Source organism: Xylocopa sonorina, unplaced genomic scaffold (genome assembly GCF_050948175.1).
Source record: "Xylocopa sonorina isolate GNS202 unplaced genomic scaffold, iyXylSono1_principal scaffold0162, whole genome shotgun sequence".
NCBI classification, from domain to species: Eukaryota; Metazoa; Arthropoda; class Insecta; order Hymenoptera; family Apidae; genus Xylocopa; species Xylocopa sonorina.
The window spans coordinates 298,852-370,940 of record NW_027490233.1 but is presented as its reverse complement, the minus strand read 5'-3'; positions in this window follow the sequence as shown (position 1 = coordinate 370,940).

The following is a 72,089-nucleotide window of genomic DNA, read 5'->3' as shown; positions in this document are numbered from 1 at the left end:
TGATAAACATATACAACAAGCAATGCAACGAAAACAGATTTAAAATGTTCAAGATTATATAAATTAAACTATTACACTTTTATAATCCATGTAGCGTTTCTGTGCTTTGTAACTTATAAAGAATCTTAAGAATGTAACGCCATGTAAAGAAGTTTGGAAACAAAGAAAGCAGACCTTAATCTCAGATAAAGGAACCTTGGATCTGTTGTATATCGTGGTTACCGGCGTGCTGTGTTAAGGGATATGTCATTCGGTTTTAATTTTCTAAACGAGAACAATTCAAATAAATCTGGAGTCGACATATTGGAAGAAAAATTCTTCCAGTGAAAAATGCTGTATGCAGTGCACGAGCAGCTTCACATCTCCTTAATATTCTACAGAAAATCTTATGCTATTTTATTCGATTTACAAGAATCGAAACCATGAAACATATTATGTGGTATTTCTGTAACTGCTATCATATACACACGTGCGCGCGTTCATACAGACACGAGCGCGCGCGCGCGCACACATCTACACACACGGACATACGAAATCCATCAAGATTAAAGATACTGTGTATGTATTAGAGGATGCGTACAATAAGAAAGGACTATTACATGGATAAATTGTAGAATTCCATTTGTAATTGATAATTAGATTATAAACATTTATATGCTTTTATAGGACATTTAAATACATCAAAATTGCAGCACGCAGGTGTGTAAATATCACTTTGCGATCTCATTTCATTTTGGCAGTTATACTTATATATAAGCATCCATCCAGGCATAAAGCTTGATAAGCTTTCAACTATAAAATAATTATGAAACATTAGACTTTTCGCTGGCGTTGGTCTATTTTATCATTTCCAGAACTTGTGAAGCAGCTAGAACCATAACAACAAAGTACTTGATATCTTTGCTCATTGTGTAAAAAAAAAAAAATTAGAAATGAATAACTATGTTCATTTTATTATAAATGTATGAGTAAAGTTCAATCCACATAATTAAATATTTCCAAACGTAATTTGTTTGATTTTGATCATTTAACGTTGCGAAATATATTACAAAAATATATAAAAATATATTTTACTTTACTTATTTTAACATTTAAAATATTTTATATTATCATATTAAACTTTTACAAAAAGAAACAAAATTTTTATAAGTAGGAATGATTTTTCCTTAATTAGTTAATATGTCGGTATCTTTTAAGAAGACGGTATTCAATTTTTCAAAGTTAGTTTCGACTCTAAATTTACCATTAATATCTCTTATTTCATTGCTTTTCGTAGATCAGCGATAATTTTCAACTTTTCCATTACAACTTTTCCGATGCAAGTATTAATTCTCGGAAAGATTTATAATATTATATTACTAGTAAACTTATTTTGCATTTCTAATTAATTTGAACGTAAAAAAATTTTTTTTATGAGAAAGCATTGCGAGAAAATTATGAGAATCCATTTTTAATGTTGTACCTAGTGGTTGACTAGGTTCTCTTCTCCCTGTCGCATCTTCCTACCATTTTTGAGATCCAAGAACCGTGTACCGTCTTCGTCACCTTTAAAATTTACGAAATTTACATATTGTAAATTTTTGCAAATGTGATATTAATTAACTTCTGAATTATGGTTGCTTGGGCAATAAATCAGACTGATCTATAACGTACTGTAATGTACGAAGACCAAGAAATTTTTTTTAACATAATGAACAATAGATAATATTTGAGTTTACAGTGTTGTTAACGAACTCGCTGTTTAAATTAATTTGGATGACAATTAATATTTGCATGATCTTTTCCATTGTCATATATAATTATCCAAAACTATCTGTTCTAAATTCTCCTCTAGGGAGGAATCAGGCATCAACTTATCTTATCAATAATATTTATATTCTGTAAAATAAATTGATTTGTTCACTAAAATATATATTATACATTCATATATTAATTGTAAACCTTTATTTAATTATTCACATCTAGATTACACGCATAATGGGTAAAATCAGACATTCCTTGAGTTTTTTAATAACGTCTCATCCATTAAAGACTGATTAGTAACAGATTTACTGTCTTCGTAAAATAAAAATGTACATTGCATCACCCATTATTTCCAGCTTCCCACTATAATTTTGTGATTCTTGCTGGTGTTGCTTGTGATTAATAATCCATAAATTATCGACGACTAGAGTTACCAACAACCGACAACGTATGATATCACACACGAGTGGTGTAACCAATAGTAGGTAACTCAAGACTTATGAACGACTGGAGTTTCCTGCGGTCGATAACTCACGATATATCGACAGTAAGTGATGCATGATGTCGATAACTCATGATGTTATAACGGCCGGCATTACGAATAGTCGGTAATTCAAGAACTATCGACGGATGACATTGCCAGCTATTGATAATCCATCTCTTACTTGGCTTAACTTAATCTATCATCCTCTAAAATTAATTTAAACCAAGCTAAACCCAGTTACACCTAATCTGACTTAACTTGCCTTCACTCAAATCTAACCCAACCTAACACAATCGAACTTTCCCTCTTTTAAACATAAGCAAATCAAACCTACGCTTTCTTAAATCTATCCTAGCATAACCGAGCAACCTAACAAACATTTCGAAACATAATCCAACCTTAACTGACCTAGCGTAACCTAACTAAATCTAACGTGACCACACTTCCATCTCGGGACGGAAGCAACTTCTGGAACTTTTCTAGGGATGAGGCTATGCAGTAAGTCTTCCGCAGTTTTGGAGTGGCAGAGATCCGCTCCGATTGAACGCTTATCCACGTAACGTAATGTAATGATCGGTGGGTTCAATCGGAGCGGATCCGCATCGAGTACAGGAGTGCCTTCGGCGGAATGAAAACGAATAATCGGAATCTCCAATATATGACATATATATATATATATTTTAATAAATGCAATGTTTCCACAGATTTTCTTTTTCTTTCTCTTTAGTTACATTGTTGTTATTTTATGCTTTCGATCCTCCACATTCCCTTTCTACACCATCCCGGAACCGGCGTTGTACCATTACCTCAGGATGGCGCTCCGGTTTCGCTATCCCGAATTCGAGTGTTCTCCCTTGCATCCGTTGATATATATATATATATATATATATATATATATATATATATATATATATATATATATATATATATATATATATATATATATATATATATTTATAACGTGTAACTTGGATTTATGAATTCTTATATGCAGCAATAAATTAGTCCGCATATCGTGTATATATATATTTAAGAGACCTAGAAGTGAAATACAGGTTCTGATAAAGTTGGCTTCCTGAATTGGAAGGGTGTTCGTTTTTGGTGCAAGCGAGGTAGATATACTCGTTAGTGGGAGTGAGGCAATAGTGCTCGTCGGTGAGATTGAAACAGCGATGACTGGTGTGAACGAGCCGTGTATACCGGTCGGTTCGAGTGACACAGCGGTACTTGGTGTGTGTGAGCGTGTGCAGGTGTGCGCGCATGAACGCTGCCGGTTGCCGGTGTTGTAGGCGAGTGCGGCGGGTTGCCTGAGTCCAGGAGTTGATGATAGAAGTGCGAGAAGGTTCATGTGTGGAATGAGTGGCAGGGGCTATACACGACGTTACACTTAGAGGTGATATCCCGTTGCATGAATTTGTGGAACTCACATTCCTTTGAAAAGCAGAAGCAGATAAGTATAATGCAATGCATAGAACATCACAAATAACTTACCTTGTAACGTTGAAATGAGATGGGCTCTCGCGTTGTATGAAGCATTAGAACTCTCATGCATTGGCACGCAAATACTACGAAACGCCTTCACATTGCATGCAACCGTAGGATTCATGGGATACGTAAGTATCAAAGAAATAGAGTTCTAACGCTTCACGTATCGCGATGATACATTTCATCCCAACGTTTCAAAGCAAGTAAGTTGTAATCTTCTAAGCATATTCTTATGCTTATATATTTCTACACTTCAAAGGAATGTGAATTCTACAGATCCATGCAATTCCATGTATAGCATTATGCTTATCTACTTGTATACTTTGAAATTTTCTTTTCTTCTAAACACCAAGTGGCCAGGAAGCCTCTTACAGGGAACGAACTGAACATTTTTATTGGTGTCCCGCTTATATTGGTTGTAGCGCCTCTTCCTGAAATTAGATTATATTGGTTTCAAAAGGAAATGTGTACAAACGATCGAATAAAAAACGCGGTGAAGCGCAATCGGTTTATACAGAATACTTTTCATTTCACCGTTATTTCCATGGCTAGGACTGAGGATCGTTTGTATAAACTTAGAATTGTTGTTAACGCAATTCTTTACACTTTCGAAAATACTATTAACACGTTGAGTGCAACGCCGATCTTGCTGCACTTCTCGCTCAGGCGGCAGCGCGTGAGTACTTGATGCCGAATGCTTGACTAATGGGTATAAACAAACGATGACTTTAATACACTGTATCCGTTTCGCTTGGACTGTCGAAATGATACAAGCAATGCATTTGTATGCAATGTATAAACATAAAATAATGGGATGGGAATGCCAGAGAGGCGAAAGAGCAAATACGAGACGAGTGTCATTCTAAAAAATCCACGGGAGTATAAAGACCTATTGCAGCAGAGAGAATTCAGTATTATAGTGACTATTTTGAAAAAGTTTTGGTATCCATCAGCTAAAAATGTTGAGAGGACGAACAGATAGTGACTCGTCAGGAGAGCTATTTGTACCACGCAAATGTCGGCGTATAATACCACCACCGTCTTCAGATAGTGACAATTCATCTAGTATTTCACTAAGAAATACTGAAACAAGTGATCCAAATGATTGGTTTGATCCGCGAGGCAACCAGCCAAACATTATACCTTTCTCAAGTCTCTATGGTGCCAAACTCGCTCATGAGGAAATGCAAAATTGTAGCACATTCTATGTGTAATTGTAGCGCATATCATAAATATACACACGAAATATCATTTATTCCGCACATTCGCTCTCGCTCGCATTCTAGAATATTCCACGCACCTAACATTTGAAACTTGAATTATTGATTAGCTTTTAAATTAAGATAATTTCGTTACTCTTCACTCGGCCGTCCTGCATGAACAATCGTTCCGAAACGTCTTCATTCATGTCATCTTCGATTTCAGATAAGTATCATAGATTTCTTCGATTCACAATTTCATAGAATCTGCTGACGTCGATATTTATAGGGGTCCTTCTCCTTGCCCTACCTTTCAAGCTACAAATCGTTGATTGCGTAAAACTCGTGCAACTTCATACGGTTCAAAATATTTATGAGCTATATTTAGACCAGTACTCTGTTGCATACGTTTAATTGCTACTAGATCTCCTTCACGATAAATTCTAGCCTTTCGTCTACTTTTGTTAAAAGTTCGCCTATTCTCTTATTGGATCTTGGATATATTTTTACTTGCTTGAAGTCGTACTTCATCTCGTTTATTATGAAAAGGTGCGATCCATTCCTTTTCAAGTATGTCTCGGATGTCAAGATAACCTTTAAGTCGAGGATGTGTCCCAAAGAGAAGATGAAACGGTGATGTGCTAATACTTCGATGTATTGTTGATTTCAAACATTGTTGATCTACTTCTAAATACTTATATCATTCACAGGGCTTAGGTGTAGCTAATTTTGCTGACAACAGTATGAATGTTCTATTACGACGTTCAACTTGACCATTAGCTCTAGGATTTCCTGTTGTAGTTGAAACATGTTCTATATCTTCTTCTTGAGAATATTGCTTGAAATCATTTGCTGTGAAAGCCGTTCCCCTATCAGAAATTATTCGACGGAGATTACAGAAAATAGTCGCTTGCTTCTTCAGGAGTGACAAAACTTCATCTGTAGTAGTAGATTTTGTAGCATAAAGCCATGCAAATTTTGTAAAAGCATCTACCACTACAAATATATACTGATACGTTTTTATTTGTCGATGGCAGTGGGCCAAGATAATCGATATGAAATGTATCAAAAAGAATAATCCTCTTTTCAATCGGATTTAAATGACACTCCTGCTTCCCCTGCATCTTTTCGGCTAAGATGCATGCAACACAATTTTTTACCACCTTTTCAACTTGCTGCCGAAAGTTTGGAATCTAATAATCTTTACGTACGATAGCTTTAGTCTTGACCACAGAAAAATGTCCACACTCATAAGCCTACCTTATTTTATGTATCTGCATCCGACATGACACTACTAGTTGAATATTACCTCCAGAGTTTCTGTACAGAAAATTTCCCCGTAAAACATAATCATTCGTCTTGTTTAGAAGTACCACATCTCGAAGTTTCAATACAGTCTCATCTTCTTCCTGTGCTTTTCACAAACGCGCTGTAAGACTTGCATCAGATCCATCGATTAGGAAATTCGTAGGAAGAGGATTTCTACTAAGCGCATCAACATGTACCATGTCCATCCCTGGACGATGCTCTATCCGGTAATCAAATTCTTTGAACGATAATGCTCATCATGCAACACATACACGAAGATCTTTCTTATTCATTGTAGGAGTAATAATAGCTCGGCAATTAATAACAATAATAAACGAAATTCCTAATAAAGGAACTCCACATTTCTTCAACGCTTTTACTATTGCTAAAACTTGAAACTCATAGCTACTGTATTTAGATGCAGCAGAAGTTGTCTTACCACTAGAAAATAATATACAGGCTGAAAAGGTTGATCTTCGTTATTTCTTTGAAATAAAATCGCTCTGTACCCTAGCGCAGAAGCATCTGTATGCAGCTCCATCTCTACTTCTACTAGAATGCTTCCATTTAAGTCGCTCGAAAACAGAATTTAGCATTCGCTTGCAGAAGGTTAGGCAAAGGTCGCACAATTACAGGGTACTCACGGATAAATTTACGAAAATACCCGATGAGTCCAAGTAAACTTTGTACTTGTTTAACATTTGTCGGCTCTGAAAATCGTCGGACTGCATCAGTTTTAGTGAGGGGCGAATACAACCATTGTTGATTACATGCCCGAGGAATTCAACAGAAGTTTACCCAAAACAAAATTCTTGCCATCTAAATATTAAACCGGCTCCGCTCGCTACAATTAAAACACTTTCAAGATCTTTGATCCCACGTTCAGTATCATTTGATGAAATAATCAAATCATTCATGTATGCTAAAACTATTTTCTCACGAATAAGATCTCTAAATATGGTATTTGTAAATCTTTGAAAAACTGCTGGAGAATTACATAAACCAAAAGGGACTCGTAAGAATTCATAATGACCATCTGGTACAATAAATGCTGTATACTTTCGACTTGATTTATCCTGTCGCACGTGAGAGAACCCGTTTTTCAAGTCAAGAGTATTGAAATTGCGCGCGACTTGTAACAGATCTAATTGGTCTTCAATCAGTTGTAACGGATATCTACATTTAATTATCTTTTTATTAATTTGTCGATGATCCACACATAATCTAAACGAATCATTTTTCTTCCGAACGCGAACAACCGGACTCGCATAATCAGAAGTAGATAACTGAGAGACTCCAGCTGCAATCCACTGTTCTATCTACACATTAACAATCTCTTTTTGCGACGCTGACAATCGTCTCGCCGATTGATATACGGACTATTCGCCTTTTAATATTAATTTTATTGCAATTTCACGTTCAAAGGTTTTCCTCGGCTTGTAATTACTAATAAGATTTTCTATCGCCACTTGCTAATTAGGATCTAATGCATGAGACACATCAACTTGATTTACTTCTAACACGACACTCGTCACATCTGTTTTAAATATTTCCGGTACAGTGCTTTCTCTTTCAACAATTTCGCGCGTTACTTTCGGTAATCAACGAATAAACGCTTGTGTCGAACAATGGTATCAGAGATTCCTTCTATACAAATCGGATATCAATGCCCATCTACGGTAATTTCTGCTTGAAATTCACCAAATGTTGTATCATTCTTTGAACCTATACCATCGAAATGTAATTCATTGTGTCGTAATTCCGGAAACCGAGCTTAATAAACTCGTCTGTGTGAATTAAATTAAAATCACATCCTGAGTCCACTAATGCTTCGATCCTGTATCCGTTAAGTAAATCATTTTTGATATACTTTCGGTACGATACTCCTAATGTCGCGCAGCTCTCTTCACTCGTTTTAAATTTCTTGGGACATTTCGACGCAATATGTCCACGTTCTTGACATATAAAACATTTTACTCCGCGATATTTCATTGGACAATTCACGCTAATATGATCGCGCCCACCACAATTATAACATCGTACAATATTACCGGTGAACTCTTTTATCTCACCCACATTGACCACCTCGTTTTGTTCATTTCTATCGAAACTATTTTCATACTTCTCAAACTTTGTTGATATCTGCACACCCGACAAACCTTGATCTCGGAGAATTACCTCTTCAAACGCTTCCGAAGGTTGATCGGTTTTTGTAATCTGTTGAATACGCGCCTGGCTACTGAGCATTTCATCGGGATGCCGTCAATCAAATATTCAGGTATTTCATGGTCGTTGATTGGTACTCGATTTCTAAGGATGATCTTCTCGTGCAAATATTCATGAAATGTCACGTTCTTCTTCCATAATCGCTCTTCAAATTCCTTCCTTATTTCAAACTTGCTTTGTGGATGATAAAACGTAATTCTTAATTCTTCCCGCAGTCGGTTGAATGGCATAGTTATATATTCTAGTTTAGAATGAAACCATTCAAATGCTTTTCCCTTCAGTCTCATGCTGATAAGTAATCGTGCAACGTCACCTTCCAATTTATATATCGTCTTCAACAAATTGATCTGCTTCTTCCAAATTTCACAATCACCAGATTTGCCATCAAATTTACAAAGTAAATTTGCTACTGCCAAAATATTCGTTCGCCGCTAACTAATTTCAGATAAAACACAACAACGCATCGCATCTAACTCAAGGCGCAACATAACTAACTCACCTTCTGTTAATTCTTTTTCCTTTATGGAAAAACTAATTTCTCGTTGCTGTAAATTCATTGCTGGCTGCATGTTTGATGATACATCAACACACGACCCTTCATTATCTTCACGAACCTCCTTCAGCTTGTCATCTATCCACGTTCCGTCTGGGTCAACATCCATCAAACGGGAAATTAATATAGCTTTCGAACCAGCAGTAGGTAGTTTATGCTCCATTAATATTTCTTCTAGCGCAGTAACTGTGATTTTACTCAAATCGTTCATTGCGAAAATTTTCACTCGACACCCGCGTATAAACTCGAATTGCCTCTACACGAATGTCTAATTTTCTCCAACATTCTGTCTTCAAATACTCAGTGATATTCCAATCCTTAGAACATATCCCATTTTAATCTAGAATGTCTTCTTGATAATTACTACGCCTGAGATCCACAAATTGTAGGGAACTTATTAACTAAAGACAATCACAAGATTTTGTAAATCATTAAATAGTTCATCTCAACTGAGATATAACTCCAAAGAATGCTAATGAACAACAGCTTGATCGTTTTAAAATATTTACACGAAAAACCCATTTATTCCACACATTAGTTCTCGCTCGCTATTTAGAATATTCCAAGTGCATAACATTTGAAACTAGAATTAATAATTAAGTTTTAAGTTAAGATAATTTAATTATCCTTCAATAACATTGAGCATGTATGCCACTACAAATCAAGGGAATGTGAACTCTACAGTTCCTTCAAACGGGATGGTGCTTCGCACTGTCTGCGTGTAAAAACAATGAAGAACTAGTGCTTCATGCAATGCGATGGCGCTTTTTATTTTAACGTTTCAAAGTAAGTAAGCTGCAGTCATCAAAGCATAGCGTGATGCTTATCTGCTTCCTCACTTCAAAAGAATGTCACTTCTACAGTTCCATTACACAGGATGGGGCTTCATGTTGTTTGCGTGTCAAAGCAGCGGAGTTCTAATGCTACATGCAATGTGATATCGCATTTCATTTCAACCCTTCAAAGTAAGTAAGCTGCAATCTTCTATGCATAGCATTACGCTTATGTGCATCTACACTTCCAAACAATGTGGATTCCACAGTTCCATGAATAGGTATGGTGCATCACAGTGCCTGCGTATCACTAGAGTAAAATCCTATTTCTCCATGCAATGCGACGTCGCATCCCATTTTAGCGCTTTAAACTGAGTAAGCAGTAACATTCTATGCATAGCTTTGTACATATCTGCTTCTACATTTCAAATGTATGTTAATTCTACGGTTCCATGTATCAGGTTGTTGCTTCATAGTGTCTACATAACAGTACAACGGAGTTCTAATACTCTATGCAATGTGATCGCATCTCACTTCAAAGTTTCAAAAAAAGGAAGATGCAATCTTTTATGCGTAGCTTATGCTTATCTGCTTTTACTGTTCAAAAGAATATGTATTATACAGTCCATTGCAAATGGATGGCGCCCCATAATGTCTGCGTGTCAATGCAGTGGTGTTACGCTGCTCTATGCAATGCAATGGCGCATCTAGTTTAATCGTTACAATGTAATTCAGCTGTAATCTCCTACGTACAGCATTATGCTTATATGCATCTATACTTCAAAAGAATGTGAGTTCTACAGTTCTATGTATCGGGATGGCACTTCAATTTATCTGCATGTCAAAGCCATGGTGTTCAAATTTTCCACGCAATGCGATGGCGCATTTCGTTTCGACGTTTCAAAGTACGTAAGCTGTAATGTTCAATGCACAGTACTATGCTTTTCTGCTTGTACACCTCAACGGAATGTGAATTCTACTGTTTCATGCAACGGTATGGCGCTCCGGAATGTCTACGAGTGAATGTAATAGAGTTCTAATGCTCCTTGTAATGCGGAAGCGCATGCAGTTGCAATGGTTCGAAGTAAGTATGTTGTAATCTTCCATTCGCAAAAATAATTTTTTCTGCTTTCATACTTTTAAACGACTATGAATTCTTCAGTTTCATGCAACGGAATGGCGCTTCGTAGTATCTACCTCTTAGAGCAATAACGTTCTCTCTCCCGTTTCACGCAACTTAGAATTCACATTCCTTTGAATTGTAGAAACAGATAAGCATAATGCGATGCACAGAACGTTACTGCTTACTTACTTTGTAACGTTGAAATGAGATGCGCCATCGCATTGCATGGAGCATAGGAACTCTATTGCTCTGAAACGTAGACACTATGTAGGGCCATTCCGTTGCAGAGAATTATAGCATTCACATTATTCTAAAGTGTAGAAGCAGGTAAACATAATGCGAAGCATAGAACATTACATACTTGCTTTGAAGCGTAAAAATGGGAAGCACCATCTTGTAGCACAAAATATTTGTTATTACTTACGTCGAATTAGAGTACTGAGATGCTCCATCTTGTTGCAAGGAATCTTCGAAGCTACTTACATTGACATGTAGACACTCATATGCGATATCCCTTTTCGTGGATGTTTAGGAATTACTTTGAAACGTAGGACTGTGAAGTTACATCGCGTTGCATGGAGATTTAGAAAGTGCCTACTATCGAACGTAGAAATGAGAAGCGAAATCATGTTGCATAGAACCTTGCATCTTACGTACTCTGAATCGTATAAACTAATAGGGACCAAAACTTTACGTAAATATATAGAACACACATAGTTTTAAACGTTGAACTGAGAATTTGAGAACTTACTTTGAAATGTTGATAGTGAGGAGCTCTATTAGATTTCATAGAATTCAGAACTTATTTGCTATGAAACGTAGGCAGATAAGGGCCATCGCGCTGCTTAAAACGTTAGAACTTGCTTACTTCAACAAAGACACTTATTGGCTAGGTCCGTACTTTTAGAAGAATTTTTGTTAAACCACTTACATTTCACGATTTCAATATTTTTATATGTATGCGAGGTGTAATCCTTTAAGTTCTTAAATAATTACTTAGTGTTGATTATTATTTAGTAACTCGGTTATAAACGGGTCTGCATAAGCTTTAATCAATATGTTCATAAACCTGAAATTTATGCAGTTAGTTGTTAGTCACTTAGTGCTCAAACAACAAAGATCCTGACCATTTGAAAATGGTTGACTTTCACAAATATTCTTAAAAATTGAAATACTGTCCAACTGTTTGCATTGAAGACTATAATTAAAGTTTTTCAAATATTTTACCTCTTATAGACGTGTCACGTCTTGGGTCGCGGAAAATGAACCGTTTTTCGAAGTAACACGCAGCCCTGAACGGTTCCGCTCGCACAATTGCTTCGAAAACCGGGTTCTTTTTGGAACGCGGAAAACTGCGCGAAAGTCACGAAAGCGAGTATATAAAAAAGGGAATTTACCATTTGAAGTCTTGGAAATCGCTAATTACTAACCTCGTTCCAGGTATCGTCGTTGGCGAGTATCTTCCTCTGTATGGTCCCTGCGTACGGGCTGTGAGGCGGAATCGACAATGGAACGAGTACCCAGACAGGCTGATCTCTGGTGCGGATCGGCGACGAAGGCGACGAGCGCTTGGATCGATCTGTACTCATCGAGAGCATCGGGCTTGATCTCTCCGCTGACTCCCGGATCCGCGACCTCCTCGGATCGCGCGGGAACGCGAGTCGCTAGGACCTGGAGTGGGGCGGACGCTCGACACTCGCGGTGGTGCGGACGGTCGTGGTGAGGCGTCCGCGGCAGGCGAGAGCTGGCGCGGCTCTAATACGCTCTCTAAAATTATGATTACACATGAAATGACTTATGCTATACTTGTGTGTTGCGTCCTCTTTGTACATAGAGTGCCGTATGCTTAAATACTAGAATTCGCTTGGTTATAGACATGAGTATAATACGAATATGTGTGCGTAACTGCGGGCGACACTCGTGGTGCGTGAAATGGTCCTCGTTCGGAGGCTGCGGCTGGTGTCTGCTCCAACTGTCTGACGTATGCGCATCGAGGCGCGATCGTGTAGTTCAACTCCATGGTGCGAGGGTAGCTCCCTTGGCTCGGTGATCAGACTGTGTTACCGTGTGTCGGTTTGCTCGTCTCTGCAATGGCGGCAACCGCTGTATGCGGCTTTGCCGGGGGGTGTAGGAAGTACCGGGAGGTTCGGCGGGCATCACAATTCTATCCTTTTAGAATATCAATGCAACGCGTTACATATACCTCGTCTAAACCTCAAAAGAATGTAAAAGCCACACTTCCATGCTAGGAAATAGCGAATCCCGATGTCTACGTATCGCAGCAATTGAGTTCTAATGCTTCTTAAAACGCGATAACGCATCTCATTCCTGTGTTTCACGATAAGGTATAATATTCATTGCGAAGTGTTATGTATACTTCGTATACACTTCAAAAGAATGTAAATGCCACAAATCCTTGCCAGGAAATGCGTTTCCAGATGTCTACGTATCGAAGCAGTAGAGCACTAATGCTTCTTATAACGCGATACTGCGTCTCATTTCTATGTTTCATGATTAGATATAATAATCATTGCGAAGTGTTATGTATGCCTCGTTTACACTTCAAATGAATGTAAATGCGACAATTCCTTGCTAGGAAACAGCGTTTGCAGATGTCTACGTATCGAAGTAATAGAGCTCTAATGCATAAAATGCGATATAGAATCTCATTTCTATCTTTCATGATAAGATATAATAATTATTGCAAAGTGTTATGTATACCTCGTTTACACTTCAAATGAATGTAAATGCGACACTTCCATGCTAGTAAGTAGCGTTACCAGATGTCTACGTACAGAAGCAATAGAGTTCTAGTGCTTCTTAAAACGCCATATGGCATCGCATTTCTATGTTATATGACAGGAAATAATATTCATTGCGAAGTGTTATACATACCTCGTCTACACTTCAGAAGAATGTAAATGCCATATGTAAATGCTTCGATATGTAGACATTTGGAAACGCTATACCCCAGCAAGGAATTGTGGCATTTACATTCTTTTGGAGTGTAGACGAGGTATACGTAACACTTCGCAATGAATAATATGTCTTATCATGAAGCATAGAAATGAGATGCGATATTCGCGTTTTAAGATGCATTAGAAATCTATTGCTTCGATACGTGGAAATCTGCAAACGCTATTTCTTAGCAGGGAAGTGTCGCATTTACATTCATTTGAAGTGTGTACGAGTTATACATAACACTTCGCAATGAATATCACATCTTATCGTGAAACATAGAAATGAAATGAGGTATCGCGTTTTAAGAAGCATTACTATTCTATTGCTTCGATACGTAGATAGCTGCAAACGCTATTTCCTAGCATGGAAGTGTCGCATTTACACTCATTTGAAGTGTATACGAGGTTTACATGACACTCCACAATGAATATTATATCTTATCATGAAACATATAAATGAGAAGCGATATCGCGTTTTAAGAAGCATTAGAACTCTATTGCTACGATAGGTAGATATCTGGAGACTCTATTTCGTAACACGGAAGTGTCGCATTTACATTCTTTTGAAGTTAGTACAAGGTATACAAGACACTTCGCAATGAATATTATATCTTGTCATGAGACATAGAAGTGAGGTGCGATATCGCGATTTAAGAAGCATTATAACTCTATTGCTTCGATACGTAGACATCTGCAAAAGCTACTTCCTAGGAAGGAAGTATCGCATTTACATTCTTTTGAAAGGAATACGAGGTATACATGACACATCGCAATGAATATTATATCCTATCATGAAGCATAGAAAAGAGACGCTATATCGCGTTTTAAGAAGCATTAGAACCCTATTGCTACGATAGGTAGATATCTAGAGACTCTATTTCCTAGCAAGGAAGTGTCGCATTTACATTCTTTTGTAGTGAATACGAGGTATACATAACACTCCACAATGAATATATATTATCACGAAACATAGAAATGAGATGCGATATCGCGTTTCAAGAAGCATTAGTACTCTATTGCTTCGATACGTAGACATCTGCAAACGCTACTTCCTAGCAAGGAAGCGTAGCGTTTACATTCTTTTGAAAGGAATTCGAGGTATACATGACACTTCGCAATGAATATTATATCTTATCATGAAACATAGAAATGAGATGCTATATCCCGTTTAAAGAAGCACTAGAAATCTATTGCTTCGATACGTAGACATCTGCAAACGCTACTTCCTTGCAAGGAAGTGACGCATTTACATTCATTTGAAGTGAATACGAGGTATGCATTACACTTTGCAATTAATGTTATATCTTATCATGAAACATAGAAATGAAATGCGATATCGCGATTTAAATAGCATTAGAACTCTATTGCTTCGATACGTAGACATCTGCAAACGCTATTTCCTAGCATGGAAGTGTTGCATTTACATTCATTTGATATATATGCGAGGTATAAGTGACACTTCGCAATGAATACTATATCTTATCATGAGACATAGAAATGAGATGCAAAATAGCGTTTTAAGAAGCATTACAACTCTATTGTTTCGACACGTAGACATCTGCAAATGCTATTTCCTAGCAAGGATGTGACGCATTTTCATTCATTTGAAGTGTATGCGAGGTTAAAGTGACACTGCGCAATGAATATTGTATCTTATCATGAAACATAGAAATGAGATGACATATCGCGTTTTAAGAAGCATTAGAACTCTATTGCTTCGATACGTAGGTATCTGGAAACGCTATTTCCTAGCAAGGCAGTGTGGCATTAACATTCTTTTGACAGGCAGACGAGGTATACATAACACTTCGCAATGAATATTATATCTTATCAGGAATCATAGATATGAGATAAGTGATCCTAAGTTTCATTGTTGATATAATATTCATTGCCAAGTGTCATGTATACCTCGTCTAAACTTGAAAGGAAAGTAAATGCCACACTGCCTTGCCAGGAAATAGCGATTCCAGATGTCTACGTATCGATGCAATAGAGTAGTAATACTTCTTAGAACGTGATAACGCACCTCAGTCCTATTTATCATGACAAGATATAATATTCAATGCGAAGTGATATGTATACCTAGTCAACACTTCAATAGGATGTAAATGCCACACTTGCCTGCTAGGAAATAGCGTATGCAGATATCTACGTATCGAAGCAATAGGAGTCTTATGCTTCTTTAAATGCGATATCGCATCTCATTTCTATGTTTCATTATAAGATATAATATTCATTGCGAAGTTTTGTGTATACCTCGTCTACACTTCAAAAGAATGTAAATGCCACACATCCTTGCTATGAAATGCGTTTCTATATATCTACGTATCGAAGCAATAATGTTGTAATGCTTCTGAAAACGCGATATCGCTTCTCAGTTCTATGTTTCTTGACAAGATATAATATCATTGCGAAGTGTTATGTATACCTTGTCTACACTTCAAAAGAATGAAAATGCCACACTTCCTTGCCAGGAAATTGCGTTTCGAGACATCTACGTATCGAAGCAACGGAGTTGTAATGGTTCTTAAAACGCGATAACGCATCTCATTTCTATGTTTCATGATAAGATATAATATTCATGGCGAAGTGCTATGTCTACCTCGTCTACTCTTCAAGAGAATGTAGGTGCCACACTCCCTTGCAAAGTGATAGCGTTTTTAGATATCTAGTTTTCGAAGCAATAGAGTTCTAATGCTTCTATGTATGTCAGTAGATTTTCATGCTCTATTCATCTCATTAAGCTTATCTGCTTCTACTCTTCAGAAGTACGTAAATTCTACACTTCCGTGCAACATGGAGGGGCTACAATGATTCTACGTGTCAAACCATGGGAGTTCTAATGCTCCATGCAATATAATGGCGCATCTCACTCCAACGTTCCAAAGTAAACAAATTGTATTCTTTTATGCATAGAGTTATGCCTGGCTGCTTCTACGATCTGAAAGAATGTGAATTGTACTGTTCTATGCAACCTAATTTCGCTTTATAGTGTCTGCGCATCAAAGCTGTTTTTAATGCTTTTTTAAGATTTCAGATTTTTAATGCTTCATGCAATGCAATGGCACATCTCATTTCAGCGTTTCAATCTAAGTAAGATAGAATCCTCTATGCGTGGAACTATGCTTATCTGATATTATACTTCGTTAGAATGTGTAGTCCACAGTTCCATGCAACAGGATTGCGCTTCAATGGGTCTGTGTGTCAATGCAATAGAGTTCCAATGCTGCATGAAATGTAATGGCGCAAACACTTTCAGCGTTTCATAGTATGTAAGCTATACTCTGCTATTCGTACCATTATGCCTATGTGATTCTGCATTTCAAGAAAATGTGGATTCGACTTTTCCGTGCAACGTGAAGACGCTTCATATTTTGTGTGTGCCAAGGAAATGCAGTTTTATGGCTACATGCAATGCGATTGCACATCTTACTTCAACGTTCCAAATTAAGAATGCTGTAATCTTCTATGCATAGCGCTATGCGTATCTGCTTCTACACTTTAGGAGAACGTGATTTCTAAAGTTCCATGCAACGGGATGGCACTTGATTGTATCTGCGTGTCAAGGCAATGGAGTTCCATTTAAGCAAGCAATGAGCATCTCATTTCAACGTTTCAAAGTAGGTAAGCTGTAATCTTCTATGCATAACAATATGCTCATCTGTTTGTACAATTCCAAAGATTGTGAAATCCACAGTTCCATGCAAAGAGTTGGTACTTCATAGTATCTACGTCACAGAGCAAAAACGTCCTCTCACCCGTTGTAAGGAACTGTATAATTTACATTCCTTTGAACTGTAGAAGCAGATAAGTATAATACGATGCATAGAATGTTTCTGCTTACTTACTCTGTAACGTTGAAATAAGACGCGCCATTGCATTGCACTATACATTGGAACTTTATTGCTCTGAAACGTAGACACTATTAAGGGCCATTCCGTTGAAGGAACTGTAGCATTCACATCATTTCGAAGTGTAGAAGCAGCTAAGCATAATGCGATGCAAAGAACATTACATCATACTCGTTTTGAAGCATGAAACTGAGGAACTCCATCTTGTTGCACAGAATTACTTTGAAACGTAGGTCTGTGAAGGTGCATCGCAATGCATAGATATTTAGAAAGTGCTCAGTATGAAATGTAGAAATGAGAAGCACCATCAGGTTGCATAGAACTTTGCATCTTACGTACTCTGAATTGTATATACTGTTAGGAACCATCGCTTTACATAAATATATGGAACACACATAGCTTTAGACGTCGAACTGAGAATTTTAGTACTTCCTTTGAAACATTAATAATGAGGAGCTCCATCGGACTTTCATAGAAATTCAGAACTTACTTGCTATGAAACGTAGGCAGATAAGCGCCATCGCGTTGCTTAGAACTTTAGAACTTGCTTACTTCAACAAAGATTTCTATTGGCTTCGTCCGTTCTTTTAGAAGAGTTTTTGATAAACCACATACCTTTCACGCTTGTGATATCTTTGAAAGTATGCGAGATGTAATCGTTTAAGTTTTAAAATGATTACTTAGTGTGGATTACTATTTAGTAACTCGCTCATAAACGAGTCTGCATAGGATTTAATCCATAAGTTTCTAAGCCTGGAATTTATGCAGTTATTTGTTACTCACTCATTGCTCAAACGACAAAGATTCTGACCACTTCAAAATGGTTGACTTTGATCAATTTTCTTAAAAATTGAAATACTGCCCAACAACTTGCATTAAAGAATGTAATTAAAGCTTTCAAAACATTTTACCTCTTATAGATGAATGCTGGAATTGAAATTGAATGTTTGACTTTTCTAACTCCTGTTCAGACATCTTTCTATTGGAATGTTCAAGTATTTTTCATATTCGTAATTATTAAAAATGTTTTACCTGATTCTTTAATTTAATATTCAGAATTTCCTGAGAAATATTTTTTATCGTAATGAACTATATAATTGCAATTATAATTCTTTATGAAATAATAATAACAGCGAGGTATGTATTCTTTCTTGTAGTTTTGTAAAGAGTATTTAATCTTTCTATCTAAAATGAAACATTGAGATCTGTTTACAATCTAATGGAATTTAATTACCTTTTGATTCAAATTCACAATGATAATCTTCCATAGTTCAACAATTTTGTGAGCTGTCCTTAGGAATCCGTAGCTCAGTACTTATAAAATGGACGACACAAAGAACAGCCTAACCAAATGTCTAATTTTATCATGTTTAACTTATGCCACAAACTATTGAAATGCCCTTCGAAATTGTTTATTCACAGTGAAGTAAACGGTAAGTATTACGCCTTCCACCACTGTTTACAATACGTATGTTTCATTTACTATCAAAACCGTGAGTATTATCGCCTTTCTTTACTTTTCGTAACCTTCAATGGCTTCATGTTACAGATCGTTGAACTTGTTTTAAAATGCTCTATCGTATTACGGAAGAATGGACATACCAATTCATTTTAAAAAATGAAGGTAACCTTCATATGTCCAACATACCTCCACTTACAAAAAAACTAGTTTCATCAACGGATGGGCCCTTTGTACTATGCAATTTTATATTAGCAAAAACTTCTATGAAACTTAAAGTTTCGTGGATATATGAGGAGCTAATTATTACTGCCCCACCTTATATATTGTTATGAATGTGTCCAACAAGGCAACGATGAACAGAGTTAAATTTAATATTATGATGTTTATTATTTTACTTATAGTATATTTGTTTTTCTGGAATTTTGCCAAAAAACAATGTTCACGATGTCGACAGATGAATATATTTGCCTTAGAATTACAAGAGCTGACAATTTCGAAAGTAGAATATTTCTTTACTTCGCTAACCGAATCATTGCAAACGTTAAGTAAAGTGCGTGCCTTTCAAAACAGTCAGATGCAAATTACGATACAACGTTTCCAAGAAATGGTACGTGTCACTGTTTTTTAATTTTCCTTTCTTTAATCAAAGGAAATTTAATTGAAATATCCGCAAAATTTAAGGACAAAAAAGTTATTGTAATTTGATGCAACATATATGATGGTGATAAAGAATAAGTATACGGAACTGAAAATGGAAAGTAGCGAGCAGAAAAAGAAACTGATGGAGCTACAAAGTAGATTGATATATCCCTCAAATGATGATTCTAGGTTAATAAAATCTGTTAATCAAAGAACTATTGCAAAAATCAAGTATAATCAATATTACTTCTGTTCAATAGCTGTAATAGAACTGGACTGAAATGGATATAAGACAGGCATTTATACGTTCTATACGTATTTATACAATCTATACGTTCTATTCTATGCAAAGGCAAATATTTCAAAGAGAAAAAATGTATTACTTACAAATTACTTATGTTCGTAGAGATCTCACTAATTCAGGCTTCTCGTCTTCCAGATCTAATCATTCATTTAACATGGAAAGGGGACGAGGAATAGTAAAAGGTTTTCATATTTCATAGTCTCACTCGATACGTCGAATGGATCACGTAAAATATCGGACAGTAATTCCATCTACACCTATAGACCTTAAATATATAATTGCAAGAACATATTTAATACCGTTTTAATAACATTTTTCTAATTATTTATAGTTATTCCTAATAAATATATGTTAATCGAATAAGTTGCTTTACCAAAGAATAAAAGAATCTGAGGATTACAAATCTGAGTATTACATAACAAAAGTGCGTTACATATATAATGTTACATGTAACAAAAGATGAATATCAAAAAGATCGTACATAAGTTGTATCAAAAATTCTAAACAATAATTTAAAAAATTCAAAAAGGGGGGAGTGAAAATCCGTCTCCTTGACGATGATAAGGAACAAGTCTGCCTCATGCACTACAATATCCCAAACAGCCAGCGATTGGCACGCCAATGACAACGGATGGAACGAATTCCGTGGCAGAACTGTGCTAAGAAAGTGCTCCTACTCAGCTTTCGAAATGGCATACTGTTAGTGCTGGGGCGGCATTCGTATCACGGCACTATTAATGCACCGCGAGATATAGCACATGGGCTACACGGCCGTGGCAATGACACTATCAGCTCACCATAGCTACACGCGTGGTTGTGGCATAGGCTGACATTTACTAATGGGGAAGTTGTATACATAAAAATTATAAGCAAATATGAGAAATGACTAAACTGCGCAATTTATTAATTTTGATTCCAAAATAAATACACCGGCACAAAACAAAGATATAAGAACTCGATTTTATTATTTTCTATAAACTAGCTCGATAGGGCGATTTTTTCCATAAAGTCGATAATTACTTTGTCATAAGAATATATACACTTATTTTATATATATTTTCTTCAATTTATAGTTACAAATTCATGCAATTGAGGGTTACATTAAACACGATGAGAGCATGTTATTTCAAAAATTACACAAGGCGAATTTAGGGACGCAACAGCATGAATTTTTATTTTATAAGTAATATTTTTTGTATAAATAATACTTTTATTCTATGATGGATTGAAAGAAATATATACGACTCGCTCAATAACTACAAATATAGGAAAACGACTATCAAAATGTCTATCAATACTCATATGCTGAACATCTACTGACATCTAACGGTTCTAATTAGTATGAAAGCACAGGTTCCCCATTGCTAAATGTGATCCAGCGTCATTGCTGAGGAGATTCATGAATGGAGCGATGATACGCGTGTCACCATGGTGCTGGTGCTGCGCGATTCGCTTGTCTAGAACGTGCTTGTAACACGTGAAAAGGGTGTAGATGTCTACATATTGAAGCAATAGAGTTCTAATGCTTCATAAGACGCGATATCGCATCTCATTTCCATGCTTCATCATAAGATGTAATATTTAATGCAGCGCGGTAAGTATATCTCGTCTACATTTCTAAAGAATGTAAATGCCACACTTCCTTGCTACGGTATAGCGTTTCTACCAGTCTACGTATCGAAGGAATACTGATCTAATTCTTCATTAAACTCGATATCGTATCTCATTTCTATGTCTCATGATAATATGCAATGGCAGTGCAACGCGTTATGTATATCTCGTCTACACTTCGAACGAATGTAAATATAGCACGTCCTTGCTACGGATTCGCGTTTCTAGATGTCCACATATCGAAGTAACAGAGTTCTAATTCTTCACAAAAGGCGATATTGCACCTCATTTCCATGTAACATGATAAGATGAAATTCAATGCAACGAGTTATGTATATCTCGCCTACACTTCGAAGGAACGTGAATCCCACACTTCATGTCCAGGGAATAGCGTTTCTAGATGTCTATATATCGCAGCAATAGATATAATTACGAAATTACTTAAATGGTCTTAACCTCAAGCATAGCCTTTTCGTCACAAACGTGTAATAAATGAAGTCTTGGAAGACCCCACGTTTTGCTCGTTGTGTCGCTCGGAACATGTTCCTCCCGTTGAGAGACCGTGTCGATCAATGTATATCGGATTGATCTGAATATCGCCGCGGCGTCGATGGTTCACGCTGTCGTCTCGGATTTGAGCAGCTCCGCTAGCTGCTTGACATTGCATTTGTAGACGCTCTAGCTGGTGCGTACGGTGACCGCACGGATGATCTTGTCTGCACCTGGGTGCACCTCTTCGACTTGACCGCGGTGCCAGTGGAAAGGCAGGAGGTAGTCATCCCTTAAGACTACGAGGGATTCTTTCTTGATCTCGTGGGATCCCTTGGTCCATTTTTTTCGCTTGTTCAGATGGTGGATATACTCCTTGTGCCACCTGGTCCAAAAGTCCTGCTGGACGTTCTGGATGTGTTGCCAGTGTGACAATCGAGAAGTATCGCTGAAATCAGTCTCGGGCAAACTCGTTAACGACGTGCCGATCAGGAAGTGGGCCGGAGTTAGGGCCGAAGGATCATTAGGATCGGATGATAATGGTGTAAGTGGGCGGGATTTTGGGATCGCTTCAATTTCGATCGCGAACGTGTTGAACTGTTCGAACGTAAGCATGTATGGGCACGAATATCGGGTATTTCCGAAACGAGGTTGAACGTAGATTTCGGCCAATCCCTGTTATCGTCGGTAAACCACGATGGTCCATGACGCCAGATGGAGGGCTTCAAGAATTCCGCCGGTGTTTGTCCTCTCTATATGAGGTCCGCTGGATTGTCGTTTGACCTGACGTGCCGCTATCGGTCTTTGCTTGGATTTCGGCCACTCTATTTGCCACGAATGTTTTTAGCCTGGCTGGTTCGCGTTGCAGGCAATTCAAAACTATCGTGGAATCCGTCCAGAAGTTAATCGAGTCGAATCGGCGTGCATTACTATCTCGGACGTTAGAAAATAATGACGTCAGTAGCACCGCACCGCAAAGTTCGAGACGCGCGAGGCTAACAACTTTTACAGGCGCGATTCGAAATTTCGCGCATAATAGTCTCGTTTTAATTCGTCCGTAATTGTCGATTGACCGTAAACACACGCAAGCTCCGTATGCTCGTTCGCTCGTGTCGCAGAACCCATGTAATTCCACTCTTCGCACCTTCGATTGGTATACTTGTCACTGGGGGAATGTTTCGTTATGTAACTGCAATTCCTTTACGTACGTGGACCATTCTGTATGGAGGCTGGTTGGTAGCGATTCGTCCCAGGCCAATTACGGTTTCCAAAGGTGTTGCATAAATATTTTTGCCGTTATTATTACTAGCGCCAGTAAACCTAACGGGACGAATATTTTTGCTATGGTGGATAAGATCGTGCGTTTGGTGATCCTCGTATCGATGTTTGGATCCACGGAATAGATGATTCGGTCGTTCTGCGCGTGCCACGATACGCCGAGAGTTTTCATCGTTGCGTCTCCAAAATACTTTGGTTGAATTTCGCCTTCCAGAAGTCCTGCTAAAAATTTCGGTTCGTTCGAGACCCATTGTTGAATGTGGAGGCTGCCGCGGTTAAGTAGCTAGATTACCTGGTCCCGTAGTTGTCTAGCTTCTTTGTAATTATCTGTGCCAGTTAGGAGATCGTTGACGTATAGATCTCGCTGGAGCACAGTCGATGCGATAGGAGCATTCACCTTTTCGTCGTCCGCCAGCTGATGAATGCACCTGATGGCGACCGTGTTCAGCTCGTACGTTTTCACCTTTCCGTTGTTATCTCGCCACAATATCGGCTGGTATCGGCGGTCTTTCGGTCTTACGAGGAACTGCCGATACATCCTCTCTATGTCTCCGGTTAAGACATAGGTGTGTTGACGAAACCTTATGAAAAGCGCGAATATGTCGCCCTGTATAGTTGGTCCTGCCAATAGCGTATCTTTCAATGACAGTCCACTGCTCGATATTACAGACCCATCGAAGGCGACGCGAACCATCGTTGTTTAGCTGGACAGTTTAATGACGGCGTGGTGGGGGAGGTAGAAGCCATCCGATTAGCGTGGTTCTACCTTGCTCATGTGTCCCATCTTAAGATACTCCTCGATGACGGCGGAGTATTCTCGTTTCAGCCCTGGATCTTTCATGAATTTTCGTTCGAGCGAAAGAAGACGGTTGAAGGCGCACGACCGAGTTTCGCCTAACTACATCTTCTTTTCATTGAACAGCAGTGCGACAATATAACGACCGGTTCGTGTCCGTTTAACGTGGTCGTGAAAATGCTGCTCGCATTCCAGCTCCGCGGAAAATAGTTGTCGTACGAGTGGACCCTCTTCTAGCTCCCAGAATTTTTGAAGTTTGAAATTCAGTGTTGTAACGAACGTTTGATGTTTCCTCCACGACGCCGATGTGGAGAAGCTCCACCCGATGATCCATCCAAATTGCGCCTTTTGGAGGATTAATTCAGGATCGTTGCAAGAAGAAAGTGTGTACTGGCCGATGCTAAGGGACGATAAAGCGGAGCCAGTGCCGATTAACATATCTACATTTGCCGGCCGATGAAATTGTGGATCTGCTAGTTATACGTTGGCCGGAATCGGAATCTTCGCACGATCGACTTGCTCTTCCGGTATCGGTCCAGCGATTCGCGGTATCGTAAAGAATGTGAGCTTCCGCACGAAGCCCGATAACTGCGATTTGATCTTCGTTGAGGCAATTTATTCGCGACCTTGTGTAATTGGTTCAACGCTTCGATGGTTGTCGTGTTATTTTTCGTGGGAAGTCCAAGCTTCATTGCCAGGTCGTCTGTAATGAAGTTTGCACTCGAACAGGTGAAGCTCAACGTACTACACTCGATTGGCTTCTGGTGGCGATCGAGAACGCGGACGATCGCGGTGGTCATCAGCTACGTTGTCCGACTGTTGACGACTAAGCTCGTGAACCTTGGTACGAACTTAACGAATTTCCATTGCAGACATGCATCTTCCGGTTGGTGGTCCTCGTGCAGCTTCCCATTGTGTTGTTGGTTGCAGACACGTCATCTTCTGGCTCTGCAGGGTATACAATTCAATAGAATGTAAATGCCACACTCCCTTGCTACGGAACAGCGTTTCTAGATATTTACGTATCGAAGCAGTAGAGTTCTAACTCCTTACAAAATGCGATATCGCTTCTCATTTCTTTGTCTCCTGATAAGATGTAAAATTCAATGCAACGCGTTAATTATATCTCGTCAACACTTCAAAAGAATGTAAATCACAGACAACTTTCCGGCGGAAAAGCGTTTTTGGACGTCTACATATCGCAGCAATAGAGTTCTAATGCTTCTTAAAACGCGATATCGCATCTCATTTCTATGTTTCATGATATAAGATATAATATTCATTGCGAAGTGTTACGCATACCTCGCCTACACTTCAGAAGACTGTAAATGCCACACTTCATTGCTAGGAAATGGCGTTTCCAGATGTCTACGTATCGAAGCAATAGAGTTCTAATGACTCTTAAAACGCGATATCGTATCTCATTTCTATGTTTCACGATAAGATATAATATTCATTGCGAAGTGTTATGTATACCTCGTCTACACTTCAAAGGAATGTAAATGCCACACTTTCTTGCAAGGAAATAGCTTTTCCAGATGTCTACGTATCGAAGCAATAGAGTTCTAATGCATCTTAAAACGCGATATCGCATGTCATTTGTATGTTTCATGATAAGATATAATATTCATTGTGAAGTGTTATGTATACCTCCTCTACACATCAAAAGAATGAAAATGTCACACCTCCTTGCTAGGAAATAGCGTTTCCAGATGTCTAGGTATCGAAGCAATAAAGTTCTATTGCTTCTTAAAACGCGATATCGCTTCTCAGTTCTATGTTTCATGATAAGATATAATATTCATTGCGAAGTGTTATGTATACCTCGACTACACTTCAAAAGAATGTACATGCCTCTCTTCCTTGCTAGGAAATAGCGATTCCAGATGTCTAGGTATCGAAGCAATAGAGTTCTAATGCTTCTTAAAACACGATATCGCATCCCTTTTGTGTGTTTCATGATTCGTTGCGAAGTGTTATGTATACCTCGTCTACACTTCGAAAGAATGTAAATGTCAGACTTCCTTGCTAGGAAATAACGTTTGCAGATGTCTACGTATCGAAGCAGTAGACTTCTAATGCTTCTTAAAACGCGATATCGCATCTCATTTCTATGTTTTATGATAAGACTTAATTCAATGCAACGCGTTAATTATATCTTGTAAACACTTCAAAAGAATGTAAATCCCATACTACCTTGCGATGAAATAGCGTTCCTAGATATCAATGTATCGAAGCAATACAGTTCTAATTCTTCATAAAACAGGATATCATATCTTATTTCTATGTCTCATTGTGTGATGTAATTCAATGCAACGAGTTATGTGTATCTCGACAATACTTCAAAAGAATATTAATGCGACACATTCTTGCTACGGAATAGCGTTTTTAGATGTCTACGTTTCGAAGCAATAGGGTTCTAGTGCTACATAATACGCGATATCTCAATTCTATGTTTCATGATAAGATGTATTATTCAATGCAACGCGTTATGCATATCACGTCTACACTTCAAAAGAATGTAACTGCCACACTTCCTTGCTACAGAATGACGTTTCAAGATGTCAACTTATCGAGGTAATAGAGTTCTAATGCTTCATAGGACGCGATATCGCATCTCATTTCTATGCTTCATGGTAAGATGTAATTCAATGGAACGCGTTATGTATATCTCGTGTACTCTTCAAAAGTATGTTAATGCCACACATGCTTGCTATGCAATAGCGTTTCTAGATGTCTACGCATCGAAGAAGTAGAGTTCTATATCATCATAAAACGCGATATCGCATCTCCTTTCTATGTTACTTGATAAGACGTAATTCAGTGTTTCGCGTTAGTGTATCAAATGTATGTAACTGTGTTGCTTCGATACGTAGTCTTCTAGAAACGCTATTCCGTTGCAAGGAATTGTGGGATTTACATTCTCTTCAAGTATGAACAAGATATACACAACGCGTTGCATTGACATTACATCTTATTATGAGACATTGAAATGAGATGCGATATCGCGTTCTAGGAAGAATTAGATCTCTATTTCTTGGATACGTAGACATCTAGAGACGCTATTCCCTAGTACGGAAGTGTGGTATTTACTTTCTTTTGAAGTGTAGGCGTGTTATACATAACGCGCTGCATTGATATTTCATCTTGTCATAAAACATAGGAATGAGATTCGATATCGCGTTTTATGAAGATTCAGATCTCTATTGCATCGATATGTAGGCATCGAGAAACGCTGTTCCGTCGCCAGAATGTGTACGATTTACATTCTGTTGAAATGTAGGCGAAATATACATAACGCGATGCATTGAATATTACATCTTTTCATGAAACATAGAAATGAGACGTGATAGAGCGCATTATGATGCATTAGAACTGTATTTCTTCGAAACGTAGACATCTAGATACGCTATTGCGTAGCAAGGAAGTGTGGCATTTACATTCAACTGAAGTGTAGACGAGATAAACATAACGTTTTGCATTGTATATTACATCTTATCATGCGGCATTGAAATAAGATGCGACATCGCGTTGCATGAAATATTCGTTATCCACTTCTTCTAAAGAGGTGTAGTAGATGAGAATATTGCATTGCGTAGGGCATTACTACTTACTTGCTTTGAAACGTTGGAGTGAATTGTGTCGTCGTGATACATGAAGCGTTAGAACTCTGTTTCTTCGATGCTTACGAATCCTATGAATCCTACGGTTGCATGCAATGTGATGGTGTTTCATAGTGTCTGCGTGCGAATGCATGAAAGTTCTAATGCTTTATGCAACACGAGAGCCCATCTCATTTCAACGTTTCAAGGTAAGTTATTTGGAATGTTCTATGCATTGTATTAAACTTATCTGCGTCTGCTCTTGAAAGAAATGTGAGATCTACAAATTCATGCAATGGGATAGCGCTTCCAAGTGCAATGTCGTGCGTATCTCCTACCACCCATTCTACACATGAGCCTTCTCGCACTTCGATCATCAACCCCTGGAATCAGGGAACCTCCCGTGCTCGCATACAACACCGACAATTGCAGCGTTCGCGCGCGCAAACCTGCACGCGCTCACAGGCACCAAGTAACGCTGTGTCACTCGAACCGACCGGTATACATGGCTCGTACGTACCAGGTATCGCTCTTTGAATCTCACCGGCAAGCACTACTGTCTCACTCCCATTGTCGAGTATATCTGCGTTCGCTCCAACGACGAACACCCTTGCCTACCTTGCACCAGTGATTTCGTTCTGCTAAGAGGTGCAGTCGCAGCTCATCACCTCAATGGGGATTCTCCCAATTCAGGGAGCCGACTTTAGCAGAACCTATATTCTACTTTTAAGCCTTTTACATACATATATATAGTATGTCCGGACTAATGTATTGCTGCATATAAGAATTCATAAATCGAAGTTACACACGTTAAGAATCCAAGACACGAACAACACACGCGTAATTGTAGGTTCATGCTGTACTTACTTCATTATACAATTTCATAAGTTAAGCGCGAAAGACGCGCCGCTAGTCCCACCACGAGACGCGAGTCCACACTCGCTGCACCGCATGCTCCTCGCAACGATCCGTAAATCCCCCACTCGCTGGACCAAATGCTTTCATGATTTTTTAAGTAAATGTATCAAACTGGTATAAATATTAATACATATTTTATATTTTAGTTAATTCTGAATACAATATCTCCTTAAGAAACTTCATTACATCTAAAATCCTATCTAATTCCATATCACTTCATGATATTTTAATTAAATATTTGAAATTGGTTTATATAATTACATTTATCATATATTTTAGTTACCTAAATATAGATCATCCCCTCTAAATGAAAATAAATATCTATATATTATACAAGCCGATCATTTATTTGCATCGTCCGAGTTCGCTTTCTTTCCATCGAGGCTTGCAAATCCCTCTTCGTTATTCTTGTAATTCGTACTTCAGAAGGTATGTAGTACGTATTGATGGTCCAACGCTGAAAATATCTCAAACACTTCTGCTATACTCAACTTAGCGTATATGCAACCTCCTATCAACATTATGTCTATTTTTTACTTGTTTTGGTTCTTAAAGTATGTATAGTCTCCTTTCTGATTGATCGCGATTAGATCGTTTCTTAGAGCCAGTTTGATGATATTTTCCTCTCTATGATTGTTCTTCTTACTACCTCAGATTACCGATTTTTCGTTCAGGTCACCTGCAATCATTATTCTGTTTGCTTTCTCTCCCTTTTCTATGTTAACCTCAACTTGGTTTATATATTCTTCGATTTCTTTCCGTTCCTGTTAAGCGAGAAGTAGCAGCTTATAGCTTTTGTTCCTTCGACCATTGCATGAACGATTCCGGTCGAGGAATATGTGGTACCATATGTGAAATATTTTCGATTAACACCGGTTATCCATACCGCAACGGCACCGTTCTCGTCTTGCAGTATTCATCCATCCTGTGTGCTTCCGATATTATTACCACGTTTGTCTCTTAAATCATTCGCATTTGTAGGACTTTGAATTCCATATTCGTTTCTCGTTCTTTTCTATCAACGCTTTTCTGTAGGCCGGACAATTAAACCTCCGGTAACGTGTCTGATGTACGGATTCCTTCTTCCTGCCTCGCTGCAGACGATACATTTCGGTTTATTCGCGATGCAACCGATCATCGTATAAATCTGAGATCCGCATCTTCTGTAGATTCCCTTATTATCTTTGACTTCTTCGCAATTTCTGCCGATATGTCCCAGTTTATGGCATTTGAAGCATCTCTCGATTCTCGGTAGCACTTTGCAGAGACAAGGTGTTAAAGGTATTTTGAGTCGTCTGACCTTCTCCAACTCTTTACTGTATTCCTGTCCAAATTCAACTAACGCGACTCGACTGACTCTTCACGTTTGTTTTAACAACTTGACGTTTATACCGCTATCCTTTCCTTCGATTATTTTCAGTTTTCGTTTTATGTACTCCTTCATTTCTTCTCTGGCCACCTAACGGGTATATGTCCCTTATTTGGAGCATTACACGCGCACTCGTATGTTTTACTTCGAATACTTTTTCCAGAGTTCCTTGTATCTCCTTTATTTTGTTCTCTATGCCTGTTTTTTTGTTAAATTCTAGGATTATATCTCCCGCCCTCGATTTCCTTGCGTCATCTTTTCGTATTTCTGTCGTTTTTCCTGCTCCTCCTCTTCTCACTGCCTGTCCTCGAATTCTTCCTGCTCCTTTAATTGCTTCTTTAATTGCTAAGTGTTCGATGTCAGTCTTTTTTATGCCTGATGTTTGCCATTAACGTATTCTAAGATGTCATTAGCTTCGCCGTATCCTCGTTCAGAATATCTATCATTACGTCTGATGTGTTGCTGCCTATTCGTCTATTTAAAAGTGTAGGCACTATTCTTATCGGTAGCTATCTCATTATCCTGCATTTACTTCGGCTCCTGATGCTTCTCCTTCCGTGTCTGTGCTTCTTTCCGCCTACCCAACCTTTAATCTTCTGCCTGGATCCGGCGGATCTGATTCCGAATCACGAGCCAGCAGCATGTCTAAGCAGCATATGCAAGCAGCCTCGCTCACGCCAAGGGTGGGTGCTGCAGGCCCTCCGTCATCCTCCGTCTACCCTGATGCGGGCGAGGAACTCCTAGGGCCACTCGACTCGCGACCAGCATCTATCTTATACTCTAATCGATTAGTAGTCACGTGATTTCCATTAAGCTTGCCGCAATGAGTGATATTGATTCGTTCAATCTAAATTAATATTTTCTTTTTAAGTTTCTCGATTTTTTTACTTTCTCTCACGATATCGTCTATTTGGTTGTCCTTTGCCCTTACGGTATGTTATATAATCTGTTGTTTGATATTTTTAGAATTTCCTCTTCATAAATGCAATGCTTCCACAGATTTTCTTTTCCTTTCTCTTTAGTTATATTGTTGATATTTTATGTTTTCCACCCTCCACATTCCCTGACTACACCATCCCGGAACCGGCGTTATACGATTGCTTCAGGATGGCGCCCCGGTCTCGCTATACCGAGATCGAGTGTTCTCTCTTGCATCCGTTGATCTATATATGTCATATATTAGAGAATGTTCCCTCTTATCCTTTGTCCTTTTCGAAATATGTTTTAGTTAGATGTATATTAGATATGCGTCGATATATCGGATTTCCGTATGGTTTTTTAGTAAAGTTTTATTCTTTTCCGACAGTTAGTTTCCATTTCGCCGTAGGTGCTCTGTATTGGATGCGGACCCGCTCCGATTGAACCCGCCGATCATTACATTACGTAAATAATCTCTGCCACTACGTAATTGCGGAAGGCTTAGTGCATAGACTTATCGCAGGAAAAGTTGCGGAAGTTGCTTTCGAACCGAGATGGAAGTGTGGTTATCTTTGATCTAGTTAGGTTAGGTTAGGTTGGGTTTGGGTTCTAAATTTGTTGCATTTTTGCAACAATATGTGCCATGCCCACCTCCTCGTGGTGGAACATGGTAACAACGGAATTTTCTGGTGGCTAATGGGGCTCTGGCTTTCGGGGATCGTGGATACCTAGTAACCTCCGTGGTACTCCAGGGCGATGCCGGCGGGATCTTCGGATTCTGGCAGGGCCTCCCTTGCCGGTAAGACCCAGAGTTGAGGAATGTTATTGGTTGAAGCCGTCTCGCTCCACGGGCCACGGCCAATTCTGTTCGTGGTACGGGGGGTTGTGACTCCTTGATCCCATAGCTCATCAGGGGTGGTATTACCCCTGTCGTAATACCGTAAACCGTTGGTCATGTTTCGCCGGAACGAGGGGCTTGCTTTAATTGGCCAACCAGCCAGGGGATAAATCTCTATAAAAAGTTCCTAGCCTCAAGATGCGGTACGTGGCGATGAGCACGCCCAGTCCTCGCGGCTGGCCGAGGCCGGTAGCTGCACTTGCCTCTAGCGACCAACCCCGGGGATACTGGCGCCCCTCGGGTGTACAAGCCTTCCCTTGGCATGGCGGCTCTACCAGGAGTGACCTCCTTCCCAACCACGCTCGTGGGAACAATATGGAAAATTCTTCAACTTTTAAAAAACCTAGGAATAGACGAGAGGGCGGTGACTAGTAAGTTCAAGGCCCGGTGGTTCAAGGCCAGCTTTGTCTCGGACAGGGTGCGTGGTGCGCTGTAGAAGGGCGCCGTTGAAGAATCGGGAGATGCCTCCTATGATTCTGATACGTCTGTGGGAACGGTGCGATCCAGTTTTTCGGTGCAGCGACCCTGCCCGAAATTGAAAAAGCGTCAGAGACCTCCAACGACAGGGGAGTATGTCGGCCTCGCTGAGGCAAAGTGGGCCTACATTCGGGTGCAACGTGAGGCGGAGATGGTGGATCTCGTGCTGGAAATCTACCATAACACAGGCATCTCGCCAACACCGGGAAAGTTGACATCGCGTGTGTCGGAAATGGAGGACTTCCGTCTGGAGGCAAGGAATATCCAGACGGATCTAAGGGCTGGTGCTAGGTGCTTGAGGGCTGCCACCATCGAATTGGCACAGAGCGTGAAACGTCCGGCTGCACCACCGTCGGATGAAAACATTGCTGCGCTAAAGGCGCCGTTAGAGGCCTTGCAGGCGGAAAGTAAGCGATCTGCCTGTTGCACGCGTCCACGGTTTCATGGCGGTCAACTGGGCGGTTTGTCTGGTGGTTGGCGTTTATGCGCCACCGAGCTGGCCCCTTAGTCGTTTTGACATTCCACTGGACGAGCTGCAGATCATCGTTTCCTTGTACACAGGAGTTGGAGGTGGAACTTGGGGTACGACACGGATCTGTCGGCCTACCTGCCGATCGGCGTGCACTTTACGTGTCACGCCGATGAAACATTGGTGTTAGCTACCGGCAAGGACTTGGGGAGAACCATCCGTCGAGCGGAAGCCGCCATTGCGGCCATCGCCTCACGAATTCGGTGCTTGGGGTTGGAGTTATCTCCTTAAAAGACGAAAATCGTCTGTTTTCGTCTTCGTAGGAAGGATGCACCGGCACCGTGTCTGCTGAGAATCGATTCGTCCGACGTTCAGGTAGCCAAGGACATCAAATATCTAGATGTATACCTGGACATCTCCTGGAGCTTCGTCCCACAATTCATTCGTCTGACCGTCAGGTTGGGTAAACTCACAACTCATTTGAGTTGCATCATGCCCAGCCGGGCAAGCGGGTGCGCCGCCTCTATTGTGGCGTTATGAAAAGCGTGGCACTGCACGGTGCCCCTGTATGGCCCCACACACTGATGGCAAGACGGAAAAGCATCACGCTTTTCCGAAGTGAGTGAAGTAATGTAGTAATGACGCGATCATATGCGTCATTAGGGAGTACCGTATGGTGTCCTTTGAGGCAGTCACCACCCTGGCGGGATTTCCACCTCTGGAGCTCTTGGCGCTCGAAAACGCCTATCTTTATTGGTGCCTTTGTCTTGGTCAGATCTCCAGCCCGCTATGGGAAATGAGAAGTCGGGACGAGCTTAGGCTCCAGGCCCGGCGGTCCACAATGTCAAGGTGGCAGGAAGAGTTGTCTCGTAGCAGCGAACACTGAACCATCGGGGCGATCCATTCCTTTTTAGATTAATGGGTAAGTCGCAGCATCGGACGACTTACGTTCCGAACTACACTGTCTGTCCGAGTCACGCCTAGCCCGAAGCATCGACAACACCCGTGCACAACTTTGGTGGTCATGCCCCGCGTATTTGCACGGGTATTGTCCGGAAGGCGCGGTCGGTACGTTAGGGGAAACGTATCGACCATTGCACGCGTTCCACGGGACGGGAGTGATGGTTGGTGATCCAGCCGCCACTCATTCCTCTAACGGGGGAGTGTGTCTCATGGAGCACGTTTCCCACCGGTAAGGGCGTCGTCTAAGTTACCACAGGCGATTCCGGCAGGGAAGGGGGGGACCGGACGTGTTCATCCAGAGTTCCCGCTCTCCTCTAAGCAGCTCCGAGGACGGTCACCGTGGATCCATAAAGATTTCCCCACGTAAAAAAAGGTTTGAGGAAGTTTAGGTTTGATTAGTTTATGTTTAAGACAGGTAAAGTTAGGTTGTGTTAGATTGGGCTAGATTTGAGCGAAGGTAGGTTAAGTCACATTAGGCGTAACTGAGGTTAGCTTAGTTTAAATTATGTTTAGATGATGTTAGATTAAGTTATGTCAAGTAAGATATGGATTACCGATAGCTGGCAATGCCATTCGTCGATAGTTCTTGCATTATCGACTCTTGGTAAGATCAGCCGTTATTATATCATGATTTGTCGACCGCAGGCATCACCTACTGTCGATATATCGTGAGTTACCGACGACAGGTAACTCCAGTCGCTGATAAGTCTTGAGTTACCTACTATTGATTACATCAGCCATGTGTGATAGCATACGTTATCGGTTATTGGTAACTCCTGTTGTCGATAATTTATGGAGTATTAACCACAAGCAACACCAGCCAGATTCACAAAATTATAGTGGGAAGCTGGAAATAATGGGTGATACAATGTACACTTTTATTTTGCAATGACAGTAAATCTGTTACTAATCAGTCTTTAATCGATGAGGCAATATCAAAAAATTGAAGGAAGGTCTGATTTTAGCCATTCTGCGTGAAATTCAGATGTGAATAATTAAATAAAGGTTTACAATTAATATATGAATGTATAATTTATATTTTAGTAAACAAATCAATTTATTTTACAGAATAAAAATATTATTGATATGATAAATTGTTGCCTGATTCTTTCCTAGAGGAGAATTTGGAACATATAGATTTGGATAATTATGTATGACAATTGAAAGGAGCGAACAAATTATACAGATAAATCAGAGGAAAAGATCATGCAAATGTTAATTGTCATCCAAACTAATGTAAACAGCGAGTTTGTTAACAAAACTGTAAGCTCAAATACTATATTGTTCATTATATTAAAAAAAAATTTACTATTCCTCGTACATTACAGCACATCATAGATCAGTCTGATTTATTGCTCAAGCAACCATAATTCAAGAGTTCATTAATACCACTTTTGCAAAAATTTACAATATGTAAATTTCGTAAATTTTAAAGGTGATGATGCTGGTACACGGTTTTTGGATCTTAGAAATGGTAAAAAGGTGCGGGAGCGAGAGGAGAAACTAGTCAACCACTAGGTACAACATTAACAATGGATTCTCAAAATTTTTTCGCAATGCTTTCTCTTTAAAAAAAATATTTTTTACGTTCAAATTAATTAGAAATGTAAAATAATTTTACTAATAACATAATACTATGTATCTTTAGGAGAATTAAAACTTGCATCGACAAAGTCGTAATGGGAAAGTTGAAAATTAGCGGTGATCTATGAACAGCAATGAAATTATAAAAATTGATGGTCAATTTAAAGTCGAAACATATTTTGAAAAATTAAATACCATCTTTTTAAAATGAATCGACATATTAACTAATTAAGGAAAAATCATTCCTACTTATACAAATTTTGTGACTTTTTGTAAAAGTTTAATATGATAATATAAAATATTTAAAATATTAAAAAAACTAAAGTAAAATATATTTTTATATATTTTATATATTTTTATATATTTTACAATATATTTTGTAAAGCTAAATGAAAAAAATTAAATAAATTGCGTTTGAAAATATTTATATATGTAGATTGAACTTTACTCATACATTTATAATAAAATTAACATAGTTATTCATATTTAATATTTTCATTGGAAACAATGAAAAAAGATATAAAGTACTTTGTTATTATAGTTCTAGCTGGTTCACAAGATCCGAAAATGATAAAATAGACCATCGCCAGCAAAAAGTCTAATGTTTCATAATTATTTTATAGTTGAAAGATTATCAAGCTTTATGCCGGGATGGATGCTTATATATAAGTATAACTGCCAAAATGAAATGAGATCGCAAAGTGATATTTACACACCTGCGTGCTGCAATTTTGACGTATTTAAATTTCTAATAAAAGCATACAGATGTTTATGATCTAATTATCAATTACAAATGAAATTCTACAATTTATCCATGTAATAGTCCTTTCTTTTTGTACGCATCCTCCAGTACATACACAGTATCTTTAATCTTGACGGATTTCGTATGTACGTATGCGTGTGTGTGTATGGTAGGATTTGCAGAAATACCACATAATTGTTTTCATAGTTTCGATTCTAGTAAATCGAGTAACATGGTATAAGATTTTCTGTAGAATATCAAGGGGATGTGAAGCTGCTATTGCACTGCATACAGCATTTTTCACTGGAAGAATTTCTCTTCCAATGTGTCAACTCCATATTTATTTGAATTGTTCTCGTTCAGAAAATTAAAACTGAATAACATATCCCTTAACACAGCACGCCGGTAACCACGATATCCAACAGATCCAAGGTTCGTTTATCCGAGATTAAGGCTTTCTTTGTTTCCAAACTTTTTTACATTGCGTTACATCCTTAAGACTCTTTGTAAGTTACAAAGAACAGAAACGCTACATGGATTTTATAAGTGTAATAGTTTAATTTATATAATCTTGAACATTTTTAATCTGTTTACGTTGCTTTTCTTGTTGTATATGTTTATCACCCGGCGCTGAACCAATTACTACTGGTATCATCCCTTTCTAAAATGTGGAAAATCCACCAGATCTAATGAAACCTTGCTTAGATTGCAAATGTGTTTTTACTGTATCCAGCAGAAATGAAATTACATTGACAGAAGTACCAGCTAGTTCTCTACGCCTATTTGAAACAACATTAAACCACCTTGTTAAACAATAATTTATAAAATATGACTTGGACCTTTAAAATTGAATTTATAAACATCTAACAAATAAATATGTTTTTCTTACTATTCATATCATTATACTTTCAGTGATTTATTATGTGCTGTCATTTGCTGTATTAAATGCTTGATTATATTTTACAACGAACCTGACGTACCAAACATTGCTTTTAGTCCTGATACGAGTGGATAGTACTTCGTTTTATATTCTTATATCGCATTGATTATAAAAGTGTATGTTATTGTTTGTATGCAGTCATGCATAATTATGCACATACAAATTCGCAACTAAGGAGCTATGTGTTCAAATTCAATTCCGAATAATGTACTAAAAAGAATTCAAGATAAGAAACGGCAAGATGGTGGCGACACCATACCAGTACTACATTGCTACTTCCGGGGAGTGTCAGCTGATCCGTAGTCATCTGTGACCGGATTAGTTAGTTAAAATGCCAGAACGTTTAGCGGCCGTGTAGCCCGTGTGCTGTATTGCGATGCATTAATAGTGCCGTGATACCAGTGTCGCCCCAGTACTAAGAGTACAGAACGTTACGAGAACAGCATAGAAGCACTATCTTTGCACAGTTCTCCCACAGAATTCGTTCGATCCGTTGTCATTGGCGTGCCAATCGCTGGTTGTTTGGGATATTGTAGAGCAGGAGGCAGACTGTTTCTTATCATCGTCAAGGAGATAGATTTTCACTTCCCCCGTTTTGAATTTTGTTAAATATTGTTTGGAATTTCTGCCGTTTCTGTATCTCTTTGTCCGCTTTATGGATTCATCTTATGTATGATCTTTTTGATCTCCATCTTTTGTTACATGTAATATTATATATGTAATGCACTTTTGTTATGTAATGCTCAAATTTCTAATCCTCAGATACTTTTACTCTTTGGTAAGGCAACTTATTCGATTAACATATATTTGTTAGGTATAGATGTAAATAATTAGAAAAATGCTATTAAAGCAGTATTAAATATGTTGTTGCAATTAAATATTTAAGTTCCAAGGATGTAGGTGGAATTAGTGTCCGATATTTTACGTGATCCAATTGACGTATCGAGTAAGGCTATGAAATATGAAAACCTATTACTATTCCTCGACCCCTTTCCATGTTAAGTGAATGATTAGTTCTGCAAGTCGAGGAGCCTGAATTAGTGAAATCCCTACGAACATAAGTAATTTGCAAGTAATACATTTTTTTTCTTTGAAATATTTACCTTTGCATAGAATAGAACGTATAGATATAAATTACTGTTTTATATCCATTTCGGTCAAATTCTATTATAGCTTTGGTGCAGAAGTAATATTGATTATACCTGATTTTTACAATAGTTCTATATTTAACAAATTTTATAGACGTAGAAGCATCATTTGAGAGATGTATCGATCTACTTTGCAGTTCTATCAGTTTCTTTTTCTGCTCGCTATTTTCAATTCTCAGTTCCATATACTTATCCTTTATCACCATCATATATATTGCGTTAGATTGTAATAACTTTTTTGTCCTTAAATTTTGCGGATATTTCAATTAAATTTGCTTTGATTAAGAAAACGAAAATTAAAAAAGAGTAACACGTACCATTTCGTGGAAACGTTGTATCGTAATTTGCATCTGACTGTTTTGAATGGCACGCACTTTACTTAACGTTTCCAGTGATTCGGTCAGCGGAGTAAAGAAATATTCTACTTTCAATATTGTCGAGTCTTGTAATACTAAGGCAAATACTTTCACCTGCCGACATCGTCAACACTGTATTTTGGCTAAATTACAGAAAACAAATTTATTATAAGGAATATCTTAAACGTCGTAATATTAAATTTAACTTTATTCATCGTTGCCTTGTTGGACACACCCATGACAATATACAGTACAATGGGCCCATCCGTTGATGAATATAGTTTCTTTGTAAGTGGAGGTATGATGGACATTTGAAGGTTACCTTCATTTTTTAAAATCAATTGGTATGTTCATTCTTCCAAAATACAACAGAGCATTTTAAATCGAGTTCAATGACTTGTAACATGAAGCCACTGAAGGTTACAAAAAGTAAAGGAAGGCGATAATATTTACGGTTTTAATAGTAAATGAAACATACGTATTGTGAACAGTGGTGGAAGGAAGTGAATAGACACTGTTCGAAGGGCATTTTAATAGTTTCCAGGATAAGTTAAACATGATAATATTAGTATTGAAAAATCGGTTTGATTACATATAGTTAGGCTGTTCGTTTGTCGTACATTTTATAAGTACTAAGTTGCGGATTTCTGAGGACAGCTCACAAAATTGTTGAACTATGGAAGATTATCATTGTGAATTTGAATCAGAAGGTAATTAAATTCGATTAGATTGTAAACAAATCTTAATGTTTCATTTTAAATAGTAAGATTAAATACTCTTTACAAAATTACAGGAATGACCTCTCTGTTATTATTATTTCTTAAAGAATTCTAATTGCAATTATATAGTTCACTATAATAAAAAATGATTTATAGGAATCAGATAAGAATTTCTCAGGAAATTCTAAACTTTAAGTTAGAGGACCAAGCAAAACATTTACAATAATTACGAATATGAAAAATTCTTGAACATTCCAACAAGAGAAAGATGTTCTATACAGTAGATAGAAAAATCAAACAGATTATTATGAATTCGGCCCCGGGACGGTCCTCGGATGTGTTACCGCGCCTCTAGGGCATACGCACTAATCCTCAACCTGGACCTACCTCCCGGCTAGCCAGCGCTTTCGGTAGGGGCCAGGACATGCACCACAAATTCGTCATTTGGTATAAGCCATCTCTTATACCATCCGCCCATGCACTGAGTGTATTCTTCATAAACACTTTAGCAGTGAGAAGAAGACCTTTCCTGTTTTGACTCTGTGTCGGCTGTAAGGAATTTTGTTCTACGAATTGAATGGATTAGTGTTGAGTCAATATACGAGAACCACAACTTGTCCCATTAATATTCGATCAGAAAGGAGACCGCGGTCCGTGATGGGACGGACTCACGCAAAAATCTCCCCGACCCGCATCAACCTGAATGCCCGTAGGCACATTCTGCGGGGACCACTAGTACGTTTGATGTGAGGCTAGGATGTGAGAGGCTATACTTGACGCGTCATCCACCCTGTGACGTTATCACGGGGACCATCGCCATTCTTGGATATTAGGCGCCAACGGGCCACCCGACACCTATGAACGCATATGGTAGTTTACGGTGCACCCCACCTCAGAAAAATCAAACATTCAATTTCAATTTCAGAATGCATCTATGACGTCCGCCAAACCTCACGGTACCTTCTGCACTCCCCGCCAGAGCGGCATACACCGCCTGCCGCCATTGCAGAGTCGAGCATACCGATACGGTAACACAGTCCGATCGTCGAGCTAAGGCAGCCACCCTCGCACCAAGGAGTTGGACCACACGATCGCGCCTCGACGCGCATACATCAGACAGTTGGAGCAGACACCAACCACAGCCTCCGCACGAGGACTATTCCACGTACCACGAGGAGTCGCCCGCAGTTATGCACCCATATTCGTATTATACTCATGTCTATAACTAATCGAATTCTAGTATCTAACTACACGACACTCTATGTACGTGCAGGACACAATACACAAGCATAGCATAAGTCATTTAATGTGTAATCATAATTTTAGAAAGCGTATTATTCATAACTAGAGTATTACCAAAGCGCTGGTGCGAGCGCCCGACGCGTGCGGCTTATGCCGACCGCGCACAACCCACCACGACCGTCAGCTCCAACGCGAGGGCCGAGGATCTGCCCTACTTCAGGGTCCAAAGACTCACGCTCCTGTGCGATCCAAGGAGGTCGCGGATCCGCGAGTCAACCGAGAGATCAAGCCCAGCGCTCGACGAGTACAGATCGAGCCAAGCGCTCATCGCGACCGTACCTCTCATGCCTACGGGCCTTACTCCACCTCACTTGGAGGTGTTTGCTATTTCGTTACTATTCTAACTCAGAATTCAAGTTCCTATTTTCAATTCTAACTTTTACTACATTCTAAATCAACGATTAAAGTACTTAGTCATTCTTAGCATAGGACAGTAAAGTATAAGCTTAAGTTTGACTTAGAATATATTTTATTTTTACCAGTATTTACAAACTCTCATTATTCTCAAAACATTCCTTGCCTTATATTAAAATAAATTCATTACGGTACGAAGTCTTCAACGAGTTCACGCGTCTTCCAAAATCATTCAAGGAGTTCTGACCCTTAGTTACGCTTGGTTACCGACCAGTTAGAGCAGCCCTCCACTTTGCTGCATCGAGCTACAGTTCGACTAAGGAGAAGATATCCATCCTTTTCCATATCTCTGGACCGGCAAACTAGAGCAGCCCTCCGCTTAGTGGACCCGTATCTGGCGTTTTGGAATCTGATTTGAATGCGCCGTTCCGCTACGAGTAAACGAACTCGACGCGCGGGAAGGAAGTTCCTACGTTCTTTAATGCGCGAATACGTGGGTACAAGCATCTACTCCATCATCCACCACTGCGCCGTCTCATCTCCTGTTGTCTGCCGACCGGACAGCCATTCCGCATCGTCGCCTCCGTCACCGATCCGCACCAGAGATCAGCCTGCCTGGGTACTCGTTCCATTGTCGATTCCGCCTCACAGCTCGTACGCAGGGACCATACCAGAGGATGATCCTCGCCGACGACGATACCTGGAACGAGGTTAATAATTAGCGGCGTCCAAGGCTTCGAAAAGTTAGTCCCCTTTTTTATATACTCGCGTTCGTGACTTTCGCGCAGTGTTCCGCGTTCCAAAAAGAACCCGGCCTTCGACACAATTGTGCAACCGTTCGAGGCTGCGTGTTGCTTCGGCAAACGGTTAATTTTACACGATCTGAGACGTGACACATCTATAAGAGGTAAAATACTTTGAAAACTTTAATTATAATCTTTAAGACAAGCAGTTGGACAGTATTTCAATTTTTAAGAAAATTGATGAGTCAACCATTTTCTAATGGTCAGAATCTTTGCCGTTTGAGCAATAAGTGACTAACAAATAACTGCGTTACGTTAAAAACTAACGTTTTTGTACCCGGTAAATAGCGTCCTGTCCGCCGAAGAATACAGCTCCCCGCAATTCGCTTCGACTTGGGGAGAGGCTATGATTAGTGTCAACGTGATGAGCGCATTCACGGCCACAGTACATGACACCCGACATCTCGATGAATGGAGTATTACGACTCTATTGCTTCGACACGTAGACATCTAGATACGCTATTCCTTTGCAAGGAAGTGCACGATTAACATTTTTTTGAAGTGTAAATGCACATACACAAAACGCGATGCATTGATTATTACACCTTATCATGAAACATTGAAATGAGAAATGAGAAATGAGTGTAAGACTCACATTCTTTTGAAGTGTAGAAGCTGATAGACATAATGCGCTTCATTCAATATTACATCTTATCATGAAACATTGGAAAGAGAAGCGCCATAGGGTCGAATGAAATATTAGAACTCTATTGTTTCGACACGTTGATATCTAGAAACGCTATCCTGTTTCAAGGAAGCGTGGGATTCACATTCTTTTAAGTGCAAAAGCAGATAAGCATAATGCGAAGCATAGAGCCTTACAGCCTGCTAACTTACTTTGAATTGTTGAAGTGAAATGCATTATGGAGATGCATGGAGCATTAGACATCTAATGCTTCGACACATAGACATCAGGAAACGCTATCCCGTTGCAAGGGAGTGTAGGATTCACATTCTTATAAGGGGAGCAAGCTGAAAGTCATAAAACATTGAAATGAGATGCGAAATCACGTTGAATGAAGTATTAGAATTCTATTGCGTCGACACGTAAGCTTCTTGAAACGCTTTACCTTTGCACGCAAGAGTAGAATTCGTATTATTTTGAAGCGTAGAAGCAGATGAGCAAAATGCTATACATTGAATATTACATCTCATCATGAAACATTGAAATGAGATGTGCCATCGCATTGCATGGAGCATCAGAACTCTATTTCTGTGACAGGTAGACTCCACATATCGTCATCTCGTTGCAAGCTACTGTACAATTCACACTCTTTTGAAGTGTAGAAGCAGAAAAGCTTAATGCTATGCTTAGAGGATTACAGCTTACTTACGTTGAAACATTGAAACGAGATGCGCCATGGCATTGGATCGAGCAAAAGCACTCCACTGCTTTGACACATAGACAATATAAAACCCCATCCCCTTGCATGGAACTATATAATTCACAATCTTTTGAAGAGCAGAAGCAGATAAGCATAATGCTATGCTTATAAGATTACAGCTTACATACTTTGAAACGTTGGATAGAGATGCGCCACGGCATAGCGTGAAGCATGAGTACTCTGTTGCTTTGAAACGCAGACAACTAGAAACACTATCCCATTGTAAGGAAAAGTAGGATTCACACTTTTTGGGGTGTAGAAGCAGATAAACGCAACACGTTGTATTGAATATTACATCTTATCAGGAAGCACTGAAATGAGATACGACATCGCGTTGGACGAATTATTTCAACTCAATTGCTTCTACACGTAGACACCTAGAAACGCTATCCCTTAGCAATGAAGAGCAGGTTTCACACTGTTTTGAAACGAAGAAGCAGACAATCCTAATGCGATGCATAGAGCATTAAAATCAACTTACTTACTTACTAGATATCTAGAAACGCTATCCCATGGTGTCGAAGCAATAGAGTTCTAATGCTTCATTTATTACGATGTAGCACCTCATTTCAAAGTTTAATGTAAGATGTAATATTCATTGCAACGCGTTACGTTTATCTCTTCTACACTTAAGAAGTATGTGAACCATACACGCCCTTTGAGAGGGATAGCGTTTTTAGATGTCTACTTTTCCTGTCAATAGAGTTCTATTTCTTCATTCAATGTGATGTCACATCTCATTTCAATGCCGTATGATTAGATGCAACGTACAATGCAATGCATTTTGTGTATCTGCATCTACACTTCAGAAGAATGTAATTCCTACACTTCCTTGTTACGGGATATCGTATCTAGATGTCCACGTGTCGAAGCATTTGATTTCCCATGCACGATGGATCGCGATATCGCATTGCACTTAAACAGTTCAAAGTATGTAAGTAGGTTGTAAAGCTCTGTGCATCGCATCATGCTTATCTGCTTCTATACTTCAAAAGTATTTGAATTCTACAGTCCCATACAATAGGGAGAGGCTACAAAGGGTCTACGTGTCAAAGCATCGGAGTTCGAATGCTGCATGCAATGCGATGGCGCCACCAATTTCAGCGTTTCTTAGTAAGTAAGCTGTATTCTTCTATACGTACCATTGTACCTATGTGATTCTGCATTTCAATAGAATATGGATTTTACTTATCCATGCAACGCGATGGCACTTGATATTTTGTGCGTGTGAAGGCAATGCAGTTTCATTGCTACATGCAATGCGATAGCGCTTCTCATTTCAACGTTTCAAGGTAATTAACCTGTAACCTTCTATGCATAGCAATATGCTTATATGCTTCTACACTTTTAATGAATGTCAATAGAGCGGGATCGCGCTTAATAGTTTCTACGTGTCAAACAATTTGGGTCCATGCAATATGGTGGCGAATCTATTCTGATGGTGGTAAAGCATATAATATGATATATTCTATTCATGTCAGTATACTTGTCTGCCCTTTGTCTGCTGTGTAACAGCAACCGATTGTGAATTCTGCTGTTTCTTCCAGCGGAATGGGGTTTCATATTGTCTGCGTCTGAAAGCAGTAGATACCTAAAGACTGCACCATGTAATTGCGCATCTCATTTCAACTATTCAAAGTAAATGGACTGTAACCAATTATGCATAGCATTATGCTTATCTACTTCTATGCTTTATAATATTTTGGGATGTGAGAAGAACCTCAACCGCCCTTTAACCGCCTAAAGAGGAGTCAAAAGCCCAGCAGCCCTGCAGGTGCGCCATGGGAGTGTGGCGTGCGAGGCGCTCCGCAATTCAAATGATTAGGAGGACCGCCTTCAGAGACACCCGAGGGGGCGAGAAGAGGTGATCGCTGAAATCCACTGATCGATGGCCCCGAACAATACCGAAGCTTACAGCCCACTCCATCAATGGACCCCGAGGAGGATCCAGGAGACCCGAGGACCACCAGCGAATTCAAGGAACCTAAAGAAGAGAACCTGAGAGTTATTCGCTAAAGCGTCCCATATTCATGCCGCTAGGCGTAGTCGAGAGGAGGAGCATTTCGAAGTTTCAAGGGTTGTTCTGCCCCGGGTTTCCCGGGGTCGTGTAGTCTATTTTTTTGCTGCTTTATGAGCAGCTGGTGCCCAAGAAACTATAGTCTCGCAGTGTCGAAATACCCCCTGTTTCTGTGATTATTATTGCATTCGCGAGCCCATGAAAAGTAGTACGTGAGCGGATACCTTGTAACGATAGATCGCTTTAGATTAAAGTACGTTTTACACCTTAAAGCATTTGGATAATTAACCCCTTCGAGCTTCCCAGACTTACTGTACATAGGTTTCCGTCACAACTGATACGGACCATAACTTTACATAGATATATAGAACACACATAACTTTAAGCGTAGAACTGAGAATTTGAGAACTTTGTTTGAAACGTTGATAGTGAGGAGCTCTATCGGATTTCATAGAACTTCAGAACTTACTTGCTATGGAACGTAGGCAGATAAGGACCATCGCATTGCTTAGAACTTTAGAACTTGCTTACTTCAACAAAGATTTCTATTAGCTTCGTCCGTTCTTTTAGAAGAGTTTTTGATAAACCACTTACTTTTTACGTTTGCAATATTTTTAAATGTATGCGAGGTGTAATTGTTTAAGTTTTAAAATGATTACTTAATGTTGATTTTTATTTAGTAACTCGGATATAAACGCGTCTGCATAAGATTTAATCCATATGTTTATAAGTCTGAAATTTATGCAGACATTTGTTAGTCGCTTATTGCTCAAACGACAAAGATTCTGACCACTTCAAAATGGTTGACTTTCATTAATTTTCTTAAAATCGACATACGGTCCAACTGCTTGCATTAAAGACTGTAATTAAAGTATTCAAAATATTTTATCTCTTATAGATGAATTCTGGAATTGAAATGGAATGTTTGATTTTTCTAACTACTGTTTAGAACATCTTTCTCATGTTGGAATGTTCAAGAATTTTTTATATTTGTAATTATTGAAAATGTTTTGCTTGGTCCTCTAATTTAATATTTAGAATTTCCTGTGAAATATTTTTTATCGTAATGAACTGTATAATTGCAATTAGAATTCTTTATGAAATAATACTAAGAGAGAGGTATGTATACATTCCTGTAGTTTTGTAAAGAGTATTTAATCTTGCTATTTAAAATGAAACATTAAGATTTGTTTACAATCTAATGCAATTTAATTACCTTTTGATTCAAATTCACAATGATAATCTTCCATAGTTCAACAATTTTGTGAGCTGTCCCTAGAAATCCGCAGCTCAGTACTTATAAAATGGACGACAAACGAACAGCCTAACTAAATATACTTTAACTTATGTAACTTCACTTATCCTGCAAACGGTTAAAATGCCCTTCGAACAGTGTTTATTCACTCCATTCCGCCACTGTTTACAATACGTATGTTTAATTTACTATTAAAACCGTAAGCATTATCGCCTTCCTTTACTTTTTGTAACCTTCAGTGGCTTCATGTTACAAGTCATTGAACTCGATTTAAAATGCTTTGTTGTATTTTGGAAGAATGAACATACCAATTCATATTAAAAAAGGAAGGTAACCTTTAAATGTCCAACATACCTCCACTTACAAAAAAACTATTTTCATCAACGGATGGGCCCTTTATACTGTGCATTTTTTATTATCAAAAATTTCTATGAAACTTTTAGTTTCAAGGATATCTGAGGTGATAGTTATTACTGCCCCACACTGTATGTTGTTATGGATGTGTCCAACAAGGCAACGATGAACAAAGTTAAATTTAATATTACGATGTTTATTATATTCCTTATAATATATTTCTTTTTCTGTAATTTAGCCAAAAAACAGTGTTCACGATGTCGGCAGGTGAATGTATTTGCCTTAGAATTACAAAAGCCGACAATATCGAAAGTAGAATATTTCTTTACTCAGTTGACCGAATCACTGGAAACATTAAGTAAAGTGTGTGCCTTTCAAAACAGTTAGATGCAAATTATGATACAACGTTTCCAAGAAATGGTACCTGTCACTCTTTTTTAATTTCCGCTTTTTAATCAAAGGAAATTTAATTGAAATATTCGCAAAATTTAAGGACAAAAAAGTTATTATAATCTGAAGCAATATATATGATGGTGATAAAGGAAAAGTATACGGAACTGAAAATGGAAACTAGCGAGCAGGAAAAGAAACTGGTAGAACTGCAAAGTAGATCGATACATCTCTCAAATGATGCTTCTACGTCTATAAAATTTGTTAAATATAGAACTATTGTAAAAATCAGGTATAATCAATATTACTTCTGCACCAAAGCTATAATAGAATTTGACCGAAATGGATATAAAACAGTAATTTATATCTATACGTTCTATTCTATGCAAAGGTAAATATTTCAAAGAAAAAAAATGTATTACTTGCAAATTACTTATGTTCGTAGGGATTTCACTAATTCAGGCTCCTCGTCTTGCAGAACTAATCATTCACTTAACATGGAAAGGGGTCGAGGAATAGTAAAAGGTTTTCATATTTCATAGCCATACTCGATACGTCAATTGGATCACGTAAAATATCGGACACTAATTCCACCTACATCCTTGGAACTTAAATATATAATTACAACAACATATTTAATACCCTTTTAATAACATTTTTCTAATTATTGATATCTATGCCTAATAAATATATGTTAATCGAATAAGTCGCTTTACCAAAGAATAAGAGAATCTGAGGATTAAAAATCTGAGCATTATATAACAAACGTGCATTACATATATAATGTTACATGTAACAAAAGATGAAGACCAAAAAGATCGTACATAAGTTGAATCCACAGTGCGGTCATAGAGATACGGAAACGGCGAAAATTCCAAACAATAATTAACAAAATTCAAAAAGGAGGGAGTGAAAATCCATCTCCTTGACGATGATAAGAAACCAGTCTGCCTCATGCACTACAATATTCCAAACAGTCAGCGATTGGCACGCCAATGACAACGGATGGAACGAATTCCGTGGCAGAACTGTGCTAAGACAGTGCTCCTACTTCTCGTAACGGCATACTCTTAGTACTGGAGCGACATTCGTATCACGGCACTATTAAAGCACCGCGATATAGCACACCGGCTAAATGGACATGGCAATGACACCATCAGCTCACCATAGCTACACGCGTGATAGTGGTGTAGGCTGCCATTTACTAATGGGGAAGCTGTTTCCATAAAAATTATAAACAAATATGAAAAATGACTAAACTAAGTAATTTATTTATTTTTATTCCAAAATAGATACACCGGCACGAAGCAAAGATGTAAGAACTCGGTTTTATTATTTTCTATAAACTAGCTCGATACGGCGATTTTTTCAATAAAGTCGTTAATTACTATATTATAAAAATATATACATTTACTTTATATATATTTTTTTCAATTCAACGTTACAAATTCATGCACTTGAGGGCTGTATTAGACACGATGACAGTATGTTATTTAAGAAATTACACAAGGCGAAGTTAGGGACGCAACAGCATGAATTTTTATTTTGTAAGTAAATTTTATTTTATAAGTAATCTTATTTTATAAATAATATTTTTAGTTCATGACGGGTTGAAAGAAATATATATGACTTTCTCAGTAACTATAAATATAGGAAAACAACTATCTGAACATCTATCGTTACTCATATATTGAACATCTACTGACATCGCAAACACAGGTTCTCCATTAGCAAATGTGACCCTACGTCATTGCTGAGAAGATTCATGAATGGAGGAATGGCACGCGTGTCACGATGGTACTGGCACTGCGCGGTTCACACGGTGTTTTACGCTAGTCTAGGACGTGCTGGTAACGCGTTCTGGCATTTTAGCTAATGGATCCGATTACAGATAGCTACAAATCAGCTGCTCCTTGGAAGTGGCAATATAGTGCGGGTATGGTGTCGCCACCATCTTGCCGTTTGTTATCCGGGATGCTTTCTAGAGCATTATTCGGAATTGAATTTGAACACACAGCTACTTAATCGCGAATTTGTATGTATATAATTATACATGACTGCATAAAAACAATAACACACACTTTTATAATCAATGCGACATAAGAATATAAAACGAAGAACTATCTACTCGTATGAGCAGTAAAAGGAGTGTTTTGTATGCAAGGATCGTTGTAAAATATAATCAAGCAGTTAATATATCAAATGACAACACATAATAAATCACTGAAAGTATAATGATATGAATAGTATGAAAAACATAATCATTTCTTAGATGTTTATAAATTCAAATTCAAAAGTCCAAGTCACATTTAATATATTATTGTTTAACAAGGTGATTTAATGTTGTTTCAAATGGGCGTGGAGAACTAGCTAATACTTCTGTCAATGTAATTTCATTTCTGCTGGATACAGTAAAAACACACTTGCAACCTAAGCAAGGTTTTATTAGACCAGGTGGATTTTCCAAATTTTAGAAAGGGATGATGGCAGTAGTAGTTGGTTCAGCGTCAGGTGATAAACATATACAACAAGCAAAACAACGTAAATCGATTTAAAATGTTTAAGATTATATAAGTTAAACTATTACAATTTTATAATCCATGTAGTGTTTCTGTTCTTTGTAACTTACAGAAAGTCTTAAGAACGTAACGCAATGTAAAGAAGTTTGGAAAGAAATAAAGCAGGCCTTAATCTAAGATAAAGGAACCTTGGATCTGTTAGGTATCGTAGTTACCGGCGTGCTGTTTTAAGGGATATGTCATTCAGTTTTAATTTTCTAAACGAGAACAATTCAAATAAATCTGGAGTAAAAATGCTGTATGCAGTGCAATAGCAGCTTCACATCCCCTTGATATTCTACAGAAAATCTTATGCCATTTTACTCGATTTACTAGAATCCAAACTATGAAACCTATTATGTGGTATTTCTACAACTGCTACCATACACACACGCACGCCCACATACACACACACGCACATGCACATACGAAAACCATCAAGATTAAAGATACTGTGTATGTATTGGGTATGCGTACAAAAAGAAAGGACTATTACATGGATAAGTTGCAGAATTCCATTTGTAATTGATAATAGGATTATAAACATTTATATGCTTTTATCAGAAATTTAAATACGTCAAAATTACAGCACACAGGTGTATAAATATCACTTTGCGATCTCATTTCATTTTGACAGTTATACTTATATATAAGCATCCATCCAGGCATAAAGCTTGATAAGCTTTCAACTATAAAATAATTATGAATCATTAGACTTTTCGCTGGCGTTGGTCTATTTTATCATTTTCGGAACTTGTGAAGCAGCTAGAGCTATAGTAACAAAGCACTTTATATCTTTGCTCATTGTTTCCAAAGAAAATATTGAATATGAATAACTATGTTCATTTTATTATAAATGTATGAGTAAAGTGCAATTTACATAAACAAATATTTTCATACGTAATTTATTTAATTTTTATCATTTAGCGTTATAAAATATATTACAAAACATATAAAAATACATTTTACTTTAGTTTTTTTAATATTTTAAATATTTTATATTATCATATTAATCTTTTACAAAAAGTAAGTATAAGTAGGAATAATTTTTCCCTAATTAATTAATATATAATATATTCCCTATTAGTTAATATATATTCCCTATTAGTTAATATAATAATAAATTTTATTATAAATGTATGAGTAAAGTTCAATCTACATATATAAATATTTTCAAACGCAATTTATTTAATTTTTTTCATTTAGCTTTACAAAATATATTGTAAAATATATAAAAATATATAAAATATATAAAAATATATTTTACTTTAGTTTTTTTAATATTTTAAATATTTTATATTATCATATTAAACTTTTACAAAAAGTCACAAAATTTGTATAAGTAGGAATGATTTTTCCTTAATTAGTTAATATGTCGATTCATTTTAAAAAGATGGTATTTAATTTTTCAAAATATGTTTCGACTTTAAATTGACCATCAATTTTTATAATTTCATTGCTGTTCATAGATCACCGCTAATTTTCAACTTTCCCATTACGACTTTGTCGATGCAAGTTTTAATTCTCCTAAAGATACATAGTATTATGTTATTAGTAAAATTATTTTACATTTCTAATTAATTTGAACGTAAAAAATATTTTTTTTAAAGAGAAAGCATTGCGAAAAAATTTTGAGAATCCATTGTTAATGTTGTACCTAGTGGTTGACTAGTTTCTCCTCTCGCTCCCGCACCTTTTTACCATTTCTAAGATCCAAAAACCGTGTACCAGCATCATCACCTTTAAAATTTACGAAATTTACATATTGTAAATTTTTGCAAAAGTGGTATTAATGAACTCTTGAATTATGGTTGCTTGAGCAATAAATCAGACTGATCTATGATGTGCTGTAATGTACGAGGAATAGTAAATTTTTTTTTAATATAATGAACAATATAGTATTTGAGCTTACAGTTTTGTTAACAAACTCGCTGTTTAAATTAGTTTGGATGACAATTAACATTTGCATGATCTTTTCCTCTGATTTATCTGTATAATTTGTTCGCTCCTTTCAATTGTCATATATAATTATCCAAATTTATATGTTCCAAATTCTCCTCTAGAAGGAATGAGGCAACAGTTTGTCTTATCAATAATATTTATAATCTGTAAAATAAATGGATTTGTTTATTAAAATATAAATTATACATTCATGTATTAATTGTAAACCTTTAGTTAATTATTCACACATGGATTACACGCATAATGCGTAAAATCAGACATTCCTTCAGTTTTTTAATATTGCCTCATAGATTAAAGACTGATTAGTGACAGATTTTCTGTCTTTGCAAAATAAAAGTGTACATTGCATTACCCATTATTTCCAGCTTCTCATTATAATTTTGTGATTCTAAACTAACTAACATCTCTATCGCAGCCATATGTATTCCTGAAACAACGCGTGTGTAAGGCAATCTTGAATTGAGAGACTTATTTTCCTTAATTCTTAATTTTTTATTTTCATATTCATCGGCCCTTCTGAGAGCACACATTAACATTCCAAACTTGAATAGTATATAATCGACACGTGTTTGACACCATATAGGTTTAATTTTTATACTTATTGTTGGCCTGATATTTATTATATGAAAATTTGTGGCTTTCTTTAAATATGGTAAGCATACCTTGGACCTGAAAATAAATATAGTGTCATATTAGTGAATTTTATTTTTACAACTAAAACAGAGCTTTTATACTTACACTAGAAATGTTCCTCTAGAATTGATATTACTCACAAGATCATAATTTTTGATACCATGAAAATATCATGCAGCAAATGCGAATGATTCAAGTGACAGACGTGGTAACAATATCGGAAGCACACAAGATGGAAGAATACTGACTGCAAGACGAGAACGGTGAGGCTGCGATATGGATAACCGGTGTTAGTCGAAAAAGGTTTCACATATGGCACCACGTATTCCTCAACCGGAATCGTTCATACAATGGTCGAAGGAACAAAAGCTATAAGCTGCTACTTCTCGCCTAACAGGAACGGAAAGAAATCGAAGAATATATAAACCAAGCTGAGGTTAACATAGAAAAGGGAGAGAAAGCAAACAGAATAATAATCGCAGGTGACCTGAACGAAAAATCGGTAATTTGGGGTAGTAAAAAGAACAACCGTACAGAGGAAAAAATTATCAAAATGGCTCTAAGAAACGATCTAACTGCGACCAATACGAAAGAAGACTATACATACATTAAGAACCGAAACAAATAAAAAATAGACATAATGTTGATAGGAGGTTGCATATACGCTAAGTTAAGTAAAGCAAAAGTATTTGGAATATTTTCAGCTTCGGACCATCAATACGTACTACATACCTTCTAAAGTACGAATTACAAGAATAACGAAGAGAGATTTGGAAGTCTCGATGGAAAGGAAGCAAACTGGGACGCTGCGTTATGTATATCTCGTCAACACTTCAAAAGAATCTAAACCCCAGACTTCCTTGCTACAGGACAGCGTATCTAGATGTCTAGGTATCGAAGGAATATAGTTCTAATGCTTCATAGAACGCGATATCGCATCTCGTTTCTATGTCTCATGGTAAGATGTAATATTCAATGCAACGCGTTATCTTTACCTCGTTTGCACTTCAAAAGAATGTGAATCCCAGACTTCCTTGCTACGGAATAGTGTTTCTAGATGTCTACGTATCGAAGCAATAGAGTTCTGTTGCTTCATAGAACGCGATATCGCATCTCATTACTATGTCTCATGATTCTTCTAAATATTAATAACATTAACAGGACTTAGGTGCAGCTAATTTTGTTACCGGTATGTGTGTTTGATTAGGACGATCAACTTGACCATGAGCTCTAGGAATTACTGTTGTAGTTGAAACAAGTTCTATATTTCCTTCTTGACAATATTGCTTGAATACGTTTGCTGTGAAAGCCGTTCCCCTATCAGAAATTATTCGACACCAATTACAGAAAGTAGTCGCTTGCTTCCTCAGGCGTGACAAAACTTCAGCTGTAGTAGTAGATTGTGTAGCATAAAGCCATGCCAATTTTGTCAATGCATCTACCATTATAAATATGTAGTGGTACGTTTTTTTTTGTTGATGGAACCGGTCCAACATCGATATGGAATGTGTCATCTAATGGAATACTCCCATTTTCAATCGGATTTAAATGTCACTCTTGCTTCCCCAGCAACCTTTGGGCTAAGATGCATGCAACTCAATTTCTTACCACCTTTTCCATTTCCTATCGAAGATTTGAAATTCAGTAATCTTTACGTACGATCGCTTCAGTCTTGACCACAGAAAAATGTCCATGCTCATGAGCACTACTAGTTGAATATCACCTCCAAACTCTCTGTACAGAAGATTTCCCCGTAGAACACAATCATTCGTCTAGTTTTGAAGTACCTAACCTCAAAATTTCATTACAGTTTCATCTTCTTCCTGTGTTTTCCGCAAACGTGCTGTAAGACTTGCATCAAGGTTTGTGGATTAAAAAATTGGTAGGTGGAAGTTTTCTACTAAGCGCATCAACATGTATCATATTCTGCGCTGGACGATGTTCTATCCGGTAATAGAATTCTTCTAACGATAATGCCCATCACGCAACTCGCACACAAAGATATTTCTTATTTATTGTAAGAGTAAAAGCATGGCAATCAGTAACAATAGCAAACAAAATTCCTAATAAAGAAACTCAATATTTCTTTAACGCTTTTACTATTGCTAAAACCTCTAACACATACCTACTGTATTTAAATTCAGCAGATGTTGTCTTACCGTTAAAAAATAATATACAGGGTGAAAACGTTGATCTTCGTTATTTCTTTGAAATAAAATCGCTCCGTACCCTAACGCAGAAGCATCTGTATGCAACTCCATTCCTACTTCTACTTGATACAAATTCAATATTGGTTTTTTCATTAAATAAAAGTTTAAGTCGTATGAATGCTTTCTTTCCAGTAGCTCAAAAACAGAATTTAGCATTCGCTCGCAGAAGGTTAGACAATGGTCGCGCAATTATAGGGTATTCAGGAATAAGTTTACGAAAATACCCGATTATTACAAGAAAACTTTGTACTTGATTAGCATTTGTCGGTTCCGGAAATCGTCGGACTGCATCAGTTTTACGCTCTGAGGGGTTAATTCAACCATTGTTGATTACATGCCCTAGGGATTCGACAGAAGTTTGCAGAAAACAACATTTTTCTCAACTGAATATTAAACCAGCTCCGCTCGCTATAATTATAACCCTTTCAAGAGTTTGATCCCACTTTCAGTATCATTTTTTGATCAATTTGTCGATAATCCACACATAATCTAAGCGAATCATTTTTCTTCCGCACGAGAACAGCCGGACTCGCGTAATCAGAAGTAAATAACTAAGCGACTCCATCCGCAATCCACTGTTCTCTCTGCGCATTAACAATCTCTTTTTGCGACGCTGACAATCGTCTCGCCGATTGATATACAGACTCTTCGTATTTCAATATTAATTTCATTGCAATTTCAGGTACAAAGGTTTTACTCGACTTATAATTACTAACAAGATTTTCTATCGTCACTCGCTGATTAGGATCTAATACATGAAACACATCAACTTGATTTACTCCTAATACGTCAATCGCTACATCTATTTTAAATATTTCCGGTATAATATTTTTTCCTTCAACAATTTCGCGCGTTTCTTTTGGTAATGCACGAATGTTCACTTTACCACCTCTAATGCTAACTTCGGTTATATTTAAGAAATTCGTTCCTATCAACAGCTTGTGTCGAAGAATGGTATTAGAGACTACTTGTATATCGAAATGTAATTCATTGCGTCGTAATTGCGGAGAACCATGCCTAATATACTCGTCTGTGCGAAATAAATTAAAATCACTTCCTAAATCTATTAATGCTTCGATCTCGCATCCATTAAGTAAAATATTTTTAAGATACTATCGATACGATGCTCCTAATGTCGCGCAGCTCTCTTTACTCGCTTTAGATTTCTTCGGACATTTTGACGCAATATGTCCACGTTCATGACATGTAAAACATTTTACACCGTGATCTTTCGTTGGACAATTCACGCTAATATGATCGCACCCACCACAATTATAACATCGTACAATATTACCAGTGAACTCTTTTTTCTTACAAACATTGACCATCTCCTTTCGTTCATTTCTAACGGATCTGTCTTCACACTTCTCAAACTTTGTTGACGTCTGCACACTCGAGAAACCTCGATCTCGAAGAATTACCTTTTCAAACGCTTTCGAAAGTTGATCAGTTGTAAACTGTCGATGACGCGCCTAGTTCCGGAGCTTTTCGTTGAGGATGCCGTCAATCAGATATTCAAGTATGTCATCGACGTTGATTGATACTCGATTTCCAAGAATGATCTTCTCGTGTAAATATTTATGGAATATCTCGTCCCTCTTCCATAATCGCTCTTCAAATTTCTTTCTTATTTCAATTTTGCATTATGGATGATAGAACATAACTCTTAATTCTTTCAGCAGTTGGTTAAATGGCATAGTTATATACTCTGTTTTAGAAAGAAATCATTCAAGTACTTTTCCCTTCAGTAGAATACCGATAAATATGCGTGCAATGTCATCTTCCAATTCATATGTCGGCTTAAACAATTTGATCTGTTTCTCCCAAATTTCATAATAACCAGATTTACCATCAAAGTTACCAAGTAAATTTGCAACTGCCGAAGCATTCATTCGCGGGTGACTAACTTAAGATAAAACATTGCATTAATTGCCATTATTCAATACCAAGAAATTGTCACCGTCGCTAACAGCATCAAATTATTCGCCTCCAAAATTACGCGTCGACCTTCGCTGCTCATTTTCCGAATTTTACTCAACCTGTCATTTCTTTCGCATCGTATGTAACTCAAGACGTAATACGGCTTACTCACGTTCTGCTAATGCTTTTTCTATTAAGAAAATATCAATTTCTCGTTGCTGTAGATTCATTGCTGACTGCACGTTTGATGGTACACCAGCACACGACTCTTCATTATATTGACGAACTTTTTTCAGCTTGTCATCAATCCACGTTCCGTCTGGGTCAACTTCCATTAAACGGGAAATTAATTCAGCTTTCGAAACAGCAGTATGTAATTTATGCTCTATTAATGTCCCTCTTAGCGCTGTAACTGTAATTTTACTCAAATATTTCATTGTGAAAATTTTCACTCGACACTCGCGTTTATACTGGAATTCTCTCTACACGAAAGTTCAATTTTCGTCCTCGCACTACCTCTCAAAACTACACTCGCGTCATTTGAATATCTTTTCGAACGTTCTAGGCCGTCAAGGAATTTTCACGAACGATATGTCTTCAAATGCGCGATAATATTCCAATCTTTAGAACGTATCCGATTTAATTCACGAATGTCTTCTTAATAATTACCAAGCCTAAGCCCCCAAAATTGTGGGAAACTTATTGATTAAAGACAACTACAAGATTTTGTAAATCATTAAATAGTTCATTTCAACTGAGATATTACTCCAAAAACTGCTAATGAATAACTGCTTCATCGCTTTAAAACATTCACACGAAAAACTCATTTATTTTGAACATTCGCACTCACCCGCATTCCAAAATATTCCATGTACATAATCTTTAAAACCTGAATTATTGATTACCTTTTAAATTAACATAATTTCATTATCCTTTAATAACATTATACTTGTCTGCTACTACACATCAACGGAACCTGAATTCTACAGTTCCTTGAAACGGGATGGCGCGTTACAGTGTCTACATGTCAATGCCATGAGGCTCTGGTGCTCTATGCAATGAAATTGAACATCTCATTTCAACGTTCCGAAGTAAATAAGCTTTAATCATGAATTCATAGCATTATGCTTGTCTGCTTCTACACATTACAAGAATGTGAATCCAACAGTACGACGCAGCAGTATGGCGCTTTAAAGTGGCTGGATGTTAAAGCAGTAGAGTTCTAATGCTTCACGCATTGTAATTGCACATGCCATTTCAAGGTTTCAAAGTAAGTAGTTGTAATCTGTCATGCATAGCACTATGCTTATCTGCTTCAACATTTCATAAGATTGTGAATTCTACATTCTCATGCAACAGGATGGCGTTTCACATTGTCTGCGTGTCAAATGAATAGAGTTCTGCACCATGCAAGGTGTTGGCGCATCTCGCTCCAACGTTTCGAATTAAGTAAACTGTAATCCTCTATGCGTGGCATTATGATTATCTGCTTCAACATTTCTAAAGAATGTAAGCTCTAAGATTCCATGCAACTAGATGGCGCTTCACAGTGTCAGCGTGCAAAAGCAATGGTGTTCTAATGTTCCATGTAATACGATGGCAAATCTCATTTCAACGCTTCAAACTAAGTAAGCTGCAATCTTCAATTTATAGTATTATGCCTGCCTTCTTCTACGTTTTAAAAAAATGTGAATTCTACAGTTCTGTGCAACTAGATTGTACTTCACATTGTCTGCATGTAAAAGCAATATACTTCTACTGCTCTATACAATGCGGTGGCTCATACCACTTCAACGTTTGAAAGTGAGTAAGCTATAATCTTTAAAGCATAGGATTATGATTGTCCGTTTCTATAGTTGAGAAAAATGTGAATTCCGCAGTTCCATGCCACGAGATGGCGCTTCATATTGTCTGCGCGTCAAACCAATGGTGTTCTAATTCTCAATGGAATGCGATTGCGCATCCCATTTCAACGTTTCAAAGTAAATAAGCTGTAATTTTCTATGCAGGCATTATACTTATTCGCGTCTACATATCCTAAGAATGCGAATTTCTATTATGCGAAGCATTAATCTATTATGCATGGCATTATGCTTTTAAGCTTCTACGCTTCAAAAGTGTGTGAATTTCACAGTTTCTAACAACTGGATTGCGCTTCATGTTGTCTAGGCATCAGAGCACTAGAGCTGTAATGCATAAAGTGATGCTTGAAACAAAGCAGCTCGTTTACATTGAAACGGTGAATTCAGATGCCCTGTCGCTACACATGGGGCATTAAAACTCCATTGCTTAGACACGTAGACATTATGAAGCACAATATTTATTTCAACGAACAATAGAGTTCACATTCTTTGGTAGTGTAGAAGCAGATAAGTATAATGCTGCGCATAGAAGATTACAGCTTACTTACTTTAAAACGTTAAAATCAGATGCAACACCGCATTCACTAGAATGTATGTAGAATTCACTTTCATTAGAAATGTTGAAGCAGATAAACATAAAGATATGCATAGAAGATTACAGATTACTTTCTTTGAAACGTTGAAATGTGGTGCGCCGTTGCAGTGCATGCAACATTACAACTCCATTACTTCGACACGCAGATACTATGAAGCGCCATCTCGTTACATGGAACTGTAAAATCCTCATTCTTCGGAAACATAGCAGCAGATAAGCATAATAATAAGCATAGAAGATTACAGCTTATTTACTTTGAAATGATGAAATGAGGTGTCGCATTGTGTTTGAGTACGCGTTACGTTGAGACTTATTTTCAGTTGATAAGAAAGCGAAGTGCGTAAACCTTCGTCACGAATCTTTTCGTCTCCTTTGCAATGCACGCCCTAATACGTAATATGGATGTAGATAGATACAATTGGAGTTAACACGGTTTCTTAAAAAAAAAGCAACAATTATATTTAATTTCAAATGAATTCACAAAGATTGAGTGTTTTTCATATACTCAGATTTATCTGAATCTGAATTTCTACTAAGTTCTTGAGCGATGAAGTCAGACTGTTTTGTATTAAATTCGTGTGGAAGAGTGATCAATGGTGTGGCATTAAGATGAGACGTTATTGGTAGAAAATCTGTAGATTTGCTTTTTTTATGGAAGTGGGGGAGACAAGAAGGCGCAAAGCGTGGTACGATGGGTTGAAGGTCGGTTGCGACTGGTAAGAGGGGGCAGAAAATAATTCAATAAAACTGCCAGGTATATGGTATATGCAATTTGAAGGGTCACTACGGAGACTTAATTTTGAAATTTATTATAAGGCCCTATTCTCTTGCTTTACGTGTTTATTGCTGCTGCGTGTCAGTTAGGGTTTTCGCAGGATTTGTGGAATTTGAAGTTTGTTAGCCAGGTGTTTCGTTGAATGAATTATGTCGAGTGAACAGTGATGAGGATGAACGGTTTAATTATTATAGCTTGAATAGTATGTTCATCGCTGGACACAGTCCCCCCGTTGAGAGGCTAGTGAGCATCCAGATGAATATGTGATGTATTGTGAGGTAAGAGTGTGTGGTTGTGTTATGATGTGTCTACTGCAAGCTGGTACTCTTGGTCTGTGGATGAGTTTCATTCTTGTTAAATTCCGGGCAATCTTCTTCGTCTGTCCGGCAATGGAACAAGTTTTTTGACTGTTAGATCAAACTTGCTCGAAGCCGTCCTATCGGTGATTGCGCGCTCGATGCCGTCAGAGCCGGGATAGGTTTGGATAATTCGTCCTAGTGGCCATTGCATGGATTGCGTGTTTTCTTCATTAAGGAGGACAATCTTTCCCTCCGTGATCTGATGACTACCCTTCGTCCATTTGCTGCAGCTAGTGAGCTTATTAATATAAATACTCGTAATGTAAATATTCGTGACGTCAACGAGTCCAAAAGTGTTGCCACGTCTTTTGGATCTATTTTTAACTAGAAAAGCGAATGGATTGCGTGTCTTCAAAGTTGTGTTGGTGTATACTCGTGGCAGCATCGGAAATTAGGATATGTCTTGGGGTGAGGACTAACAGGTCTTTGAATCTGAAGAAATTGGAGTGAGTGAGTGAGAATTAAGGATACTTCCGATGTGGCTTATAAGGGTTATGAACTGCTCTACTGTGAACAGCTCAGTTTCTGCAACGCGCGTTAAATGGCGCTTATAGGATTTTACTGCAGCCTCCCAGAGACCGAAATGTTGTGCGTATGGTGGGATAAAGTGCCAGTTGATTGATTGATTTGATAAAAATGACATGACTGTTTTGTGGTTACCTTCTGAACATAGTAACTCTTTTATCTCTAGAAACTCATTATTTGCTCCGACGAAGTTTGTTTCACTGTCAGAGCATAAATTTATGCATATTCTCTTGCGATTCATATTCTCAGCGATGAAAGTCTCAATCGTGAGATCGTGGACAGTTTCGAGATGAGCGGCCTTTACTGCCAGGCAGACGAAAACATAGACTTATTTTCTTTTACAATTGTGGTATTGCCGATCTTTAGTGAAAAAGAGTGCACAATAATCGACGACTACATTGATAAAGGATCGAGATTGGGTGGCGCGTTCTTTCAGTAGATGGCACATACGGTAATTGACCGCTGGTGGGTTGGCGCGGCAACAACGAATGCAAACCCGTATTGTTTTCTAGACTTGGCATCGGCCATCAATGGGCCAATATTTTCTTCGTGTACTGTATAATGTTACCTGGACTCCAGCGTATAAATGTGTGAGATGTTCGTTTATAATGATGAGAGCAGTTACATGAGTTTTCGGTGGAATTATGGGCTGTTTCTGAGAGAATGGTGGTAGCGAATGTGTCAATCAACCACCCACTCTTAGGATTCCATCTTCGTCAAAAAATCAATCTTGTCCATTTTCTCTTTATTTGGTCGTGCCACTTGTTTTGCAGAAATCGCAATTCGTCGATGATGTGTATACTCTGTGCTGTTCTTAAGATGACCTGTTTGGAGTGTTCGAGTTCAGCTACCGATAGGACTCCATTTTCGATGTGGGACCTTTTCGCTGAACCTGTGAACGTGACGAACCCGTCGCGATGTGTCGCTAATCATCGATGGTTGTTCTTGTTTGTATTTCTGATACCCGACTTGCTACGAATGTTTGTAGCGTGTGTGACGATGTTTTGAGCCAATGTAGAACGATGGTGGAATCCGTCCATAGAACCGTACGATTGCACTCTAGCTGTAAAGCCTGGTGAATCGTGATGAGTAACTTCGTATGCAGTAGTGCTCCGCACAGTTCGAGTCGTGGAATTGATTGACTCTTTAGGGTTGCCACTTTCGATTTCGCTATGAGGAGTTCTACCTGTATATGTCCTTGCTTATTGACGAATTGTAGGTAGATACAAGCTCCTTAATCTCTCTCTCTCTCTCTCTCTCTCTCTCTCTGGAGTCACATAATCCATGAAGCTCTGCTTTTTCCCTTATTGATAATAGTTTTTCGAATTGAACGTTGGTTAGGAGTGGTAGTTGAGCATAGTACATTATCCACTCGGTATGAATAGCCACCGGTAGTGATTCGTACCAATCCACCTTCAGGCTCAAATCTTTTGGAGCAGGATCTTGGCCACGATTATAACTGGACGAAGGGGCCTATTGGGTCTATAATATTTGGTATATTATCGCGATTTCAGAACTAATCGAGCGTTTGGTGATGCTCGGTGGGGGTGACGTTGCTTTTACTGCATATCCGATGGACTCATCTGAGGAAGTCCAAACCACGCCGAGAGTTCTGATGATTGCCCATTGTCGGACCTTTAATCCGACGGTTTGTAGCAGCTCAGATAGTTCTTCTCGCAATGTACTGGTCTCTTCTACGGTTGTTCCAGTGAGTGTGTCATGAATGTAAAAATCACGCCTAAAGATTTTAGATGCATTGGGAAATCTGTGTTATTCGTCATTGGCTTGTTTGCGTCAGGCAATGGATGACCAAGAAAAGTGCAACTGAAAGCACGAAGCTGACCGTGTTTAATTGATATGTTCGAATTTTTCCGGTGGCATTGCATCATAGAATGCGTTGGTGTTTGCTATTAGCTAGACGCACTATAAATTGTCTGAACATTTTTTCGATATCGCCTGTGATGACATATTTATGCGTACAGAATCGCATCAATATGTGAATCAGGCCTTCTTGGATCTTCGGCCCGGTATGTACTGTATCGTTGAGGGATACTCCCGTTGTTGTGGCATCGTAGCCGTGAAGTACCATCCTCAACTTGGTCGTTTGGCTACCGATTTTCGTGACCCCATGATGAGGCAATTAATATCCCCCGTTCACGTGTTGGTTGGTTTCGATCTCTGACATGTGACCAAGGACAAGGTATTCTTGTATGACTGCGTAGTACTCCCTTGTTAAAGTTGGATCGCGCTTCAGTTTCCCTGCCAATGCAGTGAATCATTTTAAAGCTCTAGATCTGGATTCACCGAATCGTGGTCCTTTATCGTTGAATGGGAGTACCACAACGTATCTGCCATCCGCGCTTCGCGTGGTATGTAGTCGGTAATGTGTCTTACAGGCTCTCTCCGATTTGGAGAAACGTTGGGTTCTGGATACTTACTCAATCTTCCAATATTGTCGTGGTGATGTCAAGTGGTAACGTGGTGGTTTTATGATATAAGTTTCTGTGTTTGGGTTGGGATAAATCTGTAACAACGCTAGGACAGCTCCAGCGCTGAGGAGCAGGCTGACTGTCACTGGACAATAACAAGTTGGATTTTGAAAGATCTGGAAGATGGATGAATGGGTTAAACGTTGCCGTGATGGAGTATTCTGCTATTGTATACATTATGTTTAGAACACCGATGGCTACGGAACAGCGTTTTCTTGGAATGCCGAGATTCTTCGCGAGAGTTTCTGACATAAAATTTATAGTTGCGCACGTGTCGATCAATGTTCGACAGTTGACTGGTTGTTGATCGTGGTCTAAAATGTGAATTTGTGTGGTTACGAGTAATTCATTCGTAACTGAATCGACGACAAACGCGTTTTGATGTCCCCCTTCCTTCGGCGCCTCAACGTCATGAAGTCTTTCGGACATTGAAGATTCTCCGTTCGTTATCGGTTCTTGTTCTTCGGGTGAATTGATGGTTAGCGGTTTAGAAGTAGTCTGTTGCCGGGTTCTCTACGCTTGGTGATGTATCGTGTAATGTTGCTTGTTAGGTATGCGACAGGAGCCACTGTGGCACAGGCTATATTTGTGTCCCTTGTGCAAGCAGTTTATGCATAGTGAAACCTTTTCGACAGTTGCCTTGCGGTCTTGGACTGAGAGCCCGTGAAACGCTTCACATGCCCAGATGCTGTGTCCTCCGATGAAGGCAGTGATCTGACCGAATATGTTGCCGCGTTTACGAGGTTGGGAACTGAGACTAATTACATGAGGAATGGACTGAGCTTATTCGAGCGATCGGGCTGACATCGTGGAAGATGAATCAGAAATGAATTGACGAATAAACGAGTTTACCTTTTCGATGTGAGGATGTCAGGTATGCTGAGATCTGCCACGATGTCTGGAACCCCTGGGATGATCGAAATGTTGCTGCAAAGAATCTCAAGTTGTCCTGGGGCGTTGGCTTGATCACTGGGTTGATATTTCAGTCGCTGAGTGTTGGTTGAATGACACTATAGTTCGGGCACTCACAACATTGACTTCAACGGTTCCTTTTTATAACTCGCTGTTTACAGGAGTCCAATTTTGAGTCCGACTTAAAGGACCAAAATGTTTGAGCACGCGTTACCACGAGGCTTATTTTTGTTTGTTAAGCCAACGAAGGGCGTAAAGCTTCGATCCGAACCTTTTCGTCACCGTTACCGTGTGCGCCCTAATACGTGATACAGTAATAGGGAAGTAGGTAGATACAATTACAATTGATACGATTTCTTAACAAGTAACAATTATATTTCACTTAAAATGAAATCATAATGATTGAGTTATTTTCATGTTTTCTGATGTCTCTGAATTTGAATTTCTACTAAGATCTTGCGCGATGAAGTTAGACTGTTTTATAGTGAATTCGTGTGGACAAGTGGTCACTAGATGGTACGTTATTGGGGAAAAATTTGCATCTTTTCCGGAAACTGGGAGGAAACAAGAAGGAGCGAAGGGGGGACCAAGGGTTGTAGATCGGTGGCGACACGTGAGAGGAGCAGACAATAAAGGAATAAAACGGCCAGGTATGTAGTATATGCAATTTGAAAGATCACTACGAAATATCAATTTTGAAAATTATGATAAGACGACATTTGTTGCTTTAGGAGTTTATTACTGCTATGTGTGGGTTATTGATTTTTCAGGATATGTGAAATTAGGAGTTTGGTAGCAAGATGTTTCGTTGAGTGAATTATGACAAGTGTCTGAATAAGGATGAATCGATTAATTATTACAGCATGAATCGCATGTTTGTCGTAGGACACATTGCATGCAGCATTAGAACTCTACTGCTTTGACACGTAGACACTATCAGACGTCACGCTGGTGCTAGAAACTGTACAATTCACATTCTTTTGACGAGTAGAAGCGGATAAGCTTAAAGCGCTGCATAGAACATTACAGCTGTCTTACTTTGAAACGCTGAAGTGAGATACGACATAGCATTGCATGGAGAATTACAACTCTATTGATTTGAAACGTAGACACTATGAAGGACAAGTCAGGTGCAATGAATTATATAACTTACATTCTCTGGATGTGTAGAAGTAGAAAAGCATAATCCTATGCATAGAAGATAACAGCCTACTTACCTTGAAATGCTGAAATCTAGATGCCCCATCGCAATGCATGGAGCATTAGAACCCTATTGCATTGATACGTAGATACTATGAACCGCATCACCATTGCAAGGGAATGTAGAATTCACATTATTTAAAGGCATAGATCCATGTGAGCATAATGCTATGCACAGAATAATACAAACTACATACTTTGAAACGGTGAAAACAGTTGCGCCATCGCATAGCGTGGCAGTAGACCTTCATAGCATGAAGCAGTAGAACCTTATTGCTTGGAGACGTAGACAATACAAAGCACCATCCCGTTGCTTGGAACTGTAGATTTCAAATCTTTTTGTAGTGTATAGGCAGATAAAGGATCATGCGATGCATAGATTATTACAAGTTACTTACTTTGGAAATTTGAAATTAGATGCTTTTTCGCACTGCATGGAGCCAAAATGATCAAGTGTTACAGGCTGCTCGATCCCGTACAATAATACTCAATATATATAGTATGTATAATAATCAAACGCTATGCTTCAACGTACGCTACGTTGCTCCGGTCAGAAAATGGTCGCGGGAATTACGCAATTATGTAACGATCAACCGTGGATTACCACTCGCTTAACGATATAAGACACAGTACAAGGCAAGAAAGAAAAATGCAGCTGGAAAATGGGACGGTTTAGCGTATAAGCACTCATGCTCTCCTTTCCAGATGATCCTGGCTCCTTATGGCGGCCCACGTTCTCTATCTCTTTTCCTCTACAAAATCGCTTGCTTATAGATTTCGATTGGTTGCTCGCTAGTTCGCTCGCTAGTTTACTCGCTAATTAAATTGCCTGCAGTCCTTGGGCTTCCCGAATCCTCCTCGGGGTTCCCTGGTGGGGTCCCATGGGGCTTCATGGTTTCCAGCAACGGGATAGCGCATCTCATTTTAACATTCCAAAATAATTAAGTTGCAATCTTCTATGCATCGTATTATACTTTGCTGCTTCTGCTATTCAAAAGAATGTACTTTTTACAGCTCTGTGCACTGGGATGCAGCTTCATACTGTCCCCATGTCAAAGCAATAGAGTTCTCATTCTACATGCACCGCAATTGCCCACGTCATTTCAACGTATAAGTTGTACTGTTCTATGCAATGCATTGTACTTATCTATTACCACGTTGCAGACGAATCTAAATTCTGCGCTTCCTCGCAACGGAATAGCGGTTCATAGTGTCTACCTGCCAAAACAGGCTCGCACCTCACTTCCACGTTTCAAAGTAAGTAAGCTATATTCTTGTATGCATAGCATTATGGCTGTCTGCTTCTACGCTTTAAAAGAATATGAATTCTACTGCTATATGCAGCTAGTTGGTGCTTCATAGTATCTGCGTACAAAATCAATAGACTTCTACTGCTCCATACATTAAAATGACACATCTTATTTGCAAGTTTCAAAGTAAAATAGATAATATCATAATATGAAATTAGTATAGCATAAGATGCGCCATTGCATAACATGGAACAGTAGAAGTCTATTGCTTTTATACGCAGACGCTACGAAGTGCCAACTAGTTGCATAGAATTGTAGAATTCACATTCTTTTAAAGCGTAGAAGCAGACAGGCATAATGCTATGCATAGAAAATTACAGCTTACTTACTTTGAAACGTGCAGATGAGGTGCGATATCGCATTGTATGGAGAATTGGAATTCCACTCCTTTGGCAAGCTGACACTATGAAGCGCCAACCCTTTGCATGGTACTGTAGAATTTACATTCTCCACAAGTGTAGAAGCAGATAAGCATTATGCTATGTATAGAAGATTACAGCTTACATACCTTGAAACGTTGAAATGAGATGCGATATCGCATTGCATGGAGCAGTAGAAGTCTATTAATGTAGCACGCAGACACAATGATGCGCCATCCCGTTGCTCGTCACTGTAGAATTCACATTGTTTTGAGGTGTGATAGTAAACGAGTATACTGCTATTCTTATTAAATTACAGCTTACTTACTTGAATACGTAGAAACTAGATACGCTATTGCATGGCATGAAGAATTAGAGCTCTACTGTTTTGACACGCAGACAATATGAAGCGCCAGCGGCTTTCTGAGTCTACTATTTGAGCACCGGCTTCGCGCAAACGCGGGTTTCTAAGTCTGACGATTGAGCACTGATCTTACGATGATGTGCAATTTTTTTTGCTGGACTGAGTGTCTTGTACATCGACTTGGATTTACTTGCCATGGTTATGTCGATCTTCATTTTTTATACTCAAAACATAAAACCTATGCGATAGTTTAGAAACAATCAAGGCAAGAATTATTCTCGTACAGTGTATCCTATTGTCATTTTCTGTTTCGTTCGCTTATGCCTTTAATTTACCAGTATAGCAAATTTTATTATTTTGTAACTTTTTACCCACATAATATAGTGATATTATTGATGAATATATTGCTGACTTGATGTCAAATTATTCAGTACATTCAGAAGATTCTGATATAAAAGTCGAGGACTGCGATAGTTATGTGGGTCCAAGAAGAAGATCAAGAGCCATTTCACTACAGCATTCAAGCGATTCCGAATGATTCCAGTGATTGTGAAATGTTCACAGCATTGCATAGTTACAGTGAAGTGTGGTCAGATGTCGATAAAATTCTTGCCACATCAGATTTTACAGGGGAGACCGTCCCAAAGATTTTTCCTACTGATAAGAAAAGCGTAAAAGAAATCGCCGAATTGTTTATTGGAAATTATTTGTTTCAATTAATGATCAATGAATCCAGCATGTATTACCAGCAATATAAGGACAAAAGTGAGAAGAAGAAAATATCAGAGTGACGTGATATTACTCTAGCCGAGATAAAAGAATTTCTTGGTATAATTATGGTGATGGGCCAGGTAAAGAAAGATGTAAAAGATGATTACTGGTGCTCCGAATTCTACACGAGAACACCATCGTTCTCCACTATAATGCCACGTAATAGATTTCGCCAGATTTGTAGGACGTGGCATTTTTCAAATAATCAAACAATAACCGGTTCTAATAAGCTCGCTAAGATTGAGTCCATTCTGAGCTATTTAGTAGATAAATTTAAATCTGTATATACGTCTAGGAAAGAATTTTTGTTTAATGAATCCATTATTCCATGGCGTGGAAAATTGTCTATAAAAACATACAATCCGGCAAAAATAACAACGTACGGCCTACTTTGCCGTATGCTATGCGAAGCTAGAATCAGATATATTTCCAATATAGAAATGCACTGTGCGGAAGGCAAAAAATTGGACCCGACAATTATGTCATTACTTGATAAAAATATATGTTGGGAACATCACTTATACATGGACATCTATTGTAATAGCATTAAAACTGCAGAATTGCTCATGACAAATGGTACACGAGTTTGTGGTACAATTAGTCCAAATAGGGGTGTTCCTGAGTCTTTACTGCATTTCAGATTGTGAAGTGGAGAATATAGATGTAAACGAAAGGGTGAAGTTTAAGTACAGGCGTGGAAACTGAAACAGAATGTCGTACACATGGGTTCTACGATACATTCGGGAGAATTAATGGAAATAAATAAAATACACAGGAAAACTAAACAAGAAATTACAAAACCTTATTCCGTCATAGAATATAATAAATATATGATGGGTGCAGATTTGGCAGATCATTATTTATCATATTATTCCATCATGAGAAAAACGGTGAAGTGGACAAAGAAGAGAGTCTCGTTTCTTTTAAATTGCGCACTGTTTATTGCACTTAGATTACGTATTGAATTGAATGGCAACATTATAAAATATAAACAATTTTTACATACTGATGGACGTTCTTGGATCGAGGAAAGCGCAAATGTACAAGATGTACTAACTGATACCTCTATTACTACTCCTTCTAACAATTCAAGTACTTCTGTACATATTCCTACACCTCGCACACCAATATTTGATAGCCCCAGAGACTTCCGGATCATATGAAGAATAATAAAGTTACCAGAATTCTTGGACCAGGGAAAAAAAATTGAATCGTAAGACGACCTTCAATGTTTGCTCTGCTGGTAAAAATAGAAGCGAGAGCAGCTTTATGTGTGCTGAATGCATAGTACCTTTACATCTTGGACAGTGTTTCCAGAAATACCACACTTGCTTCAAATATTAACACATTTGCCTTCTGTTTACGTTATATATATGAAATAATCCAGCATGAAATAAGAAACTGTATTTTTCTTTGTTAATATAAATGTAAAATTTCGATATTCTTTTTCTAATTACCGTTAAATTGTATATGATGAATATGCAAATAAAATGTTCTATTTGACGACAATATATAACGTTTTAAATATTTTATTTCGCTATTCAGTGACCTGAAACAAACGAATTTGGCCGGCGGGGAACTGGGATTAAAGATGCCAATACGTTACAGGCTCTCAGTCTTTAAATGTCTCTTAGGTCGTCGGTTGTCAATGCGTTAGGCATAGTGATATGCATAAAAGATTACAGCTTACATTCTTTGAATCGTTGGAATGATATGCACCATGCCATTGCATGGAACTGTAACATACACACTCCTTTAATGTGTAGAAGCAGATAAGCATATTGCTATGCATAGTAGAATACAGCTTACTTACTTTGATACAATGAAATGAGATGCGCCATCGCACTGCATGGAACATTAGAAATCTATTGCATTGATACTCAGACACTATAGAGCGCCATCCGGTTGTATGGAACTCCATAGTGCATACTCTTTGGAGGAATTGAAGGAGCTAAGCATAGTTTTATGCATACAGGATTACACCTACCACATACCAGTACACTACACTGATTGCTTTGAATGGCTGAAATGAGATGTGCCACCGTATTACATGGAGTACATTAGAACTCCGTTGCTTTGATACGTAGACACTATGAAGCCCTATTCCGATGGATTGAACTGTATAATTTGCATTCTAATGACGTGTGGAAGCAGATAAGCGTAATGATATGCAAAGAGTATTATAGCTTACTTACTTTGAGACGTTGAAATGAGAAACGCCATCGCACTGCATTGAGCACTAGGAGTCTGTTGTTTTGGCACGCAGACACTATGAAACGCGATCGCTTTACAACAAATATTCGTAATGTGATTCTTCTGAGGAGGAGTAGCAGACGAGTATAATGCATTGCATAGCGCATTATTACTTATTTGCTCTGAAACTTTGGAATGAAGTGTATCATCGCGATACATGAACATTAGAACTCTATTATATCGATACTTATGAATCCTGTGAATCCTTCAGTTGCATGCAATGTGATGGGGCTTCATAGTGTCTACGTGTCAAGGCAATAAAGTTCTGTGGCTACCTACAATGAGTTGGCGCATCTCCTTTTAGCGTTTCAATGCATGTAAGCTGTAACGTTCTATGCATTGCATTATGTTTATCTGCTTCTGCATCCTTGCAGCAGGATGGCTTCTCAGTTATGCTTAGCTGCTTCTACACTTCCAAGGAATGTGAACTCTGCAGCTCCATGCATCGGGATGGCGCTTTATAATGTCTGAGTGTCAGAGCAATGGTGTACTAACGCTCCATGCAATGCGGTGGCGCATATCATTTCAACGTTTCAAGGTAAGTAGTCTTTAATCTTTCATGCATAGCACTATGGTTATCTGTCTCTACATTTCCAAGAAATGTGAATTCTGCAGTTCCAAGTAACGGCATGGCGTTCCATAGTGTCTCGGTGTCGATACAGTAGAGTCCTAATGTTCCATGCAATGCGATGCCGCAATTCATTTCAACGCTTGAAATGAAGTACGCTGTAATCTTGTATGCATAACATACTATGCTCATCTGCTTCTACACTTCATAAGAATGTGAAATTTACAGTTCGATGCATCGGAATGGCGGTTCGTTCTCTCTGGTTGTTAAGGCAATAGATTTCTTTTACTCTATGAAATGCTATGTTGCATATAATTTCAACGTTTTGTTCAACATATGTCTAGAATAAATGGTAGGCAGTATGTCGCGAATAAGGCGATAAATGTAAAAACCTATTGTAACCGATGTAAGGGTCAACCGGAACTCCACCCAACATATTTTGAAAAATTACATAAAAAAATTAAATAATTATGTTAAGTTTACAATATTCAATCGTTATATTTTATAGATTAAATATCTGTTTATAATGGTGAAAATTGAAAAATAAACCTATTTTGTACTATCTACATTCTGAAATACAAGTGCGACCCATCGTGATGCCGGATCACAAAATAGACGCGTGTGACGCACCGCTGATGCAAGCCGCTCCACGAAACAGACGCATGTGACCCACCGGTGATGTACATCGCCCCACGGAACTGACACGTGTGACCCACCTGTGCTGCACGCCGGCGTTAATGTTCCAAACGTAGAAATTGGATGTGCCATCGCATCGCGTGGAGCATGAGAGCACTACTGCTTCGACAAGCAGACAATGTGAAACGCCATTCCGTTGCATGGTACAGTAGAATTCACAATCATTAGACATAATATTATCTATTGGTCATGATTTCTATTGCCCTTCTACGATTTTTCATCAAATATGGCTTTTCGGGGCTTATCAGGAATATAAGCCGTGGAACCGAAAATTCGTAAATACTTTACTTTAGGCTTCTTATCCAGCCACATTTCAAATGGCGTTTTACTTTCTTTTAAAGCCTTTGTTGAGCTTAGGTTTATTAAATTCGTCGTAGTTGAAGCTGCTTCCACCAAAAGCACTTTATTTCAACTGGCACCACTTATCATCGTGCGTGCCTTCTCTGTTATGGTTCTGACCATTCTCTCAGAAACACGAATTGGAGGCATTCGCGGAACTGTTAAATGGTAACTAGTACCTT